Below are 72089 nucleotides of genomic sequence, written 5' to 3'. Positions count from 1 at the left end.
CCTGCAGCACTGTTGACATTTTCAGGTCGTTGTTGTGGGTCCAGCTGTTGCAGCATTTGGTCAGTGTCATGTATGGGGGAGAGCAGGAGTCCAGTCAGCCTCGGCTTTCAAAGCAGCCTGTAATTAAACATAAAGAGAAAAAACAAAAACAAAACAAAACAAAAACAAACGAACAGGAAAATGATGTTGTGTTGGCTGTTATTCAGAGGGGAGACAACGGGGCCAGGCCCTGTGTCAGCCTTCTCTCCCCCTTTTTTTGTTTTTTTCTCACCATATAATCAACTCATGACCCACCAAGCTGACAGGACAACACAGGTACATGTTAAAATTCTTAAGATCATGTTTAAAAGCCCAAAAATGGAATTTTCTTTCATTCAGTAATCACTTTTATTAATCAATCAACAGAAAACATGTCACAATTTGACTCTTTTAACCACTAAATTTGTTGTGTCTTGCCTGGTTGGTTAGACCAGTGCTTCTTTTTTTTGTTAAATTGTTGTCCTGCAACCCAGAGGGTTTCTTTGTCAGTAATGTATAGACTTCATCATTTAAGTATGTTAAATTTTTCTTCAACTTTGCTGGAAAATCTTCACATGTTCATGAGTGTAAGCTGTTTCTTCATTGCGTGTGTGTGCATTTGTAGGCAGGCAGGTTAATTGTATCTTTTCTCAAACTAGGCGTTACCTTAAAAGGAGCCTTTCTCTCAGATTTCTCTGCTTGCGTGTGTTTTTGTTTCACCTTTTGTTGTGATGCTCCGGACGCCTTCCCAACCTCCACAACTCCGTTGGCCCCAATTTTATGTGTTAAAACTTCTCTTAATTTCTCCTCTAATCCTCTCCTCACTGCTGTCTGTTTCACAGCTGCTGATTCTTACTGAGTGTGGCTCCCATTACTTATAATTTTGCTTCGGCCGCTGTGCTTGTGGGGGCAGTTGGTCCAGGTCCGCAGCTTCCTGTATTAACACACTAAGAGATTTATTTAATTTCATTTTCATCACTGTTAAACAGATAAGCAGGCCACACGCCTACCTTGACAGCGTAAACTGTACGCCAGTCTCCCAACACATTCCTCTCTGTACTCCTCCATAATTCTCCACTACACACCTCTTACTATCTCTCTTTTTTATTTTTATTTTTTATTACACCACAGAGTAATACACCCAATTATGCCCGTCTATCTCTATGTGGCTCCAAATTCCCTCTTTATTTAATTTCACACTCGTCAGGGGACAGGCACACAACAATTTCAACCACTGAAACGAGGAATTCAACCTTTTTTATTTCTTTACTAATCTAGACTCAACCTTTGTTCGCAAAATGTGTCTTGTTCTAGTCCGGAATAAATGTGAACCCGCGATTACGCTGCGGTCCCAGTGTTATTCCGTAGCTATGCGGGGGCCCTCACCTCCCCAAGTCACCACCTCGGCATCCGGACGCCGCCGGTCCTGGCCGCGCGTCCACGAACAGGAGGGTCGCCACTCCTAGGGCAAAATGTTCCACAGGTACACTAGACATCAACCTTTGATCCTAAAATGTGTCTTTGCTCTAGTGTCCTCCTAATCAAATACATCAACCGTCACTGTCACTGTGTTCACGCTTCACACTCACAAAAAACACACTCAGAGCGCGCCTCACTCACACTCAAAACAACACCTAGAGCGCGCTTTACACAAGTCAGCACCCAGAGCGCGCTTCGCAGCTTCGCACACACACTCACTCAGAGCGCGCCTTCACACACACACACAACACTTTTCCTCAGCGGGAATTTTACACAGAAACCTCTGAGCTCAACTGTTAGATCTTCTTAAAGCACACTGCACCATAGATCAAAATACCCCTTTCTCTGCGCTTATGACCGCCACAACGGGGCAAAGTCGCATCATAAAAGTGATGCTTGCATCCCCGAAGTTATACCTGACATCATAAACCAGGTTTTGCTCTATGTACTTCTTGGCAAGTAAAATTTTACTTTGTTTTATGACCGCGGCCCTTAAAACTCGACTGACGCCACAAACCACCGTCAAACCTCTATCCAATGTGCTAAAACTAGCACCAACCACTACTGCACTTCACGGCCGCACCACCGGAACACGGCCGTATCATAAACCAAACCTACGGACGTGTTTCGCTCTCGCGTTGCCAGCGTTCAACTGCACCGTGAGCCAGCATCTGCTTTTCCTTAAATCAACTTCTATTTCATAGCCGGCAAGAGCCAGGACTTGACTGACACCATAAACAAACTCCAAACCTCGACTTCAATGTACTGAACTAATGGCCGCGTCTTCAGAAGAAATTCTAACGTATTATTGCTACAGAAGCTAGTATTAGACAAAATTAAATGTGGAAGGTAAAGTGGCTGCAACTAGTCCAACGTAGTATGTTATTAGTATCTCGGTAGAAGCAGTTTATTTAACACACTGGAATTCAGCCTCAACTTATGTTGTTAGTATCTTGCGCCAAAAACCAGACACCGACAAATTTACTGTGAAAATACGTGCAACTCAGTGAACAGATTAATTTGGAAAGCCCAATATGCACATTTGGTATTTATAATACAACAGGCTGTGCTTACCTTTTTATATTTGGACCGGTCCTCTGTTCACCTCGCCTCACGATCTCACCAAAGGCCAAATCTACACCTCCTCAGCACACCAAAGATCCGGGTCACACGGCACCAAGTTGTTGAAATCTCCCAATTCTTTGAATCTTTGGGCTGAAGGAAGGACAATACTCGGTGTATTTATGCTCAATCAACAATCATTTATTTCCATACAATTCAACACTTAAGAGCATAAGGACCATCATGATGGGGAGAGCTGCCTGAAGAGGGTCACAGCAAGTCTCAAAATGGTGACGGGTTGCTCAGCTTTTTATAGTCTCTAGTGGCCCCCATCTAGTCGTAAAAGCCAAAACATCACATTCTTTCTCTGTTACAGCGCCTAAGTTATGACCTCGACAGTTGTTTCTCTGCTTTCTGTAAGGTGGGGGTGTGGAATGTGGTCTGTCTATCTCCCCTGTCTTAGACACAGAGTCTCCTGCTTACAAGCTTCTCTTCATGATTCAACAATTAAGCATGTAACACATTCACAGCAGATCAAGGATACAGAGTGATGCACACTTATCTAATAAACTAATAAGTGAATATGTTCTGTTAACTCAAAAGTATAATAAGAACTAAACTACATACAGCTCACACACTCTATATTAAAGGGTATAATATGATCTACAGCAGTATCATACTTCAACTACTTTGATTACATATATAAGGTAACATATAATAACAGAATAATCTAATAGCTTTCACAACACAACCCACACATCGACTGGAGGAAAGAGCAAGTTATGGGGTGGGGTGTGGGCTGCCACATGACCTGCCTTCGGGCCGCCACGCCATCTGCTCCCTCTTCCCCCCCCCCGGGAAGCCTTCAAAGTCACCGGAGCTGTCTTCGGTTCCCTCCGTCTATCATGACCTCGCAGCAGTTTTTAGTAAGGATGAGGCGGGCTCGCTTCCACCACACCGGCTCTATGACTGTGCCATTGATCTTCTCCCTGGGGCGCCTCTCCCCTCTGGCCAAGGGAAACCATGGAGAGATACGTCAACGACTCTCTGGCTGCTGGGTTAATTCGCCCGTCATCCTCCCCCGTGGGGGCAGGATTCTTCTTTGTTGCAAAAAAAGACAAGACGCTCCGGCCATGTATTGATTACCGCGGCCTCAACAAGATCACTGTAAAGAACAAGTACCCTCTTCCCCTCCTTAATTCTGCTTTCGAACTACTCCAGGGGGCCACGGTGTTCAGCAAACTAGACCTACGAAACACTTACCACCTGGTGAGAATCCGGGAAGGAGATGAGTGGAAGACCGCTTTCAACACGCATATTGGACACTATGAGTATCTCGTCATGCCCTTTGGCTTAACCAATGCGCCCGCGGTCTTCCAGGCCCTTGTTAACGATGTTCTGAGGGATTTTATTAATCTATGTGCTTTTGTGTACCTTGATGATATTCTCATTTTCTCTAAGTCCCAGGCGGAGCACGAGAGTCACGTGAGGCAGGTCCTGCAGCGCCTCCTGGAGAACCGGTTGTTCGTGAAAGCGGAGAAATGTGAATTTCACGTTGACACGGTGGCCTTCCTTGGCTATATCATCTCTCGGGGGGATCTCAAACCTGACCCCAAGAAGGTCCAGGCCGTGGTGGACTGGCCTCAACCGCCGAACCGCCAGCAACTCCGACGGTTCCTAGGATTCGCCAACTTCCACCGACGCTTCATAAAGGACTACAGTAAGATTGCCTCACCTCTCACTGTACTTACCTCTCCCAAAGTTCCTTTTCAGTGGGACCTCTCTGCTCAGGAGGCCTTTTCCCTACTGAAGGAGAAGTTCACTACCGCCCCCATCCTCCGTCAGCCCAACCTCAGGCAACCGTTCGTGGTGGAGGTGGATGCTTCGGACTCTGGAGTGGGAGCAGTTCTGTCGCAACGATTTGAAGGTACGCTCCATCCCTGTGCATTCTTTTCTCGTCGTCTCTCACCCGCAGAACAGAACTACGGCATCGGTGATCGGGAGCTGCTAGCGGTCAAACTGGCCCTGGAGGAGTGGAGGCACTGGCTTGAGGGCGCGGAACACCCGTTCATCGTGTGGACCGACCATAAGAACCTTGAGTACATCCGGTCCGCCAAACGCCTAAATTCACGACAAGCCAGGTGGGCCCTCTTCTTCACAAGATTCAATTTCTCCATCACTTACAGACCAGGGTCGCGCAACGTGAAGCCCGATGCACTCTCCCGTCAGTTTTCCAGTACGGAGGGAGACTCCGATCCAGAACCGATTCTTCCAGCTACCTGTGTTATTGGAGCTGTCACATGAGAGATCGAAGCTCTCGTGCGCGAGGCCCAGGATACTGACCCCGACCCGGGGACGGGCCCCCCTGGTCGGTTGTTTGTCCCTGCTGCTGTCCGACCTCAGGTACTACACTGGGGCCACACTGCCCGGTTCACTTGTCATCCCGGAGCCCGCCGCACCATCACCTTCCTCCAGCGGTTTTTCTGGTGGCCCTCCTTGGACAAGGACGCCAGGGAGTACGTCATGGCGTGCACCACGTGTGCCCGGAACAAACGTCCCAACCGATCACCCGCCGGGCTTCTTCAACCGCTCCCCATGCCAGGACGGCCCTGGTCTCACATAGCGCTGGACTTCGTTACGGGGCTCCCACCGTCATCCGGTAACACCACCATCCTCACTATTGTTGACCGTTTTTCTAAGTCGGCTCATTTCATCGCCCTCCCGAAGCTCCCTACAGCCCTGGAGACCGCCCAGCTGCTCACCACCCACGTCTTCCGGCTTCATGGCATTCTGATGGACATCGTTTCCGACCGGGGACCCCAATTTACCTCTCGGGTTTGGAAGGAGTTCTGCATGCTGCTCGGTGCCGCGGTCAGCCTCTCTTCGGGCTTCCACCCTCAGAGCAATGGACAGGCCGAGCGTACCAACCAAGAGCTCGAAGCGGCACTCCTCTGTGTCGTCTCTCTCAACCAGACCACTTGGAGCGAGCAGCTCCCCTGGATTGAGTATGCCCACAACTGCCTGACCTCTTCAGCCACTGGACTGTCGCCGTTCGAAGCCTCATTAGGCTACCAACCACCCCTGTTCCCGGCCGTGGAAGGTGAGCATACCGTTCCATCAGTGCAACATCATTTCCGCAGGTGCCGCCGGGCCTGGCGGTCCACCCGAGCCGCTCTGCTGCGGACGGCGGAGCGCAATAAGGAGATCGCCAACCGCCACCGGATCCCTGCGCCTGCCTATACAGTTGGGCAACAGGTATGGCTCTCCTCACGCTTTGTTCCCCTTCGTGCCGAGTCGAAGAAACTTTCCCCGGCTTTCATCGGTCCGTTCGAGATTGAGGCCCTGGTCAATCCGGTATCCGTCCGTCTGAAGCTGCCTCGCAATATGCGTATCCATAATGTTTTCCATGTCTCCCAGGTCAAGCCCGTACTCTCCAGCCCGTTGTGCCCTCCTTCCGGGCCCCCTCCGCCCGCCCGGCTCGTGGATGGGCAGGAAGTGTTTGGCATCACCTGCATTATGGACTCTCGGCGGCGGGGGAGGGGCGTTCAGTACCTGGTGGACTGGGAGGGCTACGGGCCAGAGGAACGTTCCTGGGTGCCCCGGTCGGCGGTTCTGGCTCCTGGTCTGCTCCGCGAGTTTCACCGGCGGCATCCGGGTAAGCCGGGTGGGTCGCCGAGGGGCTCCCGTTGAGGGGGGGGTACTGTCATGACCCTGTGCCTTCTCGGCTGACTCTGTATGGCTACAAGTGTTTTTGTTGTGCTGCATCTCTCTCTCTCCCCTCCCGCGCCTACCGGGGCGGAGTCGTGACGGCTCCAGCCCCTGGCTCGGACACCTGCAAGCAATCATCTCACCCACTTAAGGCGGCTGCTGAGAGTGCTTCCTCACTGGATTATTGTGTAACACTCGTCAGTGTCATCACCTATCTGAGCCGTTTTACGAGTTTCTGTCGTGCCACTACTTACCTGCCTTTCCTCTCTGTGCCAGAATTCTCGCCAGCCTGAGGACCGCCGTTGGTGAGCTAAAGCCGGAGTCCGAGCTACCTGAGCTTCAGTGGATTTTGTACCTAGCCCTCTTCTTCCTGTGCCTGTGTTCCCCGGAGACCCTCTTCCTGTGCCCCCCTCACCCGTATATATTCGCACCTGGTGTCTGTGTGTGTAAATAAATCACGAACTTAAGTGACGGTCTGCCTCAGAGTCCCTCCTGAGCCTGACATCAACAGTATATTCCTTATTATCTATAGCATTAGATATCCCTTCAACAAGTTCCATCATTGCCATCGAAGTGGACCTTTTCGCTCTAAAACCATATTGGTTATCACTTAGGAGATTATGCATCTCAATATATTTATCAAGTCTATTAACAAATAACTTTTCTAACATTTTTGAGAATTGTGGAAGTAGTGATATTGGCCTGTAATTGGTAAACTGACATCTCTCTCCGTTTTATGGATTGGAATAACTTTTGCTATTTTCATTTGTGACGGAAATACATCAGTTTGAAAGGACAGATTACAAATGTATGCGAAAGGTTGCACCATATATTCTATAATACTTTTAACTAATATCATGTCAATACCAAAACAGTCAGTGGACTTTTTATTTTTAAATGTCTTCACAATGTTAATTATTTCTCTATGAGTTACAGCATCAATAAACATGGAGGACACAATCCGAGTAATACGTTTATTTAGGTCGTTATTATTTCTTGACTCTGGAATTTCTTTTGCTAAATTAAAGCCAACATTTACAAAGAAATCATTAAATTCATTTGCAATGTCTTTAGTTTTATCAAGCACAATATCTTTATCTTTTTTAAAATAATCTGGATAATTCTTATTTTTTGAGCCCTTCTTGATTATACTATTTAATATCCTCCATGTTTCTTGTGTGTTACTTCTACTTTGCTCCAATAATTTGTGGTAATATTCTTTCTTACTTGTTCTTATAATATTCACTAATCTATTTTTATATAACTTGTACGTTATTTCAGCATCTTTTGTCCTCTGTTTTATGAATCTCTTATATAGATTATTTTTCTTTTTACATGCATCTTCTATCCCCTTTGTGATCCATGGCTTATTTGATCTGTGATGCTTTCTAGTGATTTTCATTAAAGGACAATGTTTTTCATATAGTGAAATTACAGTTGATAGGAATGCATCATATGCACTATTTGAATCTTCATTTGCAAAAACCTCATTCCAATTGTGTTCCTTTAAGTCCACCTGGAGGGCAGCAATGGCTCTTGTTGTTCTATGTCGTATCATATCAAATGTTTGATTCTTTTGTTTAGTTTTAATCCCAAAATAATTTTGAAAAATTGCAAAAACAGGACGATGATCGCTTATATCAGTTATAAGAAGTCCACCTACTATTTCATGGTCAATTTTATTTGTGAGTATATTATCTATTAATGTAGCTGTATCAGTTGTTATTATCAGTTGTTATTCTACTTGGTTTTATAATTACAGGGAAAAGGGAGTTACTATACATTGTATTTATGAAATCTGTTGTTTTCTGATGTCCATTTGGGTTTAGCAAATCTATATTAAAATCACCACAAATTATTTGCACTTTTTTATTATTTAGGTTGCTAAACATAGCAGCAAGTTTTTCATTGAATGTCTCAAGGCATGAACCTGGTGTCCTATAGATGCAACTTAAAATTATATTGCTAGCTTTTTCAACATGGATTTCAATAGTGACACATTCCAATACGTTATCTATGGTGCTTGACATACATTCAATCAGACTACATTTCAAAACTTTATCTATATATAAAGCAACACCACCTCCTTTTTTATTCACCCTGTTCATTGTAAATAATTGGTATCCTTCCAGTCCCATTTCACTAACTTTCTCATTATCGAGCCATGTTTCTGATATTGCAATTATATTAAACTTTTTTAACTTACTTAAACATTCTATAATTTTAGAAAAAAATTTATACAGGCTCCTACTATTGAAATGTATGACCGACAATGCATTTGCCATTTTAATATTCATATTGAATTGGTCATCTGTATAGTACTCACAAGTATTATTGTTGTTATTGTAGAAGTGGTTATCTGGGTCAATGTTACTTTCAGGGTCATGCATGTTGTGCTCTGCATAGTTAAACGTTTTGAAGTTCGTTTTCTCAGTGTGTGCCAAAATAACCACCTTGACAGTCCTTTTCTTAATCAAATTCTTCCTCTTCAATATCTCTGAATGGAAACCTATAATCTGTGTCCAAACTTGTCATTTATGTGTTTTTTGTTTTTGTTGTCTTTTCCATTGTTTTTGAGCCATAAGGCCAGAAACACTTTCCATACCCATTGTTTATTATCCAATCGTCACTTTTCCAATAGATTCCATAGCAGATTCCTGATTATTTATATTGCTCTAAGTCTTTCTCTTATCATCACAACTTTCGCTTCTTCGGGAGTGCCATTTAGTCTCATTACTTTGCAGTTCCTCGTCCATGTCGCTTGTATCTTATTTTGTTTCAGGCTGCGTGCCTGTCTTGCAATTTCAGCAGTCTTTTTCGTTAAATGTTCATTTAAATACACACCAGTCCCTTTTAGCTTCTTTCCCTGTTTCAGTAACTCAATCTTTGTTTTGCGACTCACAAACCGAAGAATAATTGATGGCTTTAACTGTCTTTTCTGGGGAGCGTGTGGCATGCGGCGATATGATGGCTCTGAATACTTACATTCTTCGTTTGAAGGAATTTTATCACTTGCTGTTCAAGCGTTTGCAGCTCCTCTACTGGGGCATCTTCACCGTCTTTACCTCCGCCAGCTGTTACTCTGGCGTAGGTTCGGTGTTGCGTCTCCAGTCCACCTATGACTAAATCATCCATTCTTGTGTATTGTTCAAGGGTCTCGATTCGCCGTTCCAAGTCGTCTATTTTCTTGTCCTTGTCCTTTATGAGGTTTTTTAGTTGTTTTATTTCATCCATTGGTGATGTAGCATACCTTGTTGTTTAGCCACTTTGCTCAGTTCATCAGACATGAAATTAAGCGATTTCCTAATCTCCTCCAACTCCTCTTCAACTCCTGGGTTTGCTAATAGATAGATAGTACCCACTTAGCAGACAGGTCTGGCCCAGATCTGGTGTCAAGCCGGCACTGCTGGCTGACTTCTGGCATGGTAAGTGGTATGTGATCCAGATAGGGCCAGGCCTGGCATAGATGGCACTGTTTGTGTGATGGCATGCCACATCTGGCCTGATTTCGGTTTGGTTTACATGGCCCACGCTCATAGAAAACAGGTCTGGCCTGTGCATCAAGCTGGCACTTCTGACTGGCTGGTGTCATGGCAGGGTATATGTCAACCAGATGTGGGCCAGGTCTGACAATGATGGCACTATTTATGATCCTATTTTCCTATTTTAGTTAGAAGACCTAACTGCCACATTGCAATACTATACTGCTATGGTAGCCAACGTTGCAAATGCAGGTTTGACAGGTTTGTGAGGGTTTACTTTATCAAAAACCTAGTGTGATTGGGTGAATGTGGCATGTTGTATAGAGTACCGTGAGTAATCCGGGAAAGCAGAAAAGCCCTATGTACGAATCAGTCCATTCCCTGTCTGAATATAGTTTCGCCATGTTTCTTTTGCACTATTATGTTGTTATTACTCCTCCTCCTTGAATCGCTACCTTATCGTGGTGGAGGGGTTTGTGTGTCCCAGGGATCCCAGGGGCTATGTTGTCTGGGGGCTTTTGCCCCCTGGTAGGGTCTCCCATGGCAAACTGGTCCTGGGTGAGGGACCAGACAAAGAGCGATTCAGAAGACCCCCATGAAAAGAATATCGAGGGAACAGTTTACCCTGCCCGGGATAGGGTTACCGGGGCCCCGCCCTGGAGCCAGGCCCGGGGAGGGTGCCCGAGGGCGAGCGTCTGGTGGCCGGGCCTTAGTCCATGGGGCCCGGCCGGGCACAGCCCGAAGAGGAGACATGGGCCCATCCTCCCGCAGGCCCACCACCCGCAGGAGGCGCCATAGGGGTCGGGTGCATTGTGAGCCGGGTGGCGGCCAGGAGCGGAGGCCCTGGCGGACCGACCCCCGGCTGCCAAGACTGGCAATAGGGACATGGAATGTCACCTCTCTGGTGGGGAAGGAGCCTGAGTTGGTGCGTGAGGTTGAGAGGTACCGGCTAGATATAGTTGGGCTCACCTCTACGCATTGTCTGGGCTCTGGAACCAGTCTCCTGGAGAGGGGCTGGACTCTGTCTCAGTCTGGAGTTGCCCCTGGTGAGAGGCGGCGGGCTGGGGTGGGTATTCTTATATCCCCTCGGCTTGCTGCCGGTACGTTGGGGTTTTTCCCGGTGGACGAGAGGGTTTGTTCCCTGCGCCTTAGGGTCGGGGAACGGGTCCTGACTGTCATCTGCGCTTATGCGCCGAGTGGCAGTTCGGAGTACCCAGCCTTCTTAGAGTCCCTGGGGGGGGGTGCTGGAAGGTGCTCCACCTGGAGACTCTGTTGTCCTGCTGGGAGACTTCAATGCTCACGTGGGTAACGACAGCGAGACCTGGAGGGGCGTGATTGGGAGGAACGGCCTCCCTGATCTGAACCCGAGCGGTGCTTTGTTATTGGACTTCTGTGCTAATCACAGTTTGGCCATAACGAACACCCTGTTCGAACATAAGAGTGTCCATAAGTGCACGTGGCACCAGGATGCTCTAGGCCGTAGGTCGATGATCGATTTTGTAATCGTATCACCAGACCTGCGACCATATGTTCTGGACACTCGGGTAAAGAGAGGGGCTGAGCTGTCAACTGATCACCACCTGGTGGTGAGTTGGATCAGGTGGCGGGGGAGGACGCTGGACAGACCTGGTGCACCTAAACGCGTAGTGAGGGTGTGCTGGGAACGTCTAGCAGAGGCCCCAGTCCGCGAGATCTTCAACGCACACCTCCGGCAGAGCTTCAACAGCATTCCGAGGGAGACTGGGGACATTGAGTCCGAATGGACCATGTTCAGCGTCTCCATTGCCGAAGCTGCTGCATTGAGCTGCGGCCGCAAGGTGGTTGGTGCCTGCCGTGGTGGTAATCCCCGAACCAAATGGTGGACACCAGAGGTGAAGGGAGCCACCAGGCTGAAGAAGGAGGCCTATCGGGCTTGGTTAGCCTGTGGGACTCCGGAGGCAGCCGACAGGTATCGACAGGCCAAGCGGAATGCGGCTCGGGCAGTGGCTGAAGCAAAAACTCGGGTGTGGGAGGAGTTCGGAGAGGCCATGGAAAAAGACTTTCGGACTGCCTCGAAGAGATTCTGGCAAACCGTCAGGCGTCTCAGGAGGGGAAAGCGGTGCTCTACCTGCACTGTGTATAGTGCTGGCGGAGCGCTGTTGACGTCGACTGAGAAAATTGTCGGGCGGTGGAAGGAATACTTCGAGGACCTCCTTAATCCCACTGACACGTCTTCCGGGGAGGAAGCAGAGTCTGGGGATGAGGGGTGTGACCCACCGATTTCCGGGGGCGAGGTCACTGAGGCAGTTAAACAACTCCTTGGTGGCAGAGCCCCTGGTGTCGATGAGGTCCGCCCCGAGTTCCTGAAGGCTCTGGACGTTGTAGGGCTGTCTTGGTTGACACGTCTCTGCAATGTTGCGTGGAGATCAGGGGCAGTACCTGTGGACTGGCAGACCGGGGTGGTGGTCCCCATCTTCAAGAAGGGGGACCGGAGGGTGTGTTCCAACTACAGGGGGATCACACTCCTCAGCCTCCCCGGGAAAGTCTATGCCAGGGTGCTGGAGAGGAGGGTTCGTCCGCTAGTCGAACCTCGGATACAGGAGGAACAATGCGGTTTTCGTCCTGGTCGCGGAACACTGGACCAGCTCTTTGTCCTCTCGAGGATACTTGAGGGTGCATGGGAGTTTGCCCAACCAGTCTACATGTGTTTTGTGGACCTGGAGAAGGCATTCGACCGTGTCCCTCGGGGCGTCCTGTGGGAGGTGTTGCGCGAGTATGGGGTGTCTGGCCCATTGCTACGGGCCATTCAATCCCTATACAACCGTTGCAAGAGCTTGGTTCGCATTGCCGGCAATAAGTCGGACTCGTTCCCGGTGGGTGATGGGCTCCGCCAAGGCTGCCCTTTGTCTCCGGTTCTGTTCATAATTTTTATGGACAGGATTTCTAGGCGCAGCCAAGTGGCGGAGGGCTTTCGCTTTGGTGGCCTCAGAATCTCATCTCTGATTTTTGCGGATGATGTGGTTCTGTTGGCTTCATCGGGTGAGGGCCTCCAGCTCGCACTGGAGCGGTTCGCAGCCGAGTGTAACGCAGCGGGAATGAGGATCAGCACCTCCAAATCTGAGGCCATGGTTCTCAGCCGGAAAAGGGTGGAGTGCCCACTCCGGGTCGGGGATGAGTTCCTGCCCCAAGTGGAGGAGTTCAAGTATCTCGGGGTCTTGTTCGCGAGTGATGGGAGAAGGGAGCTGGAGATCGACAGACGGATTGGGGCTGCGGCTGCAGTAATGCGGACGCTGCACCGGTCCGTCGTGGTGAAGAGGGAGCTGAGTGTAAAAGCGAAGCTCTCAATTTACCGGTCGATCTACGTCCCTACCCTCACCTATGGCCACGAGCTGTGGGTAGTGACCGAAAGAACGAGATCGCGGATACAAGCGGCGGAAATGAGCTTCCTCCGAAGGGTGGCTGGCCTCTCCCTTAGAGATAGGGTGAGAAGTTCGGCCATCCGGGAGGGGCTTAGAGTAGAGCAGCTGCTGCTCCACATCGAAAGGAGCCAGCTGAGGTGGTTCGGGCATCTGGCAAGGATGCCCCCTGGGCGCCTCCTGGGCGAGGTGTTCCAGGCATGTCCCACCGGGAGGAGGCCCCGGGGCAGACCCAGGACACGCTGGAGAGATTATATCTCTCGGCTGGCCTGGGAACGCCTTGGTATTCCCCCGGACAAGCTGGAGGAGGTGGCTGGGGAGAGGGAGGTCTGGACCTCTTTGCTTAGGCTGCTACCCCCGCGACCCGACCTCGGATAAGCGGATGAAGATGGATGGATGGATGGATGGATGTTGTTATTACATGGCTCTGTTAAGGTACACATTAGGCTGACATCTGGAGCCAGAGGTGAAACTGTTCTGGGCCAGCACAGGGCCAGCATAGTGTCTGCAACTGGCCCGTGGCTGCACACAACTTACACATGGCCAAAATACCAAAAAGAATGACGACACTTTGGTGGCCCAGATCAGGTTTGCCAGAGGTAAACCACACATGGGCCACCAAAGGGCCGTCATTCTTTGCGGTATGTTGGCTGTGTGTAAGCACATTGTGGGGGCCAGATTCAGGCCATACCAATTTTGCTATGTGGGTAATAGGTGCTGTAAGCTGTGAGGTGGGGGCTCCATGGAGCTGACTTGCTTGTTCAGCATATCCATTGGCCCTTTTCACACTCACTTAAATCCTTACACTTGCCCATTTTTCCTGGTTTTAACAAATCAGTGCTAAACTGCAAAACTCAGAAATAAAAAAAAAAGCAAATCAGTGCTGAGGACAAAATGTTCACTTGCTCCCTAATGTACCCCACTTACTAACAGGAGTCATAATGTAGAGATAAACAAATTATAACTATAATTATATAAAATAATGTAAATAATAGTTATTGATATATTTCACTTTTAACAGAGACAGTGGAACAGCCACACCATTCTGCATGGTTAGAACAGAATTTGCCTCAAAGGAACCAGTAAACATGCTAACATACAGTAGTTTTGACTAGCACTGGATGAAACCATGCAAAAATGACTCATGTGTTAAGCATGATAAGTTTTTCAAACATGTGACTAGCCAGGAAGCAGTTGGCACTCCCTTGTAATATAATACATGTAAGTACTGCTCACCCGGTCTTCACCAGCCCTGACATAGAAGCAGGAAAAAAAGGCATCACAGGGCCTCTGGTTAAAAGCCTGTGTGGGCAAACTAGCAGGGATCGTCACTGGGCTGTTCAACCTCTCCCTGACTCATGCCACTGTTCTTACCTGTCTGAAGGCCCACACCATCATTCCCATCCCCCAAAAGACTGGAATAGACAGCCTCAATGACTAAAGACCTATAGACCTCACACCTGTGGTCATGAAGTGTTGCGAGTGATTAGGTTAGGTTGATTAGGAACATCAGAGACTGCCTAACTCCCTCTCTCAACCCCCACCAGTTTGCTTACAGAGCGTATCTGGCCACGGGGGATACCATCACAATCACCCTTCACAGAGCGGTGGGAAATCTGGAGAACAGGTAGAGCTAGGTGAGGATCTTTGTGGACTACAGCTAAGCATTCAACACCAAAATACCGGACATTCTCACTACCAAACTGTACCACCTTCAGATCTCCCCTGCCACCTGCTCCTGGATCAAAGACTTCCTCACCAATTTGGACTGTCAATAAATACTATGTTACTGCATGTGAGAAGCTGTCACGGTTCGGGGCAGCGGCCGTGTGAAGAGTGGAAGGAGGACTCAAATGCAGCACTTATTCAGACGTGAAGGGTGATTTATTAACAATACCAGACATAAAGTGGAGATGGCAAACAGAACTAAGGACGAACTAAACTGGGATAAACTACACAAAGGAGTGGCAAACCTGAACATGAAGGGTGAACAGCAGGGAGAGCACGCAGGGGATTTCACAAGGTATGAATACAGACGACGCGACGAGGAGCAGAGGAAAACACACACTATAAGTACACAAAGAGACACTGGGAAATCACACACAGGTGGGAGACACAGCTGGACCTGATTAACCTGACGAGACAGGGGAACACTAACACCAGGGACCAATAGAGGGAGCACAAACCCAAAACCCAGTATCTAAAATCCCAAAACACAAACCATCCCAAAACAGCCCAAGAATAATAAAGAGAATAATAACAATAAGGAACACAAACACAAAGTCACTGAGTCATGGCCGCAGGACCATGACAGAAGCAGTAAGTTGGAACAGTGTCCTGACCCTGGTTCATATGTACAATCTGTACTAATATTTATCAACATGATGATATAGTTTTGTTGTGATTGACAAACACTCACTCTTCTAGAGAAACCTTACAGTAAATGAAAGCATGGCAGTGCCTGCCTGCCCGACAGATGAATTGTTTCAGGAGAAAGACAAGACAAAGCTCAGAAAGGTAAAATTACTTTTAATAGAGAAGCAAGATAATCAAAAATAAGATAATCAAAGCAAACAAAAATACAAAAAAAACGATTTACTATTCCGATTGTAAAAAATATTATAAACTTAAGTGAAACCAGCAACACTAGGAAGTAAAACAGGGTATAGCACAGTATGACAAGACAAATAACTGAGGGGAGAATGAGGCGTTAAATACACAAACAGTAACAGGAGAGAAAACTAAACAGCTGAGACAATGACGCACAATATCAGGCTCAGGGAATATGACACCCAAGACTCAAGTTCAGGCTTTAGCTGCTTGGCACCTAAATGCTCCTTTTGTGCCTCTCTGGTTGCGCTTGTTGCTGGAACTGAACAGAATTAGCTAGCCAGTTTAGGTTAGTTGGAATGGCCCAGGATAGTTGAAAGCAGGAGCAGAAAACACAGGAACAGAAAACTCACCGGGATAGCCAGCTCTGATTGTTCTGGTGAGAAACCAGTCAGAGCAATAGTGTCGTAGTGGGCTGTCACAGGAGACACAATGAGTTCAGGCAAAGCAGTGGAGGGTCTGGAGGGTTCTGGTCCTGGGTGCAGGGACACGGTGGAGTCTAGCGCCCTTTCTCCTTGGGATTGGGGCAGGCTGGGACCTAGCTACCTTTACCCTTCCTCTTGTGTTAGTTTTCTGTTATCATCGCTCATGTTAACGGGTTGGTTTTGACCTGTTTATTAAATCAGCTATAAAATACACTAAAAACAACAAGCTATCATCCAATTTGTTTCTCATCTCTTGGTTACCTTCTTAGGTTTCCTTATCCATGAAAATGTTGGTTTCAATACTTTTGGTGTGGTGGGGCCTTTTTTTCTCAGAATACCCCTCATTTTCAATTACAAAAAAAATGGTAAAATGAACCTCAAGAGAATCATATTAGTACATAAAAGGTTGTCACCTGTTACCTGATTAATACTGAGGGGTATAGAAAAGATCTCTTAAATAAAGGTTTTGTATTTATTTATTTTAATATTAACAACTAAAGTGACATCTATGGTTTTATGGGTCAATTTTGGACCCATAGATATTTACATGAAGAAAGGGCAAAAAAGTCTTTTTTTCCAGCAATAGAACTTTAATATAAACTGAAAAAAAGAAAAGAAAAGCAGAACAGGTGACAAGTGATACTTTTTGTGTGTTCTTTGCAGAGATATTTTTTGTAGTTGAAACACAATAAATTTGTCTTTCTGTCCTTACTGCTTGGGCAGACCTGACACCTCTTTCTTTTTGAATCAGGTGGCCTGACTGGGGTTGGGGCTGTTTCGGTCGGTGTTGAGGCAGGGCTGGCTGAGGAGGATGCTGATGCAGATTCTCTCTGTGTTGCTGATGGTGTGGATGGAGTGCTGGGTGAGCTCTGCAGCTGTCTGACAAAGAATGCAGTGTCTGGGTCATCCAGTAATCCACAAGATACATGTTGGGAAAAATTAACTACTTAATCTGACAGACTTCTTTCTATTTGGTGAAATCAGGGTACCATTGTCCTCAGAGCCTGATTACTCACAGCAAAAACTCCTTAAAAGGCAGGGGAAGTTAAACTAGCCACAAGACACATGAAACAACTTGCCAATAAAACAAAACAGGAAATGAATTACAACCAAACCTGATGTACTAAACATGCTGGTAATTTCAGCAAATACAAACTGCTTAGATTTGATCAAATGTTGGATGGCTGCAAATGCCCTCCAACTCAATGAGGGGAAAACTGAAGTCCTTATATGTGCTCCTGACAGATCTTTATCCCATAGTGAAAGCCCTTGGTCCTCTCTCAGTATATGTTAAATCCTCTGTCAGGAATTTAAGTGTCACTTTTGACTCGACTCTCACACTGGACCATCCATCTTCATCCGCTTTGTCCGGGGCCGGGTCGCGGGGGCAGCAGCCTAAGCAAAGAGGCCCAGACCTCCCTCTCCCCAGCCACCTCCTCCAGCTTGTCCGGGGGAATACCAAGGCGTTCCCAGGCCAGCCGAGAGATATAATCTCTCCAGCGTGTCCTGGGTCTGCCCCGGGGCCTCCTCCCGGTGGGACAGGCCTGGAACACCTCACCCAGGAGGCGCACAGGGGGCATCCTTGTCAGATGCCCGAACCACCTCAGCTGGCTCCTTTCGATGTGGAGCAGCAGCTGCTCTACTCTGAGCCCCTCCCGGATGGCCGAACTTCTCACCCTATCTCTAAGGGAGAGGCCAGCCACCCTTCGGAGGAAGCTCATTTCTGCCGCTTGTATCCGCGATCTCGTTCTTTCGGTCACTACCCACAGCTCGTGGCCATAGGTGAGGGTAGGGACTGGACACTGGACGGTCATGCTAAATCTCTGGTTCAGTCTTGTTTTTATCACTTAAGAAATGTAGCTAAGTTAAGCCCTATTTTATCTCGCTCTGAACTGGAAACTGGATTGCTATACATGCATTTATTTCCTCACACTTGGACTATTGTAACTCACTGTTTATGTGTCTAAACAAAGGTGATCTGCATCGTCTGCAGGTTGTGCAAAACGCTGCAGCTAGGCTTTTGACAAAGTCCATTTTAAGATCCTGGTCTTGACTTTTAAAGCTTTGCACAGATTGCACCAGCCTACATCTCTGATCTGCTACAGCCTTAAGTCCCTAGCAGGTCCCTGAGGTCATCTGATCAGGGCTTACTTGCTATAAAAAACTAAGATGAGAACTAAGGGTGATAGTAGTGATGTGACATTCTGTATCGAGGCTTCGAAGCTTGTGTCGAGTAACGCAATGCGCGTATCGAGGCTTGCTTCATTTATGGGAGGAGCTGAAAATGATGACATCCGAAGCCTCGCTGCCCGGCTGTACCACGTGACTGGTTCACGAAGTGGTTCGAACTTTGCCGCGAGCTATGACAGATATAAACCCCTCAGACTTATTCAAAATGTGGGTGTTTGATGGAGAGCTGCGGTTAGTGAGAGTTTGTAGACAGTTTGGAGGTTTATGAGAGTGAGGAGAGAAAGTCAGGAGAGAATGGAGCCAGCTAAGAAGAGGAGGCTGTCCTCCCCTGTGTGGGAACATTTTGGTTTTATTCCTCCCAACAAGGTATGTAAATTTCAACAGAAAATGTATTTTCATAATACTGATGGTGCAATACAATTTATGTTAAGCTGTCTTTACTTTTGTACAAGGTGAAGTGTTTGCTATGTGCCAGGGAGCTGGGATATAACAACAACACCTCATCCATGCTTAGGCACTACAGAGCTTTGCATGAGAATAGGGGGAACACCGATTGTGGAGCAAGATCAGGTGAGCCATCAAATGCCATGATAATATAGCATGCATTAATGTTACTAAATGATATAACAATATTATACAGCTGTTATAAGTTACGTGTGTGATATTTATATTTGTGCTTTGTCTTTATTGTCTTTCCTCAGGAGAACAATCTCAAATAGATGAAGACCTGGTCAGCATGGTGATTGAGGACTCCCAGCCATTTAGCATTGTGGAGGACAAAGGATTTAAAAGATTTGTTAAATCGTTAAATCCTAGCTATGTTCTCCCCACTAAAAAGGCCATAAAAGCAGTGGAAATTTAGTTTTTACAGAATAAATTGTGGGCAGGACTGAGGCTCAAAGCCTCAGTGTGTAGCTGTCTATACCTCAACGTTACAAAAGCACAACCACTGTCCACACCCCAACCACACCTCACCTCACAGTAAATGATCATTTCCATTTTAAGCATTTCCAAATGATCATTTTCCATACTGCCAGTATAAATATACACAGTATACAGCCATATATACTACAATATACATGTTTTACACACTCCTTTTGTTGTTGACATTTACAGGCTGTGTGCAAAAGGCCACACTCTTCAAATTCATGCCAACTAATATTTTTACGTCCAGTAGGTGTCCTACTAGAGCAAATGAAGCTTCAAGAAGCTTTGCGCTGGGGTGAACCAATTGGATGAAAAGCTTCAGTGCTTCATGAAGCTTCATCTGCCCATCACTAGGTGATAAAGCTTTTGCCATTGTGGCCCCTAGACTGTGGAACTCTCTCCCTCAAACTCTGGACTCTTTTGCTTTTGCTTAATTCTAGCCTTTTTTATATTGTCTGTTTTTGTCAGGGCTCTGCGTGCGGGCAGGTGGAAATGTGGATCCAAATGCAGGACTCCGAGATGAAATGTAACTGAAAACCACAGCTTTTATTGCTGGCATGAAACCAAAACAGAAACCAACCCATGAAACCAAGCAGGAACACACAGGCAGGATCTGAGGGTACGACGCAACACTGGGTTGAGGAAAACACGGGGCCAATATACACAGGGTGGTAATCAGGGAATGGGTAACAGGAGGGAGACACAGCTGGGAGAAATTGGGGCTAACGAGACAGGAGGAGCAAAGCTGGACACACTGATACTGGGTCAAATACTGGGTCAAAACTGACCCAGAACCATGACAGTTTTATCTTTTTATAACTTGTTATCTTATGTGCAGCACTTTGTGATTCTGTCGAGAAAGGTGCTATATAAATAAAAATTTAATTAATAATTTTTCCAGCTATATTCTCCCTAAAAATAAATGCATACCATTAGACCATTACAGCCCAACAGAAGAATTTTGCCCAGGAACCCCATATCCAGTTAATTGGGCTATGGTTAACAGTAATGATAATTACTCACTACTGATAATTATACTGCTAATTGGGGATAACATCGATAAACATAACATCAATTAACATAATCTTGATCATGTGACATTTATAAGGAAAAGATTCATAATCGGGGAAAATCATAATCGGGGTGTGTCCACATTAATAAGTGACAGAGAGCGGAACTAATATGCCAAGATCTTTATCGGACAGAAAGATGAATATATGTGGATTGTGGACGTGTTTTTATAGTTAACAGTATTTGTTCGTTTGTCGCGAGGTGCAACCCTCTTGTTGTTCAATAAAAAAAATTATTGAAATATAGCTCGTCCGGTGGTTACTCACACTTTATGGGGACGAAAGCAGCCACAGAGAAAAGGGATTTTCTTCATTTGTGTAATCTGTAATCTGTGATGCAATAAACAAGATACAGCTTTGTCCTGGTGTGACTAACTATCTAACTATCCTTTATAAAATGGGTGAAGCGGTTTCCAAACCTGAACATGGGTACATAAGGAAATCCTCACAAACCACACCTCTCCACATTTTTGTCAGAGATGAAGGTATCATGTTCTCGGTTAGCAAATGAGTATAGATATGACGCTTGTTACCTGAGTCTTTCTGTAATGTATTCCATGAAGACATCACAGCACAGAATTTACATCAAATGCAAAAATAGAATGCCACTGCAACATGTACACAGTTTAAAAGGATTTGGATAATGGATGTAGTTTCAGGTGAAATAAGATGAATTTCTGTATCAAACCATTACTCTGATCCTTCTCCATGTTCAAGACGGACCATGCCTTTTTTAGCTTTGTTTTTGTTAAACACCTACTTCATATTTTTCAAAGTCATGCTGTTTCCAACAGGTCATATATGCCAGTGAAATCAAAGATCAAAACTAACAAGGATTTGGTGAGTAGCGTCAATGGCAAAGCTTCCTGGTGGCAATGGTAATATTTAAAAATAAAAGCTGTTTAAAGGTTCATTCTAATTTCTAACAGGTCATGGTGGTAAATCCAGCTTTTATGAAATATGTACATGAGGTTTGGCTTGGAAATAAGGGACGTTATCCATCCACTGGCTTTATGGCTTTGATTCTTGCACTTCACATTTGTGATGAGGTAAGTACAAAGTTTTCAGTCTCCGAAGTGCCAGAAGTACGAAGTAAAATATGATTTTTATAGTGCTGTCATCGTTAATCTCACACCCCGTGCGTGGGGCTGAATCGCGCTAACATGTCGACACCATGCAGCCCCACGCACTGGGCGATCCGCGCTAAGTCGCTAACGGAGATTTGCCGTGTTAATGTGGTTATGGCATTAACGTCATTTTAACGAGATTAACACTGACAGCACTAGTTTTTTATTGTCATACAAGCTGGTCGATTTGAGTCTTTGTTAATTTGTTCATCATTTTTTTGTATTGCCCTTTTAAATAGATATGCATTTCAAAAGTTATTCAAAAGTTCAAAACGTCTTTGGTGAAGATCAGAACGGGTTTAAACACCAGTATCACTTGATTAAAGAATTCTGGTTAAATCTGTGAATCGTTAAATTTCAATTCACATGCCCTATGAAAGTGAAAGCTTCTGCAAGTCTTTCTGATGCTTCCTGTTCTTGATGTGACTAGACTACAATGTAGAGGACAGTCCTTCATGGAAAGCTTTTTAGCTAAACCTCTCAATAAGAGGTTTTGTCATTGTACAATCATGGTGCTTCCATTTAGTGCTTGCTCAGGTCGCTGTCCAACTGTTCATTTGATTTTTCAGCAGCCATTGTCTGGAGTTTGGTTAAAAAAAGGGACATTTTGTTCATGCATTTGTTTCCCATTCATTCATATGTTCATTTTTTGTCTTCCTAGGTTGATGTGTTTGGTTATGGTGCTGACCGTGATGGAAACTGGAGTCACTACTGGGAAATACTCACACAATACTAACATAAGGTTAAGAACTGGAGTACATCCTGGAAATTATAAGTATAACATCATCCAGCAACTAGCTCAGCAACAAAAAATTTAGTTCTATGAAGGCCTAATGAAAAAAATGTGATTGAATGCCATACACTCAGTGGGGAAAGTACTGAAAGCCAAATGGATGTGTATCTATAACTATAGTAATTTCCTAACCCTCCTAACTGAAACTGATATTGAGATTTATTAGGAAGGATGACAATTAATCTCTAATGGGATTTTCTTTCCTAATCCATTGCTTAATTTAAATATGTAAATAAATGCACCCAGGAGTTATACTATATGGTAGTTTCTAACATGAGGTTTTTAAGAAATGAAGTATTTTCTTAAGAGTTGGTGGAATTACAAGAAGACAAACGACAGCAGGCAAGCTGTCGGATGTCTAAACATGTACATAGTATATTGTGTTTAACTGAAATACTATGCTGTATTATTCTTAGTTAAAATAAGCTGTTTACGTGAAAAGAAACATTTTACAGTTATGGTGAAGTAACTTATTAAGAGAGGGGGCGTTTATGTTCATGTACCGAATATTGTCTGCATTTTCTTTCATTTTTTGTTTCCTATCCTGTTCAGTACTTCAGCAATCAGAATTGTTGTGTGAATACAATACAATTTTATTTATATAGCACGTTTAAAACCAGGGGGTACACCAAAGTGCTTCACAGTAAGGAATAACGGTAAATCATTAAATCATTAAAACAAGGTAAAATAGACAAAATAGAGAAAACAAACAAAAAGCATTAGTAAGTAGAGATGGGGAGAAATCATGATTATCCAGACAAATGAGTAGCGATACAGCAATTACCGAGCGGTGAGAATTAGCGAGTCGGAAAAGCCAGGTTGAATAGGTAAGTTTCAACCGTGCTTTAAAGGATTGAATGGAGTCAGAGGCACGAATGGTAACAGGAAGACTATTCCAGAGGTTTGGTGCTACAGAGGCAAAAGCACGATCACCCCTAGTCTTCAGACAGTAACGGGGCTGGGCCAGAAGTAACTGACCAGAAGATCGTAAAGAACGGCTTGGAGTATAGAGACTGAGGAGGTCGGTGAGAGAGTCAGGGGCAAGGTTGTTTAGGCATTTGAAAACAAGCAGCAGAACTTTAAAATCAACCCAAAATTTAATAGGCAGCCAATGTAAGTCAGACAGCACTGGAGTAATAGAAGCAAACTTTCTCGTTCCGGTTAGGGGATGAGCTGCAGCATTCTGAACGAGCTGTAATCGTTGGAGGTAACCAAGTTGGAGTCCAGAGTAGAGCGAGTTACAATAATCTGATCTGGAGGTCACAAAGGCATGTATCAGTTTTTCAAGATCTTTGTACGGTATTAAGTGTTTGACCTTTGAAATTTGGCACAATTGGAAGAAGCCACATTTAACCACTGAGGAAACCTGTTTATCCAGCTTAAATGAACTATCCAGGCAAACAACTAGATTACTTACAGTATCTGTAAGAAAGCAAGCAAAGGGACCAAATCGGGCAACTAGCTGGTCTCATGAAGTGTGACTATCAAACACCATAATCTCAGTTTTTTTCTCATTTAAAATGAGAGAATAGGCTGACAGCCACTCAGTCTGTAACCTCAGACAAACAATTCAATGAAGCTGACAGGTCATCAGACAATTGGAAATAGATTTGAATGTCGTCAGCATAACAGTGGTAGGAGATCTGATATATGTCAAAGATAAAACCCAGGGGTAGCATGTACAAGGCAAACAGTAGAGGGCCCAGCACAGACCCCTGTGGTACTCCACAACAAAGAGGGACAGCGGTGGACGAGTAGCAGTCCATCATGACAGAGAAAGTCCTGGTAGGATTTAAACCAATTAATAACATGTTCCAGTCTCTCTAAAAGAATTTTATGGTCTACCATATCGAAAGCAGTGGACAGATCCAATAAAATTAAAATGGCAGGGCAACCTGAGTCGGTAATTAAAAGAAGATCATTGAAAAATCTCAGCAATCCTGTTTCAGTGCTGTGGTGAGGTTTAAAACCAGACTGAAATTTGTCACTAATTTGCATTTTTGCATTTAAGTAGGCCTGTAGTTGTAAGAGGACACGGCCCGTGAGTAATGATAAGTTAATCAATGATAAGAAATGAGGCCCAATTACATCGAACCCATCCTTTAACATCCGGGATGGGAGGAAATGATGAGCCGAGATCGAATTTCTCAATTGATCAATTATACTTTTTAAAAGTAAAAAGTGAAATTGGCTCAAACTGGTAGAAGTTGGACAGAGATTCACCAGGAGGAAGAGGATTCACTACAGGAAGATGTGGGAGTGAGGTTTTTAGAAGTGAAATCTTCCGTGTAAAATAATTTAAAAATTGCTCACAGAGAGCTGGGGGGCCAAAGTCTAGTTTATCAGGGCAAGGATTGATGGCAGAATTGAAATTTTAGACAGGGCCCGGGGGTTATTAGTCCCGATGATGTTGGACAAAAAAGCAGCTTTAGAAGTCTTAACACCATCCTGATATATAGTGCAGCTGCTACGTAAAATGTCGTAAAATGTCTGAAGGCGAGGAAAGAGCCCAGCTGATTTATTTTTTCAAGTGGAGAAAAAATGCCAAAGCCATATTGTCTAATACAGTCACCAAATATTTAGATATTTAGAATTTTACAAGGTTGATCTCCTGAAATTTGTGTTATTGTTAATATCGGTGGAGAGTGGAGAGTTGTCATACCCTGAGAGCAGGCAAAACTCTAACACGCACAAACAGTCAGAGACAGGGAGGCAATAGAGCTAAGGTGGAGAGCAAGGAAAACTGTCAGCAGTATGCACACACACACACACACACACACACACACACACACACACACACACACACACACACACACACACACACACACACACACACACAGACGATAAAGGTTGATGTGGATCACCCAGCTTTGACAATGTATGGTATGCTGCTTTTCAAGAGGTGGACCCTTGGACTGCCGACCAAATTATGGTCCACAGTACTTTCCAAATTAAATATATACCCAGCAATATAGGCAATAGAGGATTAATGATTTAATGACCTCCAGAAAATCATTACCACCAATCAGAGTGAAAAGAAACACTTGTTCAAAATTACTCAAATGAAATGAAAGGGACATGAAAGAAAACAAAGGGGCTTATTAAACATCTATCCATTTCTACATGCACATTTTGAATAAAGAGGCTCACATGGAAGTGCTGAAGTGTTTTGCAATTACAAAATTTAAATTAGAATCCCCAAAATTGGACTTTTAGACTCATGAATCACAAAAGGTTAAAGTTAGATGTCATTATATATGATGATACATAGAGGGCGCTCTTTTACTACTTAAAAGAGCAGAGGAAACTTGACACCCTAACCCTGTTAAACATAACAGGTAGGATTATGTTAGACATAACACGTAGGGTTATGTTACCTGTAGAGTTATGTTACCTGTAACTCTAAACCTACACAAAAAAGGGACTTATACTCCCAGGAGGCAGTATTTTTCCAAAGTCATGGCTTAATTTTAGTTCTGTAAATTATTTATTATTATTAATATTTAAAATATTGTAAATGAGAACAAGAAAAAAAGAAATCATTTTATATACAGTAAATCCTACTACTTATTCCTGCATCTTTCAGGATCTTACAAAGCTTGAAACAAGCGTTGACTATTAAATTAGTCGCCAACGATTTTGATAGTCAACGTAATCATGACTAGTTGACTAATCGTGGCAGCCCTACTATCACCATAAACAGTAGCATAAAAAAGAAAAAAACCAAAACACACCATGACCAGTTTGTGTCTCTGTAACTAACCAGAGAACTTCAAGCATTACAGCACATGACTAATTTGTGTTACTTTTCTGCAATGACCCAACGAAACACAGAAAGGCAATAATAATGATAAAAATAATAAAAATAATAATAACTTTATTTGTATTGCAAATAAAAATCAAATACAGACACATAATCAACATACAATCTATGTAATCGGAGAAAGCTTAAGGAACTTAAGTTACCTTACTGCGCAAAAGTCCACTAAACACACGCAACCAAGCTACCAACTCTCCCGACTTCATATAACCAGGGAAACAATGCCTGGCTAGCTAGCTAAGGTTGCAAAAAAACACCACAAAAATGCATAGCATAGCAAATGAGCTAAAACAAAGGGTTACCGTGCCAGTTTCCTCTGTTGTTTTTCACTGGTAGCCGATAGCCGCTGTAACTTCTCATAATGGCATGAGAGCCAGTTCCGTAAGCAATGCCATTTTCAGCATTGCTTTCAGCCCATTACTGGAATATGTCAGTGTCATAAATTTTGGGCCACATGAGGTTTTTGCCTTACAACTTCTGATTGGTGGAACTGACACGCAGTCGCTACCTTGATTCTGTTGGCTCAAACGATTAAAAATAGATGCCAATCATGCAAAGTGTCCATTTAAACCGTCTATTGCTAAGGGGGAATGTTCCCCACTGCCTGTGAATGTGTGGATAATTCTTTAAAAATATATATATATAAAAAAAACACAAGCATTTTTAGGTATGTAAATAAAATTAAATATTTTCTGCTGTTTAATACCTAAAAACTTAATTCAGATATAGTTAAGCCCTTTGGGGAAGAGCATGGCTTGATTCAAGCTGTTTCATTCAGTGTCCTTAACAAAGTGCAGGCACAAAACACAGACTTGAAAAAATGATAGGATACACAATGTTTTAAAACATGTTAATTCAGGTCAGTTCCGCTTAGTTCCCTTTCTTCTGGTTATTCACACCCCCCTGCATTTGTTCTTTGCCAAACCAGTGACAGCACCAGTTGAGAGTCACTGCACGTGTTCCATACAGACTTTAAATTTCACCTCGAATTGTTTTATGACAGTATTAGCCCTTTTCTGACTTATTTTAACTGGCAGTTTAAACAATTTCACAATTCACACAGCTTAAATAAATATTGTGTGCTAACCTTTATGTGTGTGTGTATTTTTCAGATGATGCATTTCAGGAATACGTTGAAAATACTTGTCCTAGCCTAAAATAATCAGTTGTTTTGAATTTAATAAATCCTCTTAACCTTGTTTTTTCTTCCTAGCCAAATGAAAAGTTCCACAGAAAACAACAATATGGAAGGTCATCTTGCAGGACTCAATAAATAGTTATAGGTAGGTTTTTCAAATGTCATACTTGGTGTAACCTTAGCTGTGTTGACATTGTTACGCAACTGATATAGTATATGGTTTGATGACATTGCCAGTGTTTACAGAGCAGCAGGTGTATTTTATCATTTGAGAGAATGGGTAACTGGAATGTCACACCTTTAATATTTTCCTGTTTGCACACTCTCAGCTTTTGACGTGAGCTGACAGCAGATTAACCAACATTACAGGCTCCTTTATTAAATCTATAGATCATTACTGTATGGAACCACAGATGGAAAATGTGTTTTATAGTCATGGATCCTTCTTCAGTTTTACACTGGATATAAAATGCAGAATGCAGTGGGTTTGTATGTGATTAGGGCTAGTGGTGTGCAATACTGCAGTGTTTAGTATTCATCTGATATCAAGTAAATACAGCAGGGGCAGTATTGCCAATAATACCGATACCAATGCTTTTTAAGGCAGCTTATGTAGGAGAGACTAGCATATAATGGTTTATGAAATTAATCGTCACTTGTTTGACAAATCTGAACACATTTTAATGACCACCACAAATCACTATGATTTTTACTCCAGAATAATTAGTTAACATAATAAAACACATACATGAAATATATTTGACTGTCAACACAAAAAGGTTATTATATTCAAACATTTTTCATACTTCATGTTTTAGGTATATTTTTTCAGCTCCAGTACAATAATTTATTTAACACAAGTCAGTGGCCTGAATATATTATCTAAATGTCTTAGTATATTTTACAGGCAACCAATCTGCTTACCTAACAACTAAGATGACCAATAACACTTTACTATTAAGTAATGCTGAAGAACCGAATAAAAAAATATTTTAACCACTACATGAAGTACCTTGTTGTTCTTTGCCTGTTAGAAAGGACAGTAAGACTGGGCTCTGTCTGTAGGCTCTCTGCTGGAGGTCTTAGTCTGTCGAAGGGATTTCCTTCCTCCCGTCTTCATCTTTTGCTGCTTGTTCCAGCATTTACAACTGTAAATTACTTCTTACATGATGCGCTGCTTTCTCACTCACTGCAGCCTGCATTTCACTGCTCAGTCCCATGGGCTCAAGTGATAGCTAAACACAGCAGAACATGGAGGAGGGGATGGAGCAGCATGTACCTGCATGAGAGGAGCAGTGTTTACACAGAGATGCCTATGATCTGATAAACACACAAATGTAGCTTGCCATCACCAGTGTGTGAATGTGTGTGTGAATGGGTGGATGACTGGATATGTAAAGCCCTTTCGGGTCCTTAGGGACTAGTAAAGCGCTATATAAATACAGGCCATTTACCATTTACCATAAACACGAACAATGCCGTGAGCTTGGTAATTATATTAAAATATTACTCCAATACCAGTGTTGGTCTCTACATTATCGTTATTTGGCTTGGTCTAGCCACCTCTAGTTAAAACAGTTCAAAGAGCCTAAAGTTTCCCTGGGCCAGTTCAACCATACACTATTGTACCAAACATTAGAAAAAGTGTTTGAAGTGAAACATTTGTGATGTTCTAAATTGCATTTAGATCATTAAATTGTCACATATGACTAACAGCTTTAAAATTTTGCTTTTTGCTTTTAGCAGGCAGGTTGTTTGTACTTATTTTCTAATAGAAAAGGAAATGAATAGCAGAAATTAAGTTGCGAGAATTTTGGTGAACTACACTAAAACACCAACTGTGGTAGAAGGGGGAATGAGAGATCAGAAAACTTGACATCTGGAATTAAAAAAAAGAAAGAAAGACAATTCATCAGGACCCTGATGACAAAAAATTCAAGTAACAAGGATCTGACAGAGAGTAGAAGTAGGAACCCATCCTTGTTTGATGAAAAACAGGTGCTGGTGCTAAACTCTTGAAACAGCTAGTACAGCCACGTCTCCAGAAGGGGGTGATTGGAGAGGTGTGCCAGCAACCGTACATACATCAACCTGCGGGTAAGGAAATGGGAAAGAGAGAAAGTGCAGAAGAGAACAGGCACAGAGAAAGAAAGAGTATGAAAGACATGCTTGACTATGACATTCTAATATAATTTTGGTTGTACTATAGATGTAAATCAAAATTAACAATTAATTAATTTCTTTCAATATTTTAACATCTGCGTTTGGATTGGAATGTTTGCAGAGTTTACAATCGCTGTGTCTTTAGCTTTGTTAAGCTCTGTCCTCCAGTCCAAGCTGGCTACTGAAATACCGATCACACAATCAATCACCAGTGGCTCTGCCAACCTTCTGGCACTGCCCCTGGAATCCACTGCACCACCTCTCCTCTGCAGTGGAGCTGCAGACCACACTCCACCACATTCTCAAAAGTAAATTTGTGTGTAGCATTGTGTTATATGGGATCAGTACAAACTATTTTAAAAGTTGTAAATTTTAAAAATTTTAATCCATAATAAAGTGCTGTCAAGTAGTATTTAGATTGCCTTTTCTATTGATGAGATTTGTGTTTCTGTAATTATTCCTTTTTCTACTGAACTACTGAGCACTAAACTACTGAGCATTAAACTACTGAGTTATTCATTGTTCTTGCCGGTTGGCTTTGCTAAAATCAAGCAATAATCTAAAATGTAACCTGCAATCTGTTTATGACTACATCTGGCTAATATTGGCAGTTCATGTGCTAGCACATCCACACCTCCTCTGTCTACATTCATTTCAGTGTCAATAGAAATGTTCCATCACAGCACAGCTGTTATGATTAGCCTGACGGTGACTGTCAAATGATGACTTGCACCAAAAAAACCCCCAAACAAATAAAACAAAACTATGCAACATACCAGCTGAACACTATGTGTATTGTGCTCATGAAGCATAATAATAGTGGAAGATGATTAAGGTTTAGAAGAAATGTTTAAGGATCAGAAGAAAATTAGGCAAAGGGCTCCAAGACATTGATATTCATTTATAGACAAAGCTGTGATGTGTATTTTGTGTGATGTGTGTTATACAGACTGTAATCGTGCTAATTTGAACATGTTTTAAATGGCTAATTGAAAGTTAACATAATTTCATCCCAGCTGATTTTGATTGACATGCACTCTTACTGTACACTGAAGCACTGAATCCAACACATACCAACTCGCAACTGATTACAAAAACTCGGGTGTGGGAGGAGTTTGGAGAGGCCATGGAAAAAGACTTTCGGACTGCCTCGAAGAGATTCTGTCAAACTGTCAGGGGGCTCAGGAGGGGAAAGCGGTTTCCTACCTGCACTCTGTATTGTACGGGTGGAGCATTGCTGACTTCGACTGAGAAAATTGTCGGGAAATGGAGGACCTCCTTAATTGCAATGGCACGTCTTCTGTGGAGGAAGCAGTCTGGGGACGAAGGGGCTGACCCACCAATCTCCGGAGGCAAGGTCACTGAGGCATTTAAACATCTCCTTGGTGGCAGGGCAAGCTGATACCAACTGAAAATGTAGACATTATTGCTTACAAAAAGCTCAATGGTCAGTCTCTTCTTTAGTCAAGAGGATGTGGTTTTCTCAGTTCCCAAAAAGATTTTCACTTTTTTTTTTATCTGACCACAGAACAGTTTTCCACCTTGCCTCCGTCCATTTTCTCTACCAAGAATTAAACATTCCCCACAACGTTGAGCTGTGTGGAAAATGTTGAACACATAATTAGATCTAGATAACGCATCTGCAGTTACAGTGTTTAACATTAATCTGTGGCTTACAATCCTGCAGACCAGACCAGTGCCCAATTCTCTTGTTTGTGTTTTGCATCACAAGAAAAAAAACAAACAAACACTGGTCACAGTTATTGTTTTTGGATTATGGTCAGTGAAAACTTGAATAGGTTTCAAAGTAGATTCTATTTACACTTGAAAGCTCTTCAAAGCAAGCAACAAGGCAAGGACATCTTTGTTAATTGTGCTGTAGTTTAGCTGATGTTGTACTTTTAGAGCAACAGCAGGTGGGGTGATCTAGCCCAGCGGTCCCCAACCTTTTTTGCGCCACGGACCGGTTTAATTGCAGACAATACTTTCACAGGCCAGCCTTTACGGTGACCCAGATAAATACAACAAAATAAAATGATACGACCAAGACAAAAACTGTGGTGTTTTGTATATATAATAAACGCAAATTTACTGCGTAATTGTGTAACTTTATTGGCACCATTCCCCAGAAAAGGCCAACAACACTGAGAGTAACAGCCTCCTCTTTGCCACTTAATGCTCTCTGGTTGCTATGGTAATATGTAAACATTTCTTTCAAATTAAGACACACAACTACAACACGTGAAAAGACCCAGGGAAACCAAGTTAATGATAAAAACCCTGAAAACCATAAATTTCACACCTGAGCCTCAACTCTCGCGGCCAGGTGTCAAGCGACTCATGGACCGGTACCGGTCCATGGCCTGGGTTTTGGGGACCACTGATCTGACTGACAATGAGGTGGAGTTGTTGCTGCGACTAACACAAAAGTACAAAGTTGCAAAAGGAAGTGAGAATAAAAGAATTTGAAGAAAAGCTAAACGTATTAGTGTGGACATGACCTATCTGTTAACGCAGAGAAGTGTGAATTTCACGCCTCCACAGTCTCTTTCCTGGGCTTTTGTTATTTAAGGACGGCAGGTGAAGACGGACCCAGCCAAGGTTCAGACAATCGCTCAGTGGCTGGTCTAAGCCTCATTAGAAACAGCTCCAATGCTTCTTGGGATTTGCCAACTTTACTGATTCTTCATCAGAGGTTACACTAGGGTAGCAGTGCCACTTTCTAGACGTACGTCTCTCAAAGTTCTGTTTGTTTGGTTCACAGAGGCGGATCCAGCATTCTCAAGATTAACGACTCTGTTCACCTCAGCACCATTGTTGGTACATTCCGACACTAGATTACGTTTTGTGGCAGAGGTGGATGCTTGGGTAGCTGGGGTTGAAGCTCTCCTTTCCCAGCGCTTTGGACTCCCATGCAGATTGTTATTGTAAATAAACTGATTGTAAACTCGATCACTTCTGTGCATTGTGTCTGCTTTTGGGTCAATTTCTGTGCCGTCTGTGACAAAGTTATCATCTTCCAGGATATAATAAATAGATAGATAAGTACCTTAAAAAAATGTAATTCATAGTGTAATTGGAGTTGTATATACATTGCTACACAACTAATAAATGGCTTAATATCAGTATTATTCATTTTTAATTCAAAAATTCAGTATCTAGGAAGTATAAAAATGTATGCTAGTATCCTTTTTTGGAAGTGTTTCTTTTACTCCAATATTGTGATTGATTTGAACATTTGTCAGTGTCGTAAATAGCATACAAATCATCATCAGTTTTAATAATAGAATACTGTTACTTATTTAGAGACCTCTTTATAGTGATGATATGTGTATATCACAGTCACTGCTGACTTCTTTGTCTACTAAACCACTGAATCACTCACACACCATGAAATATGCATATTGTATTCGTTAGTCAGTAGCAGTGTTGGTCAAGTTACTTGAAAAAAGTAATCAGTAACTAATAACTGATTACTTCCCCAAAAAAGTAATCCCGTTACTTTACTGATTACTTATTTTCAAAAGTAATTAATTACTTAGTTACTTAGTTACTTTTTAAAAACACGATTTACAACCTGAAGAGGTGATAAAGCGATATATCTTTCAGCCCAATTCTACTTTTTCTACATAATCCATCATACAAAATGTAATCAAATGGAAAAGTCTCTTTTTTTAACTTGTTTTATCAGTTTTAATCTTTTAACTATATGCATCAAGCAAAAATGTAATTATATGCAACATTCTCTGAGTTGAATAAATGAGTTTAACATTTAAACCTATTTTCTGCACATTCCAGCACATAAAATAAAATATTTCTTTTGTTTACACTCACTCTTTCAAATAGATGCAAGTAAAACACAGCAGAACATAAATAAAGTCAAAGTCTCAGCGGTCCTGTTGCTCTATCTTCACCTGTAAAGCACGACTGCGGTAGGCGGAGGTTTACCCTGGTGCAGGTGTGCAGCGGTCAGTGGAAGGATACGGCAGTGTCTCTGTGAGTTTCCCATTACATCGTTGCGCTCTCGGTGCTTGCTTGGAAGTTTAGGGGTTTTTTTCGCTGTAAAAAGAAGTTTTCTTCCCACGCACGATGGACGCTAATGTTTTCTTCACTTTTTATGGAATCAAACTCAAAGTAAGGTCAGTACTTCCATGCTTTAAACGCTGCACGCTCATACTCTCTCCCACACTCGATATATGATCCACTGTTGATCTGCACACAGCTGTTGTCACTAACGGTGCACTCGCTTACTTCACTGTCGTGAGACATTCTCGCAAAAAATCACGGTTTTAGTAATGCAGTAACGCAGCGTTCCTATGGGAAAGTAATGGTAATCTAATTACCATTTTTGCAATAGTAATCCCTTACTTTACTCGTTACTTGAAAAAAGTAATCAGATTACAGTAACGCATTACAAGTAACGCGTTACTGCCCATCTCTGGTCAGTAGTTAACAGCTATTGTTATTGTCATGGTCCTGGGCCATGTTGGCCCAGTGTTCTTAGTTTTCTTGTATGTTTGTATTTTGTTCCTTGCTTAGGCCATGTTTTCTGAGTTGCCCTGTTGTGTTGTTCCCTAAGTGTTTTCCCTTCATGGCTTTTACCCCCTGTGTGCCCCTCTGTGTATCTGTGAGCCCTCGTCTCTCCTTATGTTTTATTCCATGTTTCCCCTGCCCATTATGTCTAAGTTCTCCCCGTGCTCTCTCTTCCCCCTGTGTGCCCTCTATGTATTTATGAGCCCTCGTCTCCCTTTGTGGTTGTTTCATGTTTCCCCAGCCCGTTATGTCTGTGTTTTCCCGTGCTCTCTCTCCTCCTGTCTGAACCTCTGTGCACTTCCTGTTTACTTTGTGACTCTCACGCCCGTACATGTCATGTTCAGTTCACCCCGCCCTGTCTCGTTATGATTATCAGTGTCACCTGTGTTCCCCGTGTGTTCCCACTTTCCTCGTTAACCCTCTGTGTATTTCTGTCTGCGTCTCCCTCTGTTCAGCGTGACGTCGTCCCTCATGTTGTGTGGATCTTCCTGTGCCTTCCTGCGAATGTTAGTTTACTTTTTCCCAGTTAGTTCTGTATTTCCTGTATTCTGCCATGCCAGCATTAAAGCTGTGTTCTTTAAGTTTATCCCCGTGTCTGTGAGTCTGCATCCTGGGTCCTTCTCCTGCCTGCCGCACAGCGATTCATGACAGTACGACGTCACCAGATATGGACCCAGCAGCACTCAACCCACCAGAAGAACTGCGTCTGGACATTATCTACTCCGTGGAAAGACTCCTGCATCTGTGGCTCGAACATGAGGGGAAGGAATTTCGCCGTGCTGTGGAAACCAAACTACAGCGTTTAATCTCTGGTCTTCCCTGGCTACTCAGTGCGCTCCACCCACTCGAACAGGATTTAATCCACAACGAACTCCACCTTCATCCCCCAGCTGCTACTACCCACCTGCCTGAAGGGCCGGATGTGGAGCCGCTCGGCCCGTCAGAACCATCATCAAAAAAGAAACGACGATCACGCCGCCAGCGCGCCACCCCACAGCCGGACATTCAGACTTGTACATCGCCGGCTATGGTGAATAAGGACTCTTTTTCTGTGTCGAACCGTGGGACTATTCGTTCAGGGGTTGTTTTGTGCTACGGATGGAAATGTGAACAGTTTATTAGCTACCCAGCCTCCTGAAGCTCTCTTAGCTGCCCAGCCTCCTGAAGCTTTCTTAGCTGCCCAGCCTCCTGAAGCTCTCTTAGCTGCCCAGCTACAAGCTGCGTCTCCTGTGTCCCCGCTAGCACAGCCATTAACTCCACCACACGCTCCATTTTCACCTCTACCATCGCTTCAGTCATCAGTTCGGTCTGCCACTCAGTCGCCCTTAGTTCCGTCATCCACACTACCACCTGTTTCCCTTCCACCACCACCATCACTACACCCAGCCATTCAGGCTGCTACTCAGTCAGACATTCAACCCATAGCCCTGCCGTTAATATGCTCTGTAGCTGAGCCACTAGCCGCCCGACCCGCAGCCACTTCAGCCACTCCTCCACCCGTCACACCTCCACTACAACCATCACTGCAGTCTCTAGCGCAGTCTCCTGCAGCTCTGCTTTCCCCAGTGCAGTCTCCAGTGTCTCCAGTGCAGTCTCCAGTGTCCCCAGTGCAGCCTCCTGCAGCCCTGCTTTCCCCAGTGCAGTCTCCAGTGTCCCCGGTGCAGCCTCCTTTAGCACAGTCACCCACTCGACCACCAGCACCACAACCGTCACTACCTCTAGTTCATTCCCCTGTGAAGTCATTAACTCCACCACCTACTCCACTCTCACCACCACCGTTACTACAGACATCAGTTCAGTCCCCTGTGCAGTCATTTACTTCTCCACCGTTAGCAGCTCAGGTCCCCGTGTGTCCAGCAGCTCAGGTCCCCGTGTGTCCAGCAGCTCAGGTCCCCGTGTGTCCAGCAGCTCAGCTCGCACCTGAACCTTTGGCCCAGTTCCCCGTAGCAGTGCAGTTTTCTAGCCAGCTTAACGTTGAGCCCGGGGTCCCAATTCTCTCTGGCTCTACATCGGCTCCTGCTGGAAGCTCGGATGAGCTCATCCAGCACTCCGCGGCTCCCGTGCCACCATCTACCTCGTCCGCTGGGGGTTCCAGTGAGCCCAGCCAGCACCTCCTCATCTCCGCTGGTGGGTCCGAGGGGCCCGTTCAGCCGCCCGTCTCCGCTGGAGGGTCCGAGGGGCCCGTTCAGCCTCCTGTCTCCGCTGGAGGGTCCGAGGGGCCTGTCCAGCCTCACGCCTCGTCAGCTGGAGGGTCCGAGGGGCCCGTTCAGCCTCCTGTCTCCGCTGGAGGGTCCGAGGGGCCCATACGTGATAGAGCGTATGGGCAGAAATCTGTGCCATCAGAAACTGAATTTGAATAAGTTAAATTTGAATTTGAATTGCTCTGATTGATTCTGAATTGTAACTTGAATAAATGCTTTTGAAAACTGAATTTGAATTAGTCTAATTTGAAATTGAATTTATGGTTTGAAAATGATCATCACTAAAATGAAAATGAATTTTATATTTTGAAAATGAATTGATTTGCTTTGAAACTGCATTTTATCCTTTAAAAATTCAGCTCTCGAATTATTTCAGTTTCACTTCTCAGAAAGAAGAATCAGAATCAGAAAGGGTTTTATTGCCAAATGTTGAGCGGGTTTACAACATTAGGAAATTGCTGCGGTGCTTCAGTGCAAACATACTGTTATAAATTAAGCTTAAATAGACATGAAAATAAAAATGAGAATACGAATTAAAAGTGCTCACCATTCAGTTTCAGTTCTACAATTCAATTTCAGTTCCAAAATTCAGTTTTTTAGAACTTACATCCGGTTCCGGTTCAGGCGCAGATTAATAGAACTACGTTTTACTAGCGGACCGAAAGTGTTACTGACGGGAATCTACAGCGTCTTGAGCTGAATTAAGACTTCAGAAGTCATTCGTCATGTCGAATGACCAGCGGATAAACTCTCAGGTTGGTAATAAATCTATTACATGTATAAGAACAAGCGTCATGTTAACAAATGATAGCCGTAAGGTAACTTTTATGCTTATTGTAGCTGCTAGCTAAAAACGCTAATTTAGCGTAGTTTGCCCTGAATTCAGCTTTGACAACAAATATGATCGACTGTTTCTAATAGAATTCCAAAGTTGTCATCTTGGACCCTCTCAGAGTACCCCCTCTGTATGCTTGCAGAGACCCCTACAGTAGGGAAACATGCAAAACGGTGTCCAAACCTTTGTACTTTAGCTTTATTTATGTCTTACACAGCATCCTAACTCTTTAGCTAACTTAATAACTTTAGCTAAAGTGAATAGTTAGTCTAATTCATTAGTGCAGCATTACTGGGTCACCTCTGTTTGAAGTGATATAATGTGATATTCAAAGGAGCTTGCAAAGAAAAGCGTCTGGACTTCTTTAAGTTGCTTGAAGACGTTTCACCTCTCATCCGAGAAGCTTCTTCAGTTCTAAGGTCAAATGGTGGAGAGTCCCAGATATAAACCTAGTGGGAGTAACCCCCCACAGAGGGACAAAAGGACCCCCTGATGATCCTCTAATCACCTGAGCCAAGGTGTGAAACTGGGCGTGGGTCCCAATCAGCCAGAGTTTCGGGTGAGCTCATTGTGCTTTTCTTTGCAAGCTCCTTTGACTACGATGACCTGGATGACTGAGAACCTTCACAGATATAATGTGATATACAACTATCACTGAAACAGCAAACTTTGTAAATAAGTAAACAACACTTCTCATTCTCTAAACGTTTGGCCAAAGCTGTAGATTACACTATCAGTGCTTGTTCACTCTTGACAATAATTACATTTCAAAATTTACTTTGTGCATTTACAGGTAAACAATATCTAATATTTTATCTAAATGACTGCTTTGTCTTTGAAAAGGGTGAAGAGCCTGAGGCCGGTGACAGTCCAGTTCTACTCTAAGTATATCCTTACAGTGGCTCACAGGACAAGGACACATTCCTGTCCTGCCAGAAGAGAAGAGAAACTTCAGAGTCTTCATGCAGTTCAACCACACCTGTCATATTCCATATGACAGGGGTCTCAAACTCCAGTCCTCAAGGGTCAAAGTGTCATGCAACTTTTCCATGCCCTCGAGGATTGAAGTTTGAGACCCCTGCCGTATGGTGTTCATGCTGTTTTCTACCCCACAGTTACAGCATGTCTGACTGCCTGTTCAGCATATGCAAAAAATATGAGTTTAAGCATGTGATGACTAAGGCCTTCCATTATGGTGTTTCTCATCACATGTCACAGACATCTGGATGATCATTTGGAATAAACAAAAAAACTAAAAACTTGTTACTTCATCTTTTATCTTTATTATTATTATTATTATTGTTCTTATTTTACATTTTTCATTGTTAGGCATTGGGTTTATTTTAGTAGTCCTTTTACTACTTCTTTCCCTCTTCCATGTCACTGTGTCAGCTTGTCAGCATCTATGATGTGGGGCGTTCGGGGCTCAAGAGTTGGGAGTTCGCCTTGTAATCGGAAGGTTGCCGGTTCGAGCCCCGGCATGGACAGTCTCGGTCGTTGTGTCCTTGGGCAAGACACTTCACCCGTTGCCTACTGGTGGTGGCCAGAGGGCCCGGTGGCGCCAGTGTCCGGCAGCCTCGCCTCTGTCAGTGCGCCCAAGGGTGGCTGTGGCTACAATGTAGCTTGCCATCACGTGTGTGTGAATGGGTTGATGACTGGATATGTAAAGTGCTTTGGGGTCCTTAGGGACTAGAAATCGATATTTTGTTACAAACAATTTTTTCTCTGAAGTCAACATGCTCTGAAGTCAACATGCTCTGACTCCAGAGCATGTTGACTTCAGAGCATGTTGACTTCAGAGAAAAAATTCAGAGCATGTTGATCCTTTTTCTGAGCAAGAATCCTGACATTCCTTCACTGTCCAAATGTGTTTAACTTTTTTTTTTGGCAGCAATAAACATGACAGTTTACTTATTTTAATTTAAGACATGTTTAATTTTAATTAAGTTTAAAACTTTTTTATTTAATGTAAAATTATATATTTTTTAAATCTACTTTCAAATTCTTCAGTTGCTGAAGGGGCTGCATAGTTTTCATAAATTTCATAGTTCAGAATAGCTATAATTGTACCAGATGGTTGCATTCAGTTAAGTTGGACTAGACTGTAATACAAACCGTTCAGTTTGTCAACAATAGAACTGACTGAAATGAGAGACTGAGTGTGAGACTTTGATATTAGATAAAATGAATATTGATAAAGTTTACCTTTATGTGCAGAATTTAAATATCGCAAAATATTTAAAAAAAAATCGCAATAATATCGTATCGTGCGTTAAGTATTGTGATAATATCGTATCGCGAGTTGTATGGTGATTCCCACCTCTACCATTTACCATTTATTTTGGCTTGGAAGTGGAACAGAAAGTAAGGAAATCCAAAGTGCCATTCAAACCAGGAGAGGTTCTTATATTTCAGAATAAGGGATTAATTCAAAAGAAATTACCTCAATGCCATATTTTATTTAGGAACCCTAGAGAGCACTTTGCAAAATAACACATTCTTATAATTTCATCCTCAGATGAGCCAAGCTACAACTGTCAGGGAAGGTGATGTAGGTACAGAGCATATGAGAGTGATTAAGTTAATGTCTCTTGTCTAGATGAAGGCACAAGAGGGATCAATGGCAAGGCGTAGAGATTCAGTATCTTCAGTCTTCAGTGGACACTCCATTTCTGGCACAAAACACCTGTAACAGATGGTCGATTTAGGAGGTGACCCGACAACTTCAGCCTGTCAAACATAGTAATGGAGCAGTATGTTTAAAAAAAAAAAATCTAATTAAGCATGCACTCAGTACCCTAAGAATTATTATGGTAGTTAAACACAGTGATAGTTGTATATCATATTATATCACTTCAAACAGAGATGATCCAGTAATGCTGCACTAATGAATTAGACTAACTATTCACTTTAGCTAAAGTTATTAAGTTAGCTAAAGAGTTGGGATGCTGTGTAAGACATAAATAAAGCTAAAATACAAAGGTTTGGACACCGTTTTGCATGTTTCCCTACTGTAGGGGTCTCTGCAAGCATACAGAGGGGCTACTCTGAGAGGGTACAAGATGGCAACTTTGGAATTCTACTAGAAACAGTCGATCATATTTGTTGTCAAAGCTGAATTCAGGGCAAACTACGCTAAATTAGCGTTTTTAGCTAGCAGCTACAATAAGCATAAAAGTTACCTTACGGCTATCATTTGTTAACATGACGCTTGTTCTTATACATGTAATACATTTATTACCAACCTGAGAGTTTATCCGCTGGTCATTCGACATGACGAATGACTTCTGAAGTCTTAATTCAGCTCAAGACGCTGTAGATTCCCGTCAGTAACACTTTCGGTCCACTAGTAAAACGTAGTTCTATTAATCTGCGCTTGAACCGGAACCGGATGTAAGTTCCAAAAAACTGAATTTTGGAACTGAAATTGAATTGTAGAACTGAAACTGAATGGTGAGAAGTGAAACTGAAATAATTCGAGAGCTGAATTTTTAAAGGATAAAATGCAGTTTCAAAGCAAATCAATTCATTTTCAAAATATAAAATTCAATTTCAATTTAGTGATGATCATTTTCAAACCATAAATTCAATTTCAAATTAGACTAATTCAAATTCAGTTTTCAAAAGCATTTATTCAAGTTACAATTCAGATTCAATCAGAGCAATTCAAATTCAAATTTAACTTATTCAAATTCAGTTTCTGATGGCACAGATTTCTGCCCATAAGAGCGGCTGTGTGTATTTGTAGCCTCTCTACCAAACCGGCATTTCATCTCCGAGAAAGTTATCCCAGAGAGAAGTAAAGCAAGTGTGTAAGTTCATCTCTGAATGTTTGTAAAGCATTCCCATGTTAAGCTTAACAACCGATATATGGAGCGACTGCCTCTCTCTCTCTCTCCTGCTGGTACTTCAATTGTGAAACTGCTTAATGATCAGCTGATCGGCTTTTCTGTCGCGAGTCAGTCTCTCTTCTTTGTTTTTTGCCCACTTTGCACCAGAAAGAGGAAACCAGCGGCTGAACAACAGCAGCACGTTTAACCTTGATAAGCTGTTGTTAGAATTTATTTAATATTACTTTGTACACCAGGATCTACGTAGCTGTGCAGGGGCAGATCTAGCAAAGTTTAGCCAGGGGGGCCGATAGGGCATTAACAGGGAAAAGGGGGCACAAAGACATACTTTTTTTTCTTTTTCTCATTTTAAATATCTAGCTTTTAATTATTTAATAATTATCTGAATCTTACACCCAAAGTTTTAATCTGATGTAAAATGTATAGAAGTCCATTACTGTATATAGTAACTGTTAAGTCTAATATACCCTAGTAAGCTGTAGTACTTTTTCCTTTGGGAAAGTACCATCTGTGAATTCTGCAATTCTGTTGAAGAAAGATGTTGAATCTATTTAATTATTCTTGAAAAATAATTTATTTCTGTGCATTTTTTTTCACCCTGCATCAAATTAAAGTTGATTACATAGATTAAGCATCATGAGGAAGAGGGTGGTTCCCTATTTTCTTTTGCTGGGAGTTTGCAACCCTATTAGTTAGGTTGCTTAATATTTCTGCTAAGTACTCTTTAAAAAAACCAGATTAGGGAGGATGGAGTAGGTTTAACTTTATTAGATTGATCAGTGTTGCTGAACTATGAAATATTTTGGGTGCAGTGTGTTCTTTTACATACAGGTATAACAGAATAGCTTTAGTGTTGTTGTTTATTTGAACTTATACAAAATGCAGCAAGATATTAAAAAAACTGTTTTATTGATTTAAAAACACACTATATCGGATTCATATCGGTATCGGCAGATATCCAAATTTATTATATCGGTATCAGTATCGGACATAAAAAAGTGGTATCGTGCCATATCTAATCATTATCAGTCCTTTCTTCTGTACTATTGACACTTCATGTGTTGACAACCTTAGGTTGTGTCCACGCCTTCTCTGTCAACATTATTTTCAGTATCAACAAACCTGATGCCTCAGGGCACAGCTGGTGATTGTAAAAACAGTGACTTGTCTAAGAAGTTTACATCCAATGGTTTCCACATAGTGGAAATGGCAGAGATAAACCCCTAAAATTCCCTACACCTTCCTTTCACCTAAATTTAAAAAATGAAAATCTAAATTTTGCAAGAGAGAAAAATATTGCCATTAGTCCCATTTAAGAATAAACTTAAATGGGATAGGCAAGCAAGCATTTCTAAGTGATGTTATTTGTAATGTTTCAGTTGAGAGAAAAAAAAATAAATATTAAGCATCATGTGTCTTTTGCAAGCCAGCTGCACTCACATGATCCTCTACTGATCCAAATCAGCTAACACATTATAAGCAAAGATAATAATCTGTATCTTAATTCAAAAATATCATATAACACTACTGTTTTGTAAATATTAAATAAATTGCTTTCCAGTGTTTAAGTCAAATTAGTTAGTATGACAAATAGTTCTTTTAAAATTTACTTGAAAAAAAAACCCCCAAACAACTATTTTATTTTTGAATAATTTTATTAAATCTATTTTTCTGGATGATAGAAGCCACTTATGAAGCATATCAATGAAAAAAAAAAAGATTAGGTTTTGGAAGAAGTATTTTGCAAACTAAAACACAAAATGTGACACACTCTGGGCAGAGAGACATCCATAAAGAATGGCTTAATGCTGGATGAGGACAAAAACACACAATTGGTTGAAATAAATACCCAAAGTTTCACCTGAAGACATCAATGTGAAAAAAAAACAAAACAAAAAAAACATCACAGTAAGAACAGTGGCAAAGGTCAGAAATAACTGCATCAAAGGGAAGTGGAGGAAGCAAGAACAATGAGTTGAGTAAAATTTGACTTATCTGACCGTTTTGTTTAGCTTAATTCGCCTTATTATCCGGTGCACCTTATGTATGAAAACAGATCCGATCATCAAGCCCACTCAAGAATGATGCTATTTATTTTAGGGATTGGAACATTTAGTCCTATCAAGTAATCATAATAATAATAACAATAACAATTACAACAACAATAAGAACTCTTATTATTATTATTATTATTATTATTATTATTATTATTGAAACACTTTTTCACATTATACACTGGATATTACACAACGATAAAGGTTCTCCATTTATTTTTTATTACAGTTAGCATGTCCTTTGCATGGTAATACTAGCAGCAAAGGACACAAAAAATGACATCAGACAATGACATGTGAAGGGGTCCTGCCCAAATATCAATGACACTATCCTCTTGAGGCTGTTTTGGCAGCCTAATTTAGACAACTTATGTTGGGTTTTCTATTACTTTGTTACTTGTTCATTTTTGTTCTTAGTAGCCTCATTGAATGGTGAGTGTTAGTATTTGTAGCTACCATGTTGCATAGTGTTTTAGAGTTAGAGGTTTTAAAGATAGGCGATTGTGGGCGAGACACTTCACCTGTTGCCTTCTGGTGGTGGTCAGAGGGCCCGGTGGCGCCAGTGTCTGGCAGCCTCGCCTCTGTAAGTGTGCCACAGGGTGGCTGTGGCTACAATGTAGCTTGCCATCACCAGTGTGTGAATGTATGTGTAAATGGGTGAATGGGTGGATGACTGGTTGTGTAAAGCGCTTTGGGGTCCTTAGGGACTAGTAAAAGCGCTATACAAATACAGGCCATTTACCATTTACCATATGACCATATATGAGGGTGGAATCTTAAGTTTTCAGCTAATAATAAAGAACCTCTAGTAAGAGTTATGCGTTAAATGTTATGGTGTAAAACATGGACTCAAATATCAGCTGTATTGTGCTGATAAGAGGCTAATCCGATTGTTCAGTCTGACGTCACTAGCCGTGTCTGGGTCTAAACTCCGCTGCAGGTCCATATATCAAACGATCACTGTGGCATTACTGAGAGTTGAAAAACTGTCTAAAGTCTTTCATCTTTAATAAAATGATCAGCGTTCAAAACTGTCTAAAGTCTTTCATCTTTAATAAAATGATCAGCGTTCTGCTACCAGGTATAACAATTGAGTTTAACATCCAGGCATCCATGAAAACGGAATTTAAGACATTTAACGGAGTTAGAAGTTAGCAGGGAGTTAGCTCGCTAGCTTCTTTCTAAATACAATATAGCATGTCCTGACTGCGGGGTTTTGGAAACAAATTAAAACGTACAGCTTTGCTATCACTTCCAGCATGAATGAAGACAGAAAACTAAACAGCAGTGACGTTTGTAAGGTTACTGAAGTTTGGCTAGCTGGTATATAATGATGTGCTACGTGACCGCTAGTGACACAGCTATGTTAGCATAATATAAACAAGCTAACTTTTTTTCCACTCGATAAAAGTTAACGTGAGTGTTCTCGGTGGTCAGGAACAAATGTAATCGCATGGCAGGATGCTGTAAAAGGACCAAACTTCAGCCAGGAGAACAACTGAGATAATCCATCCACAATACGAGGTTAGTCATTCATATACTGCTGCATGGGCTGGGCTGTAGTTACATCCTAAGGTTTTAAAAACTGAGCTTAAATAAATGATTAGTGGCAATAAAAGCCGAGGGAGGTCAACAGGGATCACTCACTGTTTTAGGAGCTTTTTGAGATCAAATAGAAGAAAATACATAACATTAAACATGTTAACAACACAACTGCTCTCTGCCCAGCCTGGAGGTCACTGCAAACTCTCGGTACCTCAGCAGAGCTGGCAATATCATCAAGGACCACTCTCACCCCAGCAACCAACTGTTTGAACTATTACCGTCAGGCCGACGGTACAGGTCACATAAAACCAGGACAAACAGATTCAGGGATAGCTTCTTTCCCAGAGCTATCACCGTAGTAAATAAGCACAAAAACAATTGAACCTATTCCATACCGTCACTGTCATTATATTATGCTGCTATTCATACTGTCATTATATTAATGCTGCTATCCTGTATATATTGTACATACTATTGTTTGAGTACTTACGATTGTTTTTTTTTGTACTTTTTATATTTTACATTTATATTTATTATTGAAACTTGCACCAAGGGAGTGGCACTCCAATTTCGTTGTACTCTGTACAATGACAATAAAGGCTATTCTCTATTCTATTCTAAAAGCCATATTAAACGCACACTACTTTAGACCCGGAAGTAGGATTTGTCGCGTCATCACTGAACAACCGGATAGAATATATATTTAAAGGTATTTATGTATATCTATGTGTTTGCATGTGTGTCGGTTTTGTGGGTTGTCATAATAAAATACAATTTAGTGCCACAACTTCTCTGTGTGGCAATGCACAAGTCAGACACAACCTCTATAGTTATTTGCACATAGTCAACAACCACTCCCTCCCTCCCTCCCTCCCTCCCTCTCCCACTGAGCAGTTGCTCATTACTTGATAGCTACATGGATAGCTTAATAGATATATCCTACAAGTTCTTCTTGACTCATATTCCTGGTTTTTTGATGTGTTTTTGGTAAGATGCATTAAATTTACACTCTGTCTTATCTCACACTAATCTGTAGCGAACCTCTGAAGTGTGTTTGCATTTATTTAGTATGCATTTCCCAGATTTCTTTTTTTCCTATTTTTTCAAACAGTTTAGCAATTTATCTTGTTCTGCCTCAAATAGAGTGGCCTCATATTGTGTAGTCAAATTCTTCAGAAGCAAATGGGATAATTTTAATGAGTGCCATTTTGAGTTGTTTTGCTTTTTAATCATTGTGTTGTTTTTGTTGCTATGTTACTTCATTTTAGGTTAATCAGCACCAGAACCACAATGAAAGTTTAACTGAACAGGAGTTTTTCAACAGCAACAGAGGTAAGCAGAGAAAACAATGAGATAAACAGTTCATGCAAATGCAGAATCTGACCAAGATCTAGAAATATTTTGTACTGTGTTTTCCATTCTGTTGGGTGTCATACTGTTTTATTCAACTTCAAACAACAGATCTTGTTACTTACATGAACTAATAATGTGGGAGGTGATTTATGCTGGTAAATGCTATCTGTTCAAATGCCATGAATATAAGAGGACACAAACCAACTTTTTATGCTTATCCGATTTTGTGCATTCCAGTGCAATGCTCTTAATATGCTGCAAACTATAAATATTTATAAGTAAAGAGTTATTGTTTCTATTACTGTATTCTAAAGGCTTAGTCCTATTTTTCACATTCATACATGTATTTGTTCTCAGATTGGAACTCTGCCAATATGTATTTCAAATGGGGAAGATCCAGAGTTAGCATTTTCCCGCTACTGAGTATCACAGCAATTGTTTTGGTCTCCAATCTTTTATGGAGTTTTTCTGGATATACCTTCTGTCATCGCGAGCCGAGTCTTTGTGGCTGTCAGAAATGTCTAAGAGACAGTGATCCTTGGTTTAATGACATCATCAGTGAAGCTCCTGAACCCTTTCTGTCACAGAAACATATACCTTCAGAGGAAGATTTCCTCTGGTGGAAGGTAAATAATAAAAAACAACATATCAACATATCACTTTTTTGGCTTCTGTGGTGATGTTAAAGGTATTATTATTATTCAAGTATGTCATGACATTTAACAACATATTGCTGCTGTTAAATGACATGGTCTACCTCCATCCAAAAAAAAAGCACAAATATTCCTCTATTGTTTAAGTAAACAAACTACACAAATTTAAAGCACCTTGTACTATCTTTTTTTTTTTTTTTTAAATATACTGCACTCTTCATCCTCCTGTATTTCTACCTGAAGAATGGTAAAATCCTTATCATTTACTGGCAATGACAAGTTCTGGAAAACCTTTTTAGTTCCTTTAGTGAAAGTCGCAATATCACAATATGAAAGCGCCTCCCTACGCATAAAACTGGATTGTTGGCATTTTCTTTAAAGGGCCAGATTTACTAAATGGGGCAAAATAGCATGTGAGTGAATTCCCACTCATCAGTAAGACAATCAGTAAGGTAATTGTTTTGGTCTGCAACCTTTTATGGAGTGTTTCTGGATATAACTTCTGTCAAAAGAAATGGCTTAATATAGCAATGAGTATTTTTTTGTTTCTCTCAAGAAAGGGGTAGCGTTCAGGCCCAGGGGTTGAGGTTCTCACTAATGATAACTTAGAGCTCTGAGGTAAAACTGTGACTCTATCTGAATTGAAAGACAAAAAAATATGTTTGTGTAAGTACTGTTCATAATCTATCATTGCATAAATGTGCATAACTCATATGCTTGAATAAACTTACAGATTAATCCTGATGTTGTATCTTGCAGATCAGTCTTAAACTTTTCAGAACAATTCTAAATACCAAATGAAAGTACTGAAATAAACTTCAGGCCTAAAAAGATTTTTGCCTAAATTAGTATACATTTTTTACTCTTGAGCTTCAGTGATCTTTCACAGTTGTTGTAAATGGTGCATCATAATATTGATGCTGATATGGAAAAAGTCACAGGGGTGGGCATTTAGACAAGATCTAACTGTGAGCTTAATCAAGAGGAGTGTATGTTTGAAAGGATCTTTGCCAGACTTACTGGTGACTCATGAACTTGTAATCATTGGGAAATCCTATAGTATTTTTGTTCTGTGGGGAAGTTTGATTTTTTTTCAATAACTTTCTCCTCTTTGTCAGAACTTACAGGGGGCAAGACTTCAAAACTTGACTTTGTACAATAAAACTCTAGAGAGGCTATTTCAGACAATAACACCAATTGCAGATATTGGAGAACCTCGTCCTGATCACTGCAGGAGTTGTGCCGTGGTGGGGAATTCTGGAAATTTGAGAGGATCGCATTATGGACCTCTGATTGATTTCCATGATACCGTAATAAGGTAATAATCATTTAACACAAACACAAAATCTAATGTAAACAATGTTCTTGCGAGACGAAAAATATAATATAATATAATATAATATAATATAGTATAATATTGTAGCGGGTCAGGGCTGTTCGGGGTTCTGTTTGTACAGTTATGTTTTGTTTATGTTGCCATAGTGACAGGTGACGCCCTCTCACTGCGACGGTGTGTCCTTCGGGGGTCAGAGGGTGCCCTGTGTTGTTGTTGTTGTTGCCGCGCTGAGCAGTTAGCTAGCGGCAGTGTTCTTCTGAAAATGTGAATAAATGGCTGTGCTCCCTGGATAGCTCACGGGAAGCAAGACCAAACGATACCTCCGTCTCCTCCTTGTCTGAGCTCGCCACATTGGTGTCAGAAGTGGGATGGCTCACCCTCGCCGTAATGGAGAGAGAGATTCAGAGGCTGGAGCAAGCCGTCGAGGACAACATTCCCTGCTTGGTAAACTGGCGATGGAAGAGAGAGGATGTGAGCGGCCATCTAAGTCCTCCGACGGGTTCCGATGGTGCGAGCACACCGCGGTGGCGGCCCATCGCGACAGATGCTAGTGCAATGCTTCATGGGCTACCTCTGTCGACCCACACGCCGAGCCCCCAACCGCGAGCAGTTATGCCTACCACCCCAGTTAAGGTACCGAAATACAACGGGCTAACCCCGTTAGAGCCCTACCTCTCACAAGTGCGGCTAGCCGCCAGACATAGTGGCTGGAGCGAAGAGGAGACTGCTACACACCTAGCGCTAGCATTAGAGGGAGAAGCACTGCAGATACTCCTTGACCTAGCCCCGGCAGAGCAGCATGAGCTCTGGGCCCTCACCGCGGCACTCGAGAGGCGATTCGGGCAGTGGCACTCCACTGATCAGAGCAGAGAGCAGCTAACCAACCGGAGAGAGCCTGGGCACCTTTGCAGCAGACGTGTTGCTGTATGCTCGTCGTGGCTACCCGGAGTTTCCAGCAGCGGCCCGTGAGCTTAGCCTGCATGCTTTTTTGCGAGGACTTTTCCCAGAGCGACTACGCCAACACGTCTGCCTGGCCATGCCTCAGACCCTCCGTGAGGCGCTTCGTGAGGCTGAAAGGGCCGAGCCGGTGCTCACCTCGCGACCTAACCAGCAGGCGCCCTCCCCAAACTACCCCCAAATCAGAGCCGCAGACTGCGACGGGGAGGGGGAGGTCGCCGAGATGTCCCAGCTGCAACCCTCGGTGCCCCGGAGGCGTCCTCGTCGACCAACCGACCGCTGCTACCGGTGCGATGAGCCTGGCTACGTGGCGCGTGACTGCCCAGCACCAGCCCCGAAGACCGGAACTATGCAGCCTCAGGAAAACGAGGAGGGAGCGGTGTAGCGAGGGGACCACTGCTCCATCTTCCTGCCCCCCTCCAAGGACGATGCACAGTGGTGGGCCGAGTTGGGCACCTCAACGGACTCTACCTGAGCTGCTGTGTTGAGGACCAGCCATGCCAGGCCCTGGTGGACACGGGGTCTACCATTTCCCTGATACGACCTGGCGTGCTCCCTGAAACATCCGGGCCACTGGTGAAGGGTTGGTTGCCCACAGACACCCAGCTGATGACAGTGACGGGGGAGAAAACTGTTATGCGGGGGAAGAAACCGTTGCGGATCCGAGTGAAGGGTCTAGAGCTGGTGCACGACTTCTGGCTCGCCGACATTCAAGACCAGCGCATCATTGGCCTGGATTTGCTGAGCCACTGGGGGGCCTGCGTCGACACCGCAAAGCTGGCTATTACTCTTGGCGCAGAGACTTTTGCTCTCCAGCGCGGTCAAAAGCAGGGAGCGGGGACCAGACGAGACAGGCGTCTCGCAGCTGCCGCTCAGCAGATTTCGGATCCGTCTGCGCCCACACCGGCTGCCCCTCTCGAAACAGCAGGTAGCGGAAGAGAAGATCCGTGAGATGGCTGCGACTGGGGTAATCGAGCCGTCCAATAGCCCATGGGCGGCACCCGTGGTTCTGGTGGGGAAGAAGGATGGCAGCCCGAGGTTCTGCGTGGACTTTCGCCGTCTCAATGCAGTCACCAAGAAGGACTCGTACCCGCTGCCACGGATCGACGAGGCCCTAGATTACGTTACCGGCTCCAGTTGGTTCAGCTCCCTCGACCTACGCAGCGGTTACTGGCAGGTGGAGCTAGCCCCCGACACAAGGCCTAAGACGGCATTCACCATTGGACAGGGGCTGTGGCAGTTCAGGGTCATGCCATTTGGGCTCTGCAATGCGCCAGCGACGTTTGAGAGGCTGATGGAGAGGGTGCTCGTGGATATCCCTCGTAGCCGCTGCGTTGTGTACCTGGATGACCTGTTGGTGCACGGTGGTGACTTCGACAGTGCACTGTCTCACCTGAGCGAGGTCTTGAGTGCCATCTGACGATCTGGGCTGCGGCTCAACCCCGCAAAATGCCGCCTGTTGGCGAGAGAGAACACGTTCTTGGGCCATGTGATCAGCGCTCGAGGTGTCGCCACTGACCCCGCAAAAGTGGCTGCGGTCAGGGCCTAGCCGACTCCCTCGAACGTCCAAGAACTGCGGAGCTTCCTGGGCCTAGCCTCCTACTACCGTCGGTTCATCAAAGGGTTCGCGACAATGGCCAACCCCCTCCACCGCCTGACTGACAAGGGACAGCTGTTTGGCTGGGGGGATGCCTGTGCTGCGGCTTTTGCACAGCTGAAGGAGGCCCTCACCAGAGCCCCAGTCCTGGCCTACCCCGACGCCCAGCAACCTTTCATTGTGGACACTGATGCTAGCAATGCAGGGGTCGGGGGTCCTTTCCCAGCAGGACGAGGCTGGAGAACGGGTGGTGGCGTACTTCAGTCGGGCCTTGGGGCGAGCCGAGAGGAACTACTGCGTGACCCGGCGGGAGCTGCTGGCCGTAGTGCTAGCGGTGCGGCACTTCCAGCCATATCTGCATGGCTGCCGGTTCCTCCTGCGCACTGACCATGCATCTCTGACTTGGCTCCTGAATTTCAAACACCCAGAACGGCAGGTGGCCCGCTGGCTGGAGTTCCTTCAGGGCTATGACTTCGAGATCCAGCATCGACCAGGTCGACAGCATGGCAAAGCTGATGCCCTCTCCAGACGGCCCTGCGTAGCCGTCGAGTGCCGCTACTGCCTGCGACAGGAAGAGCGGGCCCAGGAGGTGCTGGGGGTGGCTACTGCTCAGGCCACAGCCGGATGAGGGGGGTGGCTCCCATGGACAACGCAGCAGCTGAAGCGGGAGCAGGAGGCCGACGCGACGTTGGTTCAGGTGGGGGCCTGGCTGGAGGCGGCGCAACGCCCCGCCTGGACGGGGGTGTCGGGACCGGAGCCCGAGGTGAAAGCCTACTACTCTCAGCACAACAATCTGGAGACCCACGACGGCCTCCTGTACCGGAGATGGCGGGCCCCCGGTCAGGGCAGAGATCTCCTGCAGCTGTTGGTGCCTCGGTCGCTGCGGTCACAGGTGCTTGAGCTGGTCCACGGCTCGGTGGGGGCAGGACACTATGGGAACGCCAAAACTCTCCGCCGCCTCAGGGGACGGTTCTACTGGCCTGGCTGTCGACGGGATGTGGAACTTCATGTGCACTGCTGTGACACCTGCACGGCACAGAAGGGCCCAACTCAACGCTCCACTGCCCCCCTTCAGCAGTACCTGGTGGGGGCCTGTTACGAGTTCAAACATTGGGGATAGAGACAAGAGAAAAAACCACAATAACAACACTGGTCCGGCCGGGTTAAGTCAAACGATGATTTTAATAGTCACACACGTGGGAGATGGACACTGTATGCAGACAGCCTCAGATCTCAAAATGGTGGAGCATTAATCAAACTCTTATAGCCTCTGGTGCCCCCACCTTATCATAAAAGCCTAAACATTCACATGCTTTTCTCTCACACGGCGCCTAGGTTACGACCTTGGCTCCCTGTTTATCTGCTCCTGCTGAGATGGGGCAGAAAACTCCAGCATGCTCTGTTCTCTTCTAATCAGACAAATAAGGCGATGACTTTCTGCAAACAGTATTTCTTATAACATCATAAAACAATATCATTCATCCACAATAAATCAGCAGTCTAATGTAATGCAAATCAGTTTAACTAATGCAATAGTTATCCGCTTCTTCTAATTCAGGAGAATACTGCAAACTAAAACTACATAATAATTCACAATCTTTAATTAGGGGTATAACATGGCATAAAATAATATTATAATTTAACAGGCCCCAATGGAAAGAGTGGGAGTGGACGTCCTAGGGCCTTTCCCCGTCACAGAGTCAGGGAACCGGTATGTGTTGGTGGCTATGGACTATTTCACGAAGTGGCCAGAGGCCTACGCGGTGCCGGACCAGAGCGCAACGACGACGGCCGAGAAGCTGGTGGAGGAGATGTTCACCCGTTTTGGGGTCCCGGCTGAGCTCCACAGTGACCAGGGGCATAACTTTGAATCGAAGGTCTTCGGGGAGATCTGCCGGCGACTGGGGGTAGAGAAAACGAGAACCACACCGCTCCACCCACAAAGCGATGTCTTGGTTGAGCGCTTCAACCGCACACTGGCCACCCAGCTCGCCATTCTCACCAGCCGCCACCAGCGAGATTGGGACCGACATCTGCCCCTGGTCCTTTGGTCGTATCGGACTGCGGTGCAGGAGTCCAGCTAGTGTACACCTGCCGCTCTGATATTTGGACGGGAGCTCCGGACGCCTGTGGATCTGGTGTTCGGGTCCCCCCCCGAGCCGGAGATTGATGGTGGGCCAGAGATGGACTACTACAGGAGGCTCAGGGAGCGGCTGCAGGTGGTTCATGACTACACCCGCCAGGCCTAGGCCAGCGCCGGAGTACGACAGAAAAGAGCCTACGACACCAAGTGCCGAGGGGGGGTTTCATGCCTGGCGACAAGGTTTGGGTGTACTGCCCAGTTCGCAAGAGAGGAGTGTCCCCCAAACTCTGCAGTCACTGGCAAGGGCCGGCAGAGGTTGTGGAGCGGCTAACAGACGTGGTGTACCGTATCCGCATGCCGGGCCCGGGGCGCATGGTGGTGTTGCACCGGGACAGGCTCTCACCGTACCGACCGCTCACTCCAGCAGGAGATGATGGTGGCACCGCATGGCCAAAAGAAGGCACCTGGACATTTGCAGGACTTTGTGTGGGGTGATGGGGTCGTCGGGGACGACTGACCCCTTAGGTGGGGGCTATGTAGCGGGTCAGGGCTGTTCGGGGTTCTGTTTGTACAGTTATGTTTTGTTTATGTTGCCATAGTGACAGGTGACGCCCTCTCGCTGCGACGGTGTGTCCTTCGGGGGTCAGAGGGTGCCCTGTGTTGTTGTTGTTGTTGCCGCGCTGAGCAGTTAGCTAGCGGCAGTGTTCTTCTGAAAATGTGAATAAACGGCTGTGCTCCCTGGCTAGCTCACGGGAAGCAAGACCAAACGATACCTCCGTCTCCTCCTTGTCTGAGCTCGCCACAATATAATATAAGTTTATGTATATTCATGTATCTAAAATGCAAAAATGTGTGCTAAATATGTATCCTTCTGTATTATTTAGAATCAATCGGGGGCGTACCAAAGGCTATGAAACAGATGTTGGAACCAAAACAACTCATCATGTCATGTATCCAGAGAGTTCTACTAGACTGGACAATACCACTCATCTCTTGTTTTTTCCTTTCAAAACACATGACTTTTTGTGGCTCATGAAGGACTTAAATCGAGGGTAGGCTAAAAGGGCTACTGTCTTAAAACCTATGTTGCCAGAAATTGTATTGCAACTGTTTTGCTCTGAATATCAGATTTTAACTGGTTTGCAACATAGTTTTAGCTAATTGTACGGAAAAATGCAGTATAGTTTTTTTTTTGTTTTGTTGTTAGAACAACCAAATTAAACAAAACAGTTTTTGAGACAACCCATCAGAGGTCAGCCTTTCTTTTTTTAAACAGCAAAAAGTGCAGAAAGTTATATGAATTGTTATATGAACAACTTAATCTTTTGTTGTGATGTGCTAGTCTTAGGTAATTATTAGCATTTATTTATGTAATCAGTTCATTTCATCTTTTTAACAGGGAAAATGGTGCTCCAAACTTAAAGAAGATAGCTAACAAAGATTTGGTGAGTATTTTAGGTTTACATGAACAAAACTGACATATAAGCTACCATTAATTCAGGCAGGAAACAAAGTCAGCTGATTTTACACACTGAACTGGATAATCTCATATACAGTAGGTTTTACTATTAACCTGATTTAGCATATCCAGTATTGCTACAGATGTGCAAGCCATTTCACAAGTCACCTGCACCTCAGCTTTTTCTTTGTTGCAGTATTTACTGTTTACTCTGCTCTGTATTAGGTATTGTTATGGTTTTCCCAATCTCTCATACTTGGCATTTATGTGCCTGGAAGGTCATGCAGGTCAATAGTCAAAGCCATACCACCAAAAACAAATACTGGCTTCTTTTAGCTACAGTCGTGCTAATGTAAAGTATTTTGTGAATTCATTGCAGAAAGTAATAGTTCATAAAACTCAGATTTAAGGCTATGTCTGATTCATAATAGATCTGGATCCTCCATCCGGCTTTCATGAAATATGTTCATCAAGTATGGCTGGGAAAGAAGGGTGCTTATCCATCCACTGGCTTTCTTGCTGTGGTTCTCAGCCTAGTGATGTGTGATGAGGTATGTTCACTTTAAACAATTTGTACATTATGCATCTGACTGACAGTGGTGGTAGTTAAACACTGAGAAACACTGATTTACCAGCAAAGTTGAGAAAAGTCTGCCTTAGATGACTACATGACTAAAACAGAAATCTATGGTTATTTCAAGAAGAGTCAAGAAGAGTGGACATCTGATGGTTGACACATTTACCTGCAAACCAAAGGCAGCAACTACTCTAGCTAAAGACACATGGGTTGTGTTTAAAGGTGGTACCATGAAGGATATCAAGTGTTAAAAGTATTGCCAAATCGAACATGTAGAGCCTACCCGCTTGTGTCAACAGAACAGCTGAAAGTAGTTTTACATAACTCTTGGATAGCAATGTGTAAAAATGCCATACCTGATGTAATTAAAGGTTAATTTTATTAGTACTGGTAAAATGATTAGAGGAGAAATATACATGTTTGATGTTAAGAATATAATTTCTAGTTAAGGCTTTCACAATAAAACAGGAAACATGAATCACAACTCAGAGACACGGACTCAACACAGAGAGACAGAAAATGACACATGGAACTGAACTATACATGAAACCACAATTCCTAAAACATGGATAACAGAAACATGAAACTCTAATAATAATAATCACAACCACAACAAGAGAACAAGAAAACAATCCATGATGCAAAATTAAACCAAAACATAATAAACTCAAAATACCGGGTCCAACGGACCCAAAACCGTGACAGATACAGTCAATGTGGAGTTTTTGGCATGTTATGAAGCTGGTTTACACTATGTCTATTAAAAATTCTAAGCAGAAGACAAATAGTGCATGCAACTTGAGCCAATAAACCCCTGCAACTTATAAGATGGCAGATGAAAGAGAGGTGGGAAGAACATGTAAGTTAACAGAGAAGGCTTTGGAAGAAAAATTACAAAGATGTATTGCTTTAAGAAGACGAACATTAGGAACAATCACAGGCAAAATAAAGGAGATAAAGATAATGATGAGTGATGCTCAGAACCTTCAAAATTTGAAAGAAAGGGTGGAAAGTAACTTTGCATAGGCTCTGAATGAGTTTCAAAGTCACAATAACCAGGTTATGAGCCTTTTGTCTGAAGAAGAAAAAATATTTGACCAGGACAATTGGTTTGAGCCCAAAATGGCATCAATAAGAGAGTTTACGAAAACAACAAAGAAATGGATAGCAGAGGATCATAAGCATATGATTCCAAATGAAGCTGAGCAGCAGGAGCACGTTACAGTTGGCTTGGAGGAAGCTGTTAACCCAGATGACAGCGCATCACAGGTTGGAGCTAGAAAGGATGCAGTTCATAGCTCGCGTGGGTCTCAAGTCAGCCAAGCATCTACAACATCTAGAGTTTCCTCCACTCGTGCTAAACAGGAGGCAGAACACGCAGCCTTGCTGGAAAGAGCCGCAGCATTGAAGAAAAAGCAAGAACCTGAGTTAGAGTTGGCCAGGATTAGGCAACATCTTGAGTTTGAAACAGCAAGAGTCAAAGCGGAAAAAGAAGAGTTAGAGTTGGAGACTGCATTAGCAGAAAGTCAAGCAAAATTAAAGGTGCTCAAAGAATGTGAAAGATCTGAAGATGGTCTGAGCAGTTATGTGTCAATACAAAGATCCCAAGGTCGAGGAGTTAAAAAGGAAAGAGTTGGCATAATGCTCCCACAACAAGATGATGTGAGTAGTCACGCTAATTCACAAGTGCAAAACTCACAGGTACCACATCCAGTCTCCACTCATGGGCTTAATGGTCACGTTAACAGAAGTGATGATGTATTGTCAGTCATGCAGAAACAGAATGTAATCACTGAGTTACTTGTGAAACAGCAGCAGCTGGCTCAGTTGCCATCAAAGGACATTCCTGTTTTTAAAGGTGATGCACTACAGTATAAGGCCTTCATAAGAGCCTTCGAACAAGCAGTAGAGCAAAAGACTGATAACGATCAAGATAAGCTGTATTTTTTGGAACAGTTCACTGCTGGCGAACCACAGGAGCTAATTCGCAGTTGTGTACAAAGGTTACCGTGAGGCCAGACGGTTGCTACAGAGAGTGTACGGTATACCGTACACTCTCTGATGGTGTGCAGCATTCCCACGTCTAACAGGCAAAGGAAGCTTTGGAGCACACATGTAATTTCACGCTGTTGGAAGATAAACAAATAGAGAATGGTAAATTTACATGAACCTCACTCTAAATGGGTTTATATAAATATCATATGTAATATGGCAATGACAAACCTTAGCAGACTCTGTGGGTCCAGCTTGCGCAGTGAAGCACGAGCGATTTGCTCCTGTACTGGGCATTCCATTGTCCTCCTCTACCCACGCAGTGCCTTCTTTTGCCGTCTGGCTCAGACAGGGCTTCCCAGTACCAGGGGGGCCTCTTCCGAGGAGGCATGTTGGGTTCTTCCGTCTCCTTTTCAGATTCTTCTGAGGAGGTATCAGTGGCCTGCTGGACAAATGAAACCTCTCCTCCATCAGAATCTGCTTCGTCCATTTCCTGAAGCAAAGCCCAAGGATGTTGCGCCGATAGGTTATTCCTGCATGGCAGTGATACGGAGGCCATCCTGATGTGCGTTCTCAGAAATGCGAAGAAGAAATGATTCTCCCTCCTGGTCGGTCTGCTTTTATGCACAGTACTGTGCTGTAGTCAAGCAATGCCACTCCTACACATACACAAATCTCTCCTGGTTGGGGGAGGGTGTTTTGCACAACAAAAGCAGGAGAACAATGGAGCTACTACATTTATTTCATGCATACATACATATACATGCATTTCACCCCCATGTCATACTGTGTATGGTTGTGTGTGTGTGACAAATAAAAAATTTGAATTTTTACTAACCCTGCGCAAATTTGCGTAAATTCCCTGAACCTAACACCTCCTAGTACTCTGCTGAGAGGCCTTCAGCTCCATTGTAGGGTTGTAACACAGATTTTTCTCTTACCTTGGATCTGAGCTACTCTGAGTGAACAAATGCAAATCTTCCAGGCCTCAAAGATAATGGGTGGTTTGCACAACAAAAACAGGAGGAGAATCGAGCTGATGACCTGTGAAAATTTCAGCAGGGGTGATTAACACCTCAGGACATCCACCAGAAAATAAAAAAGTCAGTAATTCTAGGAGGTCTTACCGGTAGGTTCAGGGGATTTACGCAAATTTGCGCAGGGCTAATAGATCTAGTAGTAGGGACTTGTACCAGGAAAAAAAAGAGGCTCAGTAATTCTAGTGTTAAAGGTTAATTTTATTGGTACTGGTAAAATGATTAGATGAGAAATATACATTATACGTTTGATATTAGTAATATAATTTCTAGTTAATTTCAAAAAACTGTTTTGTTAAAGGTATAGAATATAAAAGTGCGACATTCTAATGCACTTTTTAGTATTTTGGGCTTCCGGCACACTGTAATTACGTAGTTGGGGAGTCGGATAAGCTGGAAGCAACACAGTTTTTTGACAGAGTCTTGCCATGTAAATTAAAAGTTTCAATAAACATCTTTTTTGCAAGAAAAGTACCTGGACTTGCTCGCGTTTCAAATGCATGTTGCCAGACTGACTCCTAAAGGTGGTACAGAAGAGTGAAATAGAGATGGAGTGCCGCCACTACACTTGGTATTGATTCAATGCTAAATACAGGGCCAGTGTTGGAGTCAACCAGATTCAACAATTAGTTTTAACTTGGCAAGAACAGTGTAACATGATTTTTGAGCTGAATGTGTTTGTTTGCCTGAAAAACAATTTTCGTGTCAGGTTTTGTTTAAATGGGCGATCTTGTGTCATTGGGGAAGACACTTCACCCGTTGCCTACTGGTGGGGGTCAGAGTCCACCAGTGTCCGGCAGCCTCGCCTCTGTAAGTGCGCCCCAGGGTGGCTGTAGCTACAATGTAGCTTGCCATCACCAGTGTGTGAATGTGTGCGTGAATGGGTGGATGACTGAATATGTAAAGTGCTTTGGGGCCCTTAGGGACTAGTAAAGCGCTATACAAATACAGGCCATTTACCATTTAAATGTATTATATAAATAAAATTAAGTTGACATTTAAAAATCAAGGGTTACTACATTCAGAAATTTCCTTAGTTTATGTTTGATGTATATATTTTTTCAGTTCTACTAAAATATTTTATTTAAAATCTAACAGTTGGCCGAATATATTTAAATGTCTGAATATAATCTGTAGGCACTAGGTCTGCTAAAGTAACAAGTATGATGATCACTTAAACATTGAAAATTAACATTAACTCAATCTAAACATTAAAACATTATTTTCATACCAAAATATACAGGCTGTTTGGGAAGTATCACAGCCCTTCATTTGTTATTGTTCCAAACTCATTTTTCAGAATTTCACACACAATATGCACAATATAATGACAAAGTGAAAAAATTTTCTTGAAATTCTGCCAGCTCTATTAAAAAAAAAATCATTAAGTCATGATACCAGCTAAAATCTATCAGTAACTGTAAATCCTGCCACTTAGTGCAAATTAAAATCAGCTGGTTCAGTTCCAACTCGTAAACTATAAAAAAGGTGTCCCATTACCAACGTGTCACACAATCAATCAATCAATCAATCTTTATTTTTTAAAGCACTTTTCATACAAAAAATGTAGCACAAAGTGCTTTACATAGTTAAAAGCAGCCCACCCCACCCTCCAACTCACTCCCAACACTCTCATTAACATAAATGATGTGAATACACACATATCAAAGGAGCTTGCAAAGAAAAGCATCTGGACTTCTTTAAGTTACTTGAAGACGTTTCACCTCTCATCCGAGAAGCCTCTTCAGTTCTAAGGTCAAATGGTGGAGAGTCCCAAAATGTGCGGCTATCCTAAATGGGCGTTCTTAAAGTCAGCAAAGAGGCACAGAAAAGAAGACCAGACACCAGCGAGGGAGGATAAGAAGGACAGACGCAACAACATTGTCATCCCCTATGTAGCCGGTGTATCAGAAAAACTCAGGAGAGTTTTCTCCAAGCATGACATCCCAGTGTATTTCAGACCCAGCAACACGCTCAGGCAGAAACTGGTTCACCCGAAAGACAAAATGCCAAAACACAGACTTAACAATGTGGTGTATGCTGTACAGTGCAGCGAGGAATGCCCAGACCTCTACATTGGAGAGACCAAACAGCCACTTCACAAGCGCATGGCACAACACAGAAGAGCCACCTCCACAGGACAAGACTCAGCAGTCCATCTGCATCTTAAGGATAAAGGACACTCTTTCGAGGATGCCAATGTTCACATTTTGGACAGAGAGGACAGATGGTTTGAAAGAGGAGTGAAAGAAGCCATCTATGTCCACTGTGAGCGACCATCTTTGAACAGAGGTGGGGGTTTACGACACCAACTCTCTGCCATCTATAATCCAGTTTTGAGATCCCTTCCCAGACGCCTTAACGCCCACTCACATCCTGGGCCATCTGACCTCAGGAATTCGCATGATAAGGTGGGGCCAGGTTTCACAATGAACACACCCGAAACTCTGGCTGATTGGGACCCACACCCAGTTTCACACCTTGGCTCAGGCGATTAGAGGATCATCAGGGGGTCCTTTTGTCCCTCTGTGGGGGGTCACTCCCACTAGGTTTATATCTGGGACTCTCCACCATTTGACCTTAGAACTGAAGAAGCTTCTCGGATGAGAGGTGAAACGTCTTCAAGTAACTTAAAGAAGTCCAGACGCTTTTCTTTGCAAGCTCCTTTGACTACGATGACCTGGATGACTGAGAACCTTCACAGACCATACACACATATCCCCCCCCCCACACACACACACACGCGCGCACACTTAAAGAGTAAAAATTGGGCAGGGTTCACATGAGCCAAGTGAGGAAACACTATAACAGGGAGCCATCTGCACCGGGACCACAGCCTCCAGGCTGGGCACACAGCAGAAGGGAGGCAAAGGAGCCCCCCAGCCAGGCTGAGAGGACCCCCAGAGACCCAGCAGCCACGGTCGATCACAGCCCCAGTGCAGAGAGCCCCCTCCGAGGAAACACTGGAGATATGCCACAATAGGCTATATACACGGTAAAATGATAAAATAAATAAGAACGGGATACAATATAAATATAAATAGAGTAAGAAGATTAAAAAATGGATAAGAATAAAACTAAACTGGACAAACTAAATACTAGAACACTGGAATTTTAAACATGAAACCTGAACATAGATACCTGGGACACACTATGCCGGCCACTTGGTTATGGCGTTCCATGTATGCCTTGCCTGCTAGCATCTTGCACCCTGCTGTTATGTGCTGGATTGTCTCTGGGGCATTTTTACAAAGCCTGCACCTGGGGTCTTGCCTGGTGTGATAGACCCCAGCCTCTATGGATCTTGTACTCAGAGCTTGTTCTTGTGCTGCCATGATTAGTGCCTCTGTGCTGTCTTTCAGTCCAGCTTTGTCCAGCCACTGGTAGGATTTCTGGATATCAGCCACCTCCTCTATCTGCCGGTGGTACATACCGTGCAGGGGCCTGTCCTTCCATGATGGTTCCTCGTCTACCTCCTCTTTCTTGGGTTTCTGCTGCCTGAGGTATTCACTGAGCACTCGGTCAGTTGGGGCCATCTTCCCAATGTATTCTTGGATGTTCCTTGTCTCATCCTGGACTGTGGTGCTGACACTCACCAGTCCCCGGCCCCCTTCCTTCCGCTTAGCGTACAGCCTCAGGGTGCTGGACTTGGGGTGAAACCCTCCATGCATGGTAAGGAGCTTTCTTGTCTTTATGTCAGTGGCTTCTATCTCCTCCTTTGGCCAGCCTATTACCCCAGCAGGGTACCTGATCACGGGCAGGGCGTACGTGTTGATGGCCCGGATCTTGTTCTTACCATTCAGCTGACTCCTCAGGGCTTGCCTGACCCTCTGCAGGTACTTGGTGGTTGCAGCTTTTCTAGCGGCCTCTTCATGGTTCCCATTCGCCTGCGGGATCCCCAAGTACTTGTAACTGTCCTCTATGTCTGCAATGTTGCCTTCTGGTAGTTCAATCCCCTCAGTTCTGACTACCTTCCCTCTCTTTGTTACCATCCGACTACACTTCTCCAGTCCGAACAACATTCCAATGTCATTGCTGTATAGCCTGGTAGTGTGGATCAGTGAATCGATGTCTCGTTCACTCTTGGCATACAGCTTGATGTCATCCATGTACAGGAGGTGGCTGACAACTGCTCCGTTCCGTAGTCGGTATCCGTAGCCAGTCTTGTTAATGATCTCACTGAGGGGGTTCAGGCCTATGCAGAACAGCAGTGGGGACAGAGCATCTCCTTGGTAGATCCCGCACTTGATGGTGACTTGTGCTATGGGCTTGGAGTTGGCCTCTAGTGTTGTACGCCACATCCCCATTGAGTTCCTGATGAAGGCTCTTAGGGTCCCATTGATCTTGTACAATTCTAGGCATTCCAGTATCCAGCTGTGGGGCATTGAGTCATAGGCCTTCTTGTAATCAATCCAGGCAGTGCACAGGTTGGTCAGTCTGGTCTTGCAGTCTCGGCTGATTGTTCTGTCTACCAGTAGCTGGTGTTTTGCGCCTCTGGTATTCTTGCCAATTCCTTTCTGTGTCCCGCTCATGTATTGACCCATGTGCCTGTTCATCTTAGCCGATATGATGCCTGACAGGAGCTTCCATGTAGTACTGAGGCAGGTTATTGGTCGGTAGTTGGAGGGGACCGGTCCCTTCTTGGGGTCCTTGGGAATCAGGACCGTCCGGCCTTCAGTTAGCCATTCCGGGTGTCTCTCGTTAACTAGCAGCTGGTTCATTTGTGCTGCCAGACGCTCGTGGAGTGCAGTTAGCTTCTTCAGCCAGTAGGCGTGAACCATGTCGGGCCCTGGTGCTGTCCAACTCTTCATACTGGAGACCCTTTCTTGGATATCTGCCACTGTGATGGTTACTGGACCCTGTTCAGGGAGGTCGCTGTGGTCTGCCCTCAGATCCTCTAGCCACTGAGCATTGCCGTTATGGGTTGCATCCTTCTCCCATATGCTCTTCCAGTATTGCTCCGTCTCCAGCCTTGGTGGTGCTGTTCTCTTATTGTTCCCTTGCCACTGAGAGTACACCTTTGCTATATATATATATATATATATATATATATATATATATATATATATATATATATATATATATATATATATATATATATAAATAAATGTACCACTTGCCAATATGACAACAGCCCCACCAAGGCTGAAGATTTAACAAAAGTGGAAGTGCATATGAGAGAAGGATGCAACCTATAACAACAATGTTCAGTGGCTAGTGGAGCTAAGATCCCAGCAACAGAAATTGTGAAAACTGTACTGAGTGTATTAAATAGAGATGTAGTGAACAACAATACAGGCAAACTTCAAGCCAGTTGCACAAGTTTTATCAAATGTGCCATTTACCAACGAGATGCTCTGTCCCCACTGCTGTTCTGCATAAGCTCGAATCCCCTTAGCCAGTTCATTAACAAGCCTGGCTATGGAAACCAACTACAGAATAGTGCAACTGTTATTCAACAACTCAATCTGGATGACATCAAGCTGTATGTAGCCTTTGCCAAAACAAATTGTTTATTTTGATTACTGAAAAAGCGATCTCAGGTCATTATGTTCTTAAATTTTAAAAAGCATATTAATAGTGTCATGAATCGCTGTGTGGCAGGCAAGCAGGAGTGGTGGACCCAAAATGCAGAACTCAGACACGGAAGTGAAACTTAAAGCGCAGCTTTATTGCTGAGAAAAACCTCGTACAAACTAAACTCACCAAAAGAAAACCAAAAGTCAGAACAGAGGAACCAAGGACTGAAACACTGGAAAGAAACACTAAACTGGAGCAGAAGACCAAACACTAGGAACATAGAAGCAGAACACACAGCTAGTTGAGGGTACGACGCGACACTAACACAGAGAAACACAGGGCTTAAATACACAGATGGCAGTAATCAAGGGATGAGAGACAGGAGGGGAACACACCTGGGAGAAATCACAGCTGACGAGGCAGGGGAAACGTAAACTGAGCACACTCACATATGACACAGACCTTCACAATAAAACAGGAAACTCAGAAACATGGAACCAGACAAGACATTGAACTAAACAGACAGATTCACAAACAGATGGGGTGACACCATAGACAGACAGAGACACAGACTCAAAGGCAGACCAAAAATAACACAGAACTCAAAAAATAATAATCATCATCATAAGCGTTGGGTCACTGACCCAGGACCATGACAAATAGTTAAAATGTAGAGAGAAACTATTTAAAATTTATATCATTTACCCTTTAAGTGGAAAAGTTTGGAATGCACGTGTTTAACGTATGTGATGTGTATTGTTTAGACTCACTGCCTTCTTATTTACATTTTGAAGTGTCCTTTATTATATTGTTTAATTTTATAGGCATGTAATAAAGCTCGTGTGCCCCCAGCCAATCCATAAGAGTTTTAGGTAAAGGGGTGGGATTTGGCGTGGGCTGTGGGGTCTACTGTGTGTGAGAGAGGGAGGAGAGATAAGCTACTGCTATCGAGTGGACATTTGAGTCTGTAAACTAGCAACATGCTGTTACTTTCATGGTTGAAAGTACCTCATATGTGGAGCTGTTGTAACCTACCAAGAGGAGGAGGAGACAGACGTTTTACCAGTGTGATGGAAGCAAAGCTCGTATGGTCTCTTCTGCTGATTTGAGTTTTGAATTTAGTGTGACTGTGGGTTTTGTGTGTCGTGGCTGAACCCTGCTGGTAGCCTTGATGCCCTTTTTTCCCATCTGTCCCTTTGAATTGTCTGAAGCTCTGAATATCGATGTTGGCATGCGCCTTTTATTTTATTGGTTGTTTATAAGTGAAGTGGCCACAGTGCACCCCAGCCATGATTTAGGCCTGCAACAAGGGTTTTATTTTTAAGAACGTCTGGGACTGAGTGTGCGTGGGCTACCCGCGCATTTGCGTACATAAGATTTTCTGGAGGAGGACAGACATTTGTTTAGAACACTTAAAGATGTCGAAGAAGCAAGCTCCTTTAAGCAATTACTTTGGTGTTCCTCCACTTCCAAAGAAATGTCAGAAGGAGTCTGAACCCGCAAAAGAAGCACGTATTCTTGGAAAAGTGGTTGCAGGAGGTGAGCTGGCTTCAAACAAATGATGAACGCACAGAGAAGTGGTGCAGAATATGCCGTGAAAATCCCACTCTAGCGGACAAAAACAGTGCTTTTTATATGTACGCAAGCGCGCGTTGCAACTTCTTATCTGGTGCACGTCTTTTATTTTGACAGCGCATGCGCACCTGCGGACCACTTATGTGCGCCCCTGATCATAGTGAATGAAATGTAGTGAACACCACTTTATCAGTTCTACATATTAATTTACCACTAAACTCAAATGTTTTTACTTTATTTCGTTTTTTTCTTTCTACTGGGAATCACTCACTAAAGTGAAGTGCATTTCAATTGATATGCTTGTCTCGTTGCTTGTTGATTTATATTTTGGGTTATAAGCATGAACAAGAGAATATCAAAAGCAAATTACACCTTTGAGACCCAGGCCCCACTCACAGCTACATGAGACAGGTGTTACATGTATGCCAGGAGTGACATCAATTCTCTTGGATGTACAACAATGACATTGGAATGTCATTCAGACGGAAGAACTGTTGTCAGATGGTAATAAAGAGAAAGAAACTACTCAGAACCAAGGGAATTGCACTACCAGAACATTGTAGACACTGAGGATAGCCACAAGTACCAGGGACTTCAACAGGCAAATAGGAACCATGAAGAGGCCACTGGAAAAGCTGCAACTCAGCCACCTGAGACATTGTCCTAAGAAGGGAAGGTGACCAAGGTCTATTGAGTGTCACAACCACTGACTAGGATGAAACAAAAGATCCATGAGTACATCGGCAAGATGGACACAACATGTTGGACCTTGAGAAGATCTGGTGGGTGAAGGCAACACAACAAAGTGGGCAAGTGGCCTCAGTGTCATGAACTCGCTGTGTGCAGGCAGGAATAGGACCCAAAAGCAGACTCCCAGAAGCAGGAAGTGAACTCAAAAAACACGGATTTATTGCTGGAAAAAGGAAAAATTGTACAGAACTAAACTGGGGAATTCTAATAATCATTCACACAGGGAAACACAGGGAGAGTCACAAAGCTATGAGGACACGGAACTGAGGGAGATGCGGACATAAATACACAGACGGATCATGAGGGAAGTGAAAACACATGTAAAGCACAGCTGACATGAATAACCATAAAGAGACAGGGGAAGAGCAAACACAAAATAACGCACACTGACGGGAGACTATCAAAGTATGGAGGAGAGGCAACCGAGAGGGAGCGAGGGAGAGGGAGAACAAAAATGATGGACTAGGGAAATATGAAGGAATAAAACACAAGGAGGGGAAACAAGACACAAGGCTCACATTGTATAAACACAGACATTCAGGTGAGACAGAGGACAAAGACACAAGGGGAGATCTAATAAACCATACTGAACAGAATAAGCTAGGAACCATAGAATACAAGTGAACTCAAAAATAATACAGAATGACCAAAAATGCACAACGCCCCCCCCCCCCCCCCCCCCCCCCACCCCACCAAAAAAAAAGAAAAAAAAGAAAACAAAAGCCTGGGTCAAAAGGACCCAGAAACATGACACTTAGGGGATCCCAGGACTGACAAGTAATTATCAATGATTATCAGTTATGTTCCAGTCTGGAATCTGGCTGTACCACTCAAGGACATTTACAGAGTGGTCAAGAAGTCACTTTTTTGTTATCTTGGTTGCATGCTTAGGGTTGTTGTACTGTTAGAAGAACCTTCACTCCAGTGAGTGCTCTCATTAACGCTAAAACTGTCAGTGAAGATACTACCCATCCCTATTCATTTTGCAGAATCCCTGTCATCACAGCATTTATGCATAAAGTGCTCTATGGGCTGATTTTCATTAACTCCTCAGTCAGCTTTGTGGTATAACTTAAACAAGCTACTAAGAGACAGATTCGTCATGTCCTCAATAGGACATGGAGATAATGATGTCTTTTAAGAATGCTATTAGTTAATATATAAAAGAATGAATGAATAAACAAATAAATAGAATGCTCCTAGTGGAAACAATACATTAAATCTTTACTTCAATTTTTTTTCCCCAGGTCACTATCTTTGGGTTTGGAGCAGACAGCGGGGGAAGCTGGAGCCATTACTTTGAAATCTTCAAAAACAAAAAATTTAAAACAGGAGCACATCCAGGAGAAGAAGAATATAAAATGATAGAGAAATTACACAAAAAGAAGACAATTGTTTTTTTTAAAGGATGGTAATTTCTTTTTCATGTTTTCATTTCTGTCTTTATCAGTTGCAAGTCATCTAACCATAGACCTGTGTTATAAAATTGAATAAGTGATGGTAATTGCCCCCCCCTTCAAAATAAATACCACTATATACTAACTTTATCTATATCTGACTTTATCACTAGTAATCTTATATACATTTTGCCTCCAAAATAATAGAAAATACAATGCAAAATTCAAAGTGCAGTCATAATCCCCTGTAACTTGTTCATGAAAAAAAAAAAAAAGAAAAGTATAGCTGTTTGTTGCTAAAGGGTTATTGAATACATTTGATAGTCATACTGGATAAAACTGGAAAAAACTCTGAGTGGAGTTTTTTTTCCTCCTCCTCTTACCTCATGTAGTGTATTTTCGTTGTTTTTTCCTATCAGCCTACCTTTCTGACATGTCTCCCCAATGTGATGGTCAGAAGGTTCCTTTGTAAGTGCGCATGCACCATTAGCGTGCTGCCTGCTGTAACCCTAATTTCCCTCGGGATTAATAAAGTATTCTGATTCTGATTCTGATTCTGATACCTTTCAAGTATACCTTTCAAGACAAGTCATACCTTTCCATAATAAAGATTGAACAAGTCTTTAAATAAACAGATGTGCCTGAGAGCAGTGTGTTTGATTTGTGTTCTTTTTGGGAATGCCAATTTTCCGTCGATCCATTCTCGCTTATCCTCATCAGGGTTGTGGGAGAGTTGGAGGTGGCCCGAGTTGGAGGAAAGACTCGAGCAGTGGATCATTGAGCAAAGAACGAGTGGCAGAAGCGTTTCAACGGTCACCATTCGACTAAAAGCAGTAACGCTAGCAGAAGAAATGAAAATTTAACATTTCCAAGGAGGTCCGTCTTGGTGCTTTCGTTTCATGAAACGGTGCCATTTTTCCATCCGGACCAGGACTCCTACTGCAGCAAACACATCGCCGACAAACACATCCAGCCCAGCCACATCACTAACATGGACGAGGTGCCGCTCACTTTCGACATCCCGGTGAGTCACACTGTGGAGAAGAAGGGGACCAGCACGGTAACGGATTGGCCAGATGCTGGGAGATGTGTAAAAATAACTCAATTGTTTGGTGGTGGCTATTGCGGAGCTTCCACAGATTCAGCAACATTAGCAAGTAGTGGAGGCCAGCAGATGCAACACGCTGGCAGGTGGATGATGGAAAGGCAGGAGGAGCAGAGACCCGAGGCGGTGAACTGAACTTCAGGTAAGAAGTTATGACCTGCAGTCTATCTGGGTCAGATATAAACCAAGTTTAGGTGGAGTTTACTTTTTACAGTCAGTTACAAGAACTTTGTTTAGGGCCTTAAGCTCTGTATACATTCCCACCCCCTGACTTACCCATGATTACGGGGTTGAACTGGGTTTTCCTGTCATGTACCCTTTTTGTGGGCGTCGGGCTGCAAGGAAAGCCTCTGCCAGAGAGGCTGCCAGAGATGGCACAACGGTGGGGTTGTGCTCTTTCACCCAGGTCCTAAGGTCCGGGCTAAGAACCCTGAGAAACTGCTACATCACTATAACATCTCCTATTTGGTCCTTTGTCTTCTCCTTTGGAAGCATCCACTTTTCATACAGGTCTTGAAGGCGCGATCGTAGCTCTTTTGGGTCCTTCACCGTCATGTCGCAGAATCTCATTCGGTAAGCCTCAGCACTTTCAAGAACAGCTGTTTTTACTTTATCATGTCTGTCTCTTCAGTGTCCATAGCAACATATGCAGCACGTGCTTTACCACTGAGAAGTGGAGCTAGATGAAGTGCCCATTCTTCTTGTGGCCACTGACATCCTGTTGCAATCAACTGCATCAAGTTTCGTTCAAGTGTCCTTTATTTTCTGGCGTCGCCTTTCAACAATTGTCTCGCAAAACATAAGACCTGGCAGTCAAAATCTCACCTGCTTTATACAGAATTCCATTCACATCTAAATCTCATTAACCTTTACCACTGAGACAACAGGGTAGACTAAATGACACAGTCTAAACAAGGAAACCGGAATAAAATCATTCTTCCACTTAAACTCATTCACTCAACTAAACGGTTTGTGAAGTCAATCTCTTCACAAAATCTGACTCTGGAGGTTATATTAACAATTTTACACAATTTTACACAAAAAAAACAGCCCTTCATTTGGTTACAACTAATTGTGGGGATATGATGTCACTAATTGATCAGTGACATCGATCGGCCTGCGATCCATTTTTAATTGGCCCGCAAGTAATTTTATAAGTAGAATAGAATATGGCCCGCACTTCAACTTTTGCTTGAGTGTATTGCACTTCTTAGTTTTAACACCAGGGGGAGCTACTGTTGATCAAGGCAGTTGCTCCACCAAAAAGGACAATCACAGAAGAAATTTACCCCACGATACTAAACATGGCAGAACCAAAGAAGCGAAAGGTAGAAAAGTGAATGCAGAAAATTTCAGACATGGTGGGAGACTGAATATTTCTTCAGTGAAACTATGGCAGTTATGAAAGTGTATAATGTACGACGTCATTATGAAACCAAACATCAGGCCTATGCATCCTACAGTGGTGCTGAGCGAGAGCAGAAATTAAAGCAAAGGGTAGCTCTCCTGCGGGGTCAGCAACAGTATTATTTTCGTGCTCAAAAGGTCCAGGAAAAGGCTACAATAGCCAGCTATGAGGTCGCCCAACTCATTGCAAGACATGGCAAGCCTTTTTCAGATGGAGACCTCATAAAACACTGCCTCGTTAAAATCACCGAAATAATGTGCCCGGAAAAGGTGCAGGACTTCAACAACATCAGCATGTCCAGAAATCCAGTTGTGCGACGCATTGAAGACTTTTCAGCCAACATTAAACTGCAACTGTCTGATAAAGCTGTGCTTTTGATTTTTACTCCATCGCATGCGATGAGAGCACCGATGCCACAGACACCGCACAGCTGCTTTTTTTTTGCGGGGAGTGGACGAGAGCACGAGCACTTTAGGTGAGTAAAAAATATATTCCACAGTACCCGTGTGTTAATGTGCAGGTACACATGCTTCAAATATCAATAATGCGCATCAATTCTGTCACTACCCTGCTTTTGCGCACCACTTTCTTATATGCGTTTTTCTTCTTAACACACAGAGTACACACCGCTGTGCACAGCGCACGCACACGCAAAGTCAGCTTCTCTCATCTGATGCAGACCTGCTCCTTGATCAAGTGACATTTGTCCGGATTTTTGGCACGACTGGCGTATGATCAGCACCGCAGCTGGATGGCCCGATTTACATACCCAGCGCAGCTGATACTCACCAGAATAGTTTACTAAAATTATATGCACTCCTGTTATTAAGTCCAGTTCAGTCTGTTAATGTTGATAACGGTTTCAAATTAACGTTAATAGGTGTGTTGCTAAGCCTAATAACTTAAATAACAAACTTGAAATGTACCCGTCCCATTTTTCTCTTTGTTTTTTTTTTTTTTGTACTGTAAATCTTCTGTCTAAGAAGAAATCTGAGGCTGCTGTTCTGAGAATGAGCTACCAAAGCTTTTTCTGAATAAATCAATAAAGATCCATTTATGGAAAGCTGTGATGAAGGCAGTTCTTTTTCAACAATATAACATATTCGACCACTTTTAAGTGATTTTTCTAACTTTAATACACTAAATTTAAGGTTATATACCTAATTTCTAATAAGTGGCCCAGCCCCTCCTATATTTTTATATATGTGGCCCTCAGTGAAAAAAGTTTGGACACCCCTGGTGTAGACCAAAATACTAAATTTCACTCTACAAGGACCTGATATCCACTTACGAGGACATTACACTGCCACTGTTCTATCGAAATTTAAAGTGAATTTCCTCTTATGTGGTATTATTTTTTCTCTGAAACAAAAATCAGGTAAAAAAAAAAAAATCTGGTAATTCTTGGTTTTTAAATTCATCAGGTCCCAATCAGCCCAAATGGCAAAGAGAAATTAAAAATGCATGCCATGAAAGACTTCGGGTCTTAGACGTTAGTACAGGGAGTGCAGAATTATTAGGCAAATGAGTATTTTGTCCACATCATCCTCTTCATGCATGTTGTCTTACTCCAAGCTGTATAGGCTCGAAAGCCTACTACCAATTAAGCACATTAGGTGATCTGCATCTCTGTAATGAGAAGGGGTGTGGTCTAATGACATCAACACCCTATATCAGGTGTGCATAATTATTAGGCAACTTCCTTTCCTTTGGCAAAATGGGTCAAAAGAAGGACTTGACATGCTCAGAAAAGTCAAAAATAGTGAGATATCTTGCGGATGGAGTCAAGCTCAACTCCCAGTCCTACTGCCAGTTTCTGGAAGACACCTTCTTCAAGCAGTGGTACAGGAAGAAGTCTGCATCCTTCAAGAAAAACATGATTTTCATGCAGGACAATGCTCCATCACACGCGTCCAAGTACTCCACAGCGTGGCTGGCAAGAAAGGGTATAAAAGAAGAAAAACTAAAGACATGGCCTCCTTGTTCACCTGATCTGAACCCCATTGAGAACCTGTGGTCCATCATCAAATGTGAGATTTACAAGGAGGGAAAACAGTACACCTCTCTGAACAGTGTCTGGGAGGCTGTGGTTGCTGCTGCACGCAATGTTGATGGTGAACAGATCAAAACACTGACAGAATCCATGGATGGCAGGCTTTTGAGTGTCCTTGCAAAGAAAGGTGGCTATATTGGTCACTGATTTGTTTTTGGTTTGTTTTTGAATGTCAGAAATGTATATTTGTGAATGTGGAGATGTTATATTGGTTTCACTGGTAAAAATAAATAATTGAAATGGGTATATATTTGTTTTTTGTTAAGTTGCCTAATAATTATTAGAGATGGACCGATCCGATATTACGTATCGGTATCGGTCCGATACTGACCTAAATTACTGGATCGGATATCGGCGAGAAATAAAAAATGTAATCCGATCCATTAAATATCAAAAAAGCACCTCACAAAACTTGCGACATGGCGTAACTCGTCTCATAACCGTAGCACGTTGGAGCAGTGTGGTCACGTGATACAGCGGCTGTGTGTATTTGTAGTCTCGCTACCAAACCAGCATTTCATCTCCGAGGAAGTTATCCCAGAGAGAAGTAAAGCAAGTGTGTAAGTTCCTCTCTGAATGTTTGTAAAGCATTCCCACGTTAAGCTTAACAACTGATATATGGAGCAAGTGCCCCTCTCTCTCTCTCTCTCTCTCCTGCCGCTACTTCATGAAACTGCTTAATGATCAGCTGATCGGCTTTTCTGTCGCGACTCCGTCTCTCTTGTTTGTTTTTGGCCCACTTTGCACCAGAAAGAGGAAACCAGCGGCTGAACAACAGCAGCACGTTTAAGCTTGATAAGCTGTTGTTAGA

General features: G+C 43.4%; 1 protein-coding gene and 1 long non-coding RNA gene across 2 annotated transcripts; both read left to right on the top strand.

The window, feature by feature from the left end:
- The first annotated feature begins 21158 nt into the window (after positions 1-21158).
- On the top strand, positions 21159-22452 carry LOC147304452 (uncharacterized). Its single transcript, XR_015126811.1, has 3 exons — positions 21159-21206; positions 21296-21415; positions 22155-22452. It is a non-coding gene; the product is annotated as an uncharacterized LOC147304452 (long non-coding RNA).
- Positions 22453-45341: 22889 nt separating this feature from the next.
- LOC147304451 (CMP-N-acetylneuraminate-beta-galactosamide-alpha-2,3-sialyltransferase 1-like) lies at positions 45342-67314 on the top strand. The gene is made up of 8 exons (XM_086280916.1): positions 45342-45413; positions 45695-45758; positions 46137-46405; positions 47551-47750; positions 53290-53457; positions 53805-53850; positions 54296-54415; positions 66563-67314. Exons 3-8 carry the CDS (start codon positions 46154-46156, stop codon positions 66728-66730), a joined length of 954 nt encoding a protein of 317 aa, XP_086137042.1. The 5' UTR covers positions 45342-45413; positions 45695-45758; positions 46137-46153; the 3' UTR covers positions 66731-67314.
- The last annotated feature ends 4775 nt before the right edge of the window (positions 67315-72089 follow it).

Source organism: Aulonocara sp. 'chitande type north' Nkhata Bay, linkage group LG22, assembly GCF_057382095.1.
Source record: "Aulonocara sp. 'chitande type north' Nkhata Bay isolate Kocher_YH1m ecotype deep benthic linkage group LG22, A_spYH_male_GT1.1, whole genome shotgun sequence".
Taxonomy (NCBI): Eukaryota; Metazoa; Chordata; class Actinopteri; order Cichliformes; family Cichlidae; genus Aulonocara; species Aulonocara sp. 'chitande type north' Nkhata Bay.
The sequence above is the reverse complement of the archived record's forward strand: the minus strand, read 5'-3'. Positions and strand labels throughout refer to the sequence as shown.

Coding starts and splice junctions, on each gene's coding strand:
- LOC147304451 (XM_086280916.1), top strand. CDS start 46,154: ATGTATTTCAAATGGGGAAGATCCAGAGTTAGCATTTTCCCGCTACTG. Junction 47,751..53,289: donor TTCCATGATACCGTAATAAG/GTAATAATCATT, acceptor TGTATTATTTAG/AATCAATCGGGGGCGTACCA. Junction 53,458..53,804: donor ATGAAGGACTTAAATCGAGG/GTAGGCTAAAAG, acceptor TCTTTTTAACAG/GGAAAATGGTGCTCCAAACT.